This window comes from Chrysoperla carnea, chromosome 3, assembly GCF_905475395.1.
Source record: "Chrysoperla carnea chromosome 3, inChrCarn1.1, whole genome shotgun sequence".
Lineage (NCBI taxonomy): Eukaryota > Metazoa > Arthropoda > Insecta > Neuroptera > Chrysopidae > Chrysoperla > Chrysoperla carnea.
Window position 1 is genome coordinate 57,327,033 of NC_058339.1, and position 72,089 is coordinate 57,399,121.

The window sequence follows — 72,089 nt, forward strand, 5'->3', positions numbered from 1 at the left end:
ATCAACTTCTTTATAGTCGACAAACTCAATCCCATCAACTCGTAATTACAACAATACCCCGGGTCTATAAAATTTTTCTGTCTATTTTTTCCGGATTAATTTTTTCCGATTATCGATATGATTACACCATTTTCTCCTGATTATTATTTTGAAAGAATGTCTATTAGATAATTCTCATATCTTTTCCAATTTTTTAACAGCATTTCATTCAATTTTCTGCTTATAAAACCGGTAATCGACTGACATATTTTCACTACACTAAAAATGATGTTTTTGAAAAATTTGAACGGTAGGATAAAACTGATGTGAAAGAGTCTTTAAAAAAAGTTTGTTCGTCAATAACTTTGAAAATGAACAAAAAAGTCAAGTTGAAATTTACAGGACTTTAGCACATGTTTCAGAAAATTTCGGAATCTTAGGTCTTACAGTATTTTGTTGTAAAATTTTGCAAAAGAGTAATTTTTGATGGTCAATTGTTATTAAATAAACGCACTTAGTAACTTAGTAACTGGTCTAACACCATTTATTAGAAAATTTAGTCATGAACAAAAAATTTAGCATTTTCAGGAAGTACTCGAATATATTAATCATGACGTGTTTGATTAAATCTGTAAATTATTAAGGATATCTTTCAACAGACTGTAATTGTCTGTATTGATTGTTGTTAATTAATATTATTGTTGTTATTATTTTTATTATTGTTAAAATGTTAATAAAATATAAATTATATTTTTTTAAAAACCATGTTTAAATAATTTTTATTTAGAAATACTGTTAGATAGGCAAAGATTGTTACAGATACATTGTGGGTATAGATAATAATTATTGATTTTACCAACCCAAATGCTTATTTAAAACTTCTCTAATGTATTGAACATCAATACCACTTTCAACAGCATCATTAACAATTTTTTTAAAATTTGCATTACATCGTACAGCTCGCACGATAATCAAAAATTTCTCACTTTGTAAATATTCCACCAACTTTTGAAATGGTTCACTTGTTTGTAATTTTTCATCATATAAATTCTGGAATGCATTCATATCAATTAAGTTTTTAGCGGTTTCAATGAAACCTTTTAGTCCAGGTGTCTCACATGATGGTAGACAATTTTTTTTATGACTACAATCAATTAAATTTTCTTTAACATTTGGAGGTATTATTGTATTTATTACGTCTTGAATCGTATTCATGTCAAAATCGTCCATGTCTTTTAAACCGTTATCTTGAAGAAATTTCATGAACTGCAAATAATATGGGACAAGAAAATTATTATAAAGTTAACATAAGTAACATTTTTTTCAAGTCGATTTTTTTCGAAATTTTCAAGAAACTTCATGAGCTGCAAATAATACGTACACACTTAAATTCAAAACTAAGTCTTTAAGTTTATGACAAAAATAATGTTTTAGGTCAATTTATAATATTTTTCATGATACCTATACCCAAATAAGGGAGTCAGTGATGAGTAAAGGACCTTCAAGTATACAGCCCCAAAGGACAGGAAATTACACTGCTCTTGAGAGAAAATTACAATAGTCTTGCAAGCATTGTATTGCAAGCCAAAAAAAAAAAAAAAAAAAAAAAAAATTAAATAATTTGCTGATGGAGTTTAGTGTTTGAAGAGTGTAGTAACTGTAAAATTGTTCGACTAAGGTTCAGAAAGTTTTGAATTGTCCTATATTTTTCAGTTGTTTGCTATACAATGCTCTAAATTTAATTAAGTTCGTGTGGATACAGAATTGTTGGGGAGAGGGACAAATATGCACTTTTTGAGTATATGATAAAACTGTATTCTATAGAGATATCTGGAATAATTTTCATCTGATCATCAAATGAACTACATTTCTATACTGTCTAAAAACACGAAAAAATACACAGTAAAAGTTCAATTTATTTGTTGGATAAGTCAATAGCCCCGATTGCTACTCTCTAGATTCAAGCTTCTTAAGTAATAAAATGACAAAAAATCTTTTATTGCCAAAATATGCGTAGTTTTGAAGTTCTAGAGAGATTTTAATAAAATATCAAAAGCTTGCATCGGTAAGAGATAGTCTAGGTCCTTTTTATTCGTCACTAGGTGTTGACGAACGGAAGTGAAGCAAAAGCAAATTTAAAAATGTTATTGGAAATACTCTATAACAAATTTTCATTATTTGTTTAAATCTTCATCGCAAAAGAATTTTTAATAATTTACCTCTTCAAATTCTGGCATGATAAGAATCATATCCATTAATTCATACACTTCAGTACCATCGAAAATTTTTTCTATTTCAGTTCTAAATGTTTCATCAAGAGCATAACATTGGCTAAATAATGCAAATAGTGCTTCAATATTTGACCACAAAACTTTTCCAAATTCGTCCAAGTCATCATTCAAAGTTAGGCTAATTAATTCTCTAAGATAACCTGGGTTTGTTTTGGTAGTCATACCACCATATGGTCCATTAAATGAAGCTAATACAAATATTGGCTTAAACGATTGCATAAATTATTAATAATAAATTAAAAATTTATCAAAATCCCCAACATAATCAGGTTTGATCGATTCATTTGTGACATTATAGCTCCTAAACGGATGAACCGATTTTGATTTTTGGTTTGTTTGAAATGTAATTTGATCGACCTCTTTTCTAGCTGTTTCGGGCACGGAACTCTAAACTAGCTCTTGGAACATAGCTAAGATCACTATCGATTAAATTACTATTTTTTATATAGAACTACAACAAAGTCATATTACAAAAAATACAAAATACTAGTCTGAAAAACTTACCTTTGGAGCTAGCCCCCGAAACTGTGTTTTCTTTTGGCTTAGAACATGGCAAAATGATATGGTGTTTAGGAAGAACATCGTGATACATAAAAAGGATTTCTCTCGACTATCATTAATAAATTTGTAAATAGTTCTTAGGGATAAGTACAAATAAAATTGGTATTTGGAGAAATTAAACATTTTTTAATTCTTGTATTACGATTTTATCAGCAACTACAAATTATAAGATTCATATTATGTGGAAATAAACTTAAAATGGTCATTAAATTTAAAACCGCTGCACCATCATAAACTTGGGACTGCTAACGAGTCCCATCAAAAACTTTTTCTATTAAATATATGTCCTAGCAATGCTGTTAAAGATTGCCACATTATTATTATTTAAGGGAAGAGTACGATAACTTTGATGCTGCCCTAAAAGTGAATTGAATAGTAACTACATTTTCCCATATTTTTGAATAAAAAAGGGTTTTCTATTCACCCCCTTGCATCCAATCTTAGATTGTTTTTATTTTTTCCTTTGTGTGGTTTTTTTAAAAGGTAATTTGTATATCTGATTCAGAGTTAAGATTGGATTCAGTGTTAGCTTTATTGCCTAAAAAATTAGATATTGTTCAAAATTAAAAACTAACCTGTCTAAATTTTTTATTCATAGTTATTAAATACTTAAATGAGTGATTTTTTTACATATTGATTTTCGATCAATAATAAATAGGATTAAAAGATTAACGAAAATTAAAATTAAATATATACAAACAAATTTTAATGGCAACTTCTTGAATGGGTAACTATGGAAATTGTAGAAATATCTATAAATTATGTCAACTTACCTGGAGCTGGAAGCGCCAAACGTTCCCCAACTCACCTTTTAAAATGGTTAGAAGGGTTTTCCGCAATTACTATACATTTTTTATAAACCTATTTATTTTCTACACGATTTACTCTAAGGGGGAAAACAGCCGACGGCTTCAGAACTTAACTGTAGCTTATTATTTAAGAATGAAGTGACCAATACATTATTAATTAAAATTTGCTGACGAATTTTTACCAAAATTAGATCACCGTACCAGGAGGAGATTGGATACTGTCAGTCAACAAATGGTACTATATTACAATTTGTGAAGTCTGTCCTTTGCCTGCGAACTCACTGTATGGTTCAAGAATATATTAGTGCACATGGAGTAGAAACAGAATAAAAATATTAATATATTAGCGGATTTAGCGTCATCGACCAAATTTCAAAAAAACTTAGCAGTATCGATGGGGTTTAAGTGGTGTTTTAGCGGTGGAAACCTGGAGTTTTATGTGCAGTTGCGACACAAGATTCCTACGAGTCATTGGTTTCACGAAATATGAGTATTCTTCCTGTGTTCTCATGGAGTATGATCACAGTTATACTGGTGTATACAATTATATTAATTTTCTGCTTAGATCACGGCCCATAAACGATATTTAACAAAACTCCGACGCAACTGTGCAAAAATTCTGTGGACCATCACCGGAATTCTGTGAGAGCATCGACCGGAATTGCCGGAATTTTGTGAGAACCTCGGCAATAATTTACAGAAACCCTATGGAACACCAGCAAGCTCCAAAATCCCACGAGGACATCGGCAACACTCCGCAAATACTCCGGGTGAATAGCAGCAATACTCCATTGATGCTAAATGATAACATCGGAAACCCCGACATAACACCGTAGGAATCTCGTGTTACAATTGAATATAAAACTCAGCGTTCCCTTAAACCTTAAAACTTCACCTATACATCGTGAAAACTCTACAAGGAGTGTAGTCAGTGTTTTGACAGGGTCATCGAAACCGTTAGGATATATTTATAAATAATAGCGACAAAATTTTAACGTTTTAATACATTATAATTATATTAACAAGTTCATAACAATTCCATTCAGAATATTACCATCCAAATAGTTTATGTAAAATTTCTGTGATACGATTAACATCAATACCAACTGCAATCGCACTTTGAACAATCTTTTGATAGTTTTGATCATTTCGTACAGTACGTACAATAACAAGCATTTTCTCACTTTTTAAATATTCCACTAACTTTTGAAATGGCTCACTTGTCTCTAATTTTTGATTATATAAATTCAAGAGCGCTTCGACGTCAATTAACTTTAGAGCATTTTCAAGGAAACCATTTAATCCTGGTTTGTCAATCGATGGTGGGGCCTCACGTTTAATTTTGTTGCATTTTTTGTTGGTTTTTGGTAAATGCTCTTGGATAAATGGTGGTAGTGGAATATTTAATACCTCATGAAGTAAAGCAACGTGAGCATATATTTCATCAACACCGTTGACGTACAGATAATCCACAAACTGAAAGGAATATTTATATTATTTATCTGGATAATAAAACTTGTTAGATAGGTGGTTTACAGTATAACTAATATTAACGTATCTGCCAGTCAACCCTAGTAGCTCAGTTGGTTAAGGCGCAACCAATTCCGTTTGCGTTATGCCTAGGGTAGCTGTTACAACAAAAATTATTTTAATTAATAGTTGTGATGGGCTGATGTAGTGCATGGGATATCCATGAAGGAGGTGCACTCAGCCTCTCAAAGTAATTGAGGAGCTGATAAATAAAATTAGGTGGTAAAATGATAAATAAAAAAGGTGGTAAAACACATATATGGTATCACAATGGGCACTCTATAGTCTAAGTGTGTCCTTTGTGTACAGCCAAAATAACCTAACCTAACCTATGGTGTCTGCGAAAATATTAATTTTTGGGATAATTGGCCTATCCTATGTTAAGTGGACCATTGCCATGTTTCTAACATTAACTAAATTATTGAAATTAGTTTAGGTGTTCGGCACCCAATAATGGAACAGCAAAAATTCAAATATTGTATACATACAAGTCCATATTTTCAGAATATCCATGAAAAAGGCTTTTTCAACTATCAACTATCTTATATCTCGTGGACTTCTCTATTTGTGAGCAAAGAGAAGGCAAAAGCTAAGAAGCAAGATGACTTTATGCGACTTGAAATTAACACTGTATTAAAGTTAAACGAAACACAAATATGGGAATCATTCACAATTATCTTGTTAACGCTGCAAACAGGCGAACACTAAATAACAACAGGAATAGACAACTACCAAACAGTGTATAAAATCACGTGTCATCAAATCCATTCATTATGCTATGTTATATACCCATTTGATATTTCCCTATTATCCTGGTTATTTAGTGCTCAAATTCGTCAAAAGGAAAGCTTGAAGCTCAATCTAAAGTTTTTGGGGACACGTCAAAGAAAAATATGATGTATTATATGAAAAGCTTCGCAAGTAAAACATGTTTCAGGTTCGCCAAATCGAGGTCACAAACGACGTTTCAACTGAATTGATAATGTGAATTAATGAAACGATGATAAGCTGTGCATAATAACAGCAGACAAAAGTATTGTTTCTGATTGATCTACACAATTGTTCTTAATTTGTTTAATATATTGTGAATGCAGCCAATTTACAAATATTTTGCTATTTACTTACATTTAAACTAAATAAAAATTTAATAAATAATTTTTTGAAACTATAAAGAATTAAATTAATAAAATATAAAAAATATATATATACCTGCTCAAATTCTGGTATTCCATCGATAATTTTAATCAATTGTTTCATTTCTTCGCCATAGAAAATTTGTATATCTTTTCTAAATTGCTCGTCAACAGCAAAATATTTACCAAACAATTCGATTAATTCATCACTTTTTGCCAATAAAATATTTTTAAAATCTTGAATGTCATCATTTAATGTTCCTGCCTTTGCTTGTTTCACGTTCATTCCATTTATACCATAAATCGAATATAGATTTATTATACTTAGTAAGAATAATGTTGTAAATAATTTCATTGTTAATCAATATCTTTTTCTAAAGTGATTAAAAAAATTATAACCAATGACTTTTTTTGTTAGTAGGTATATTAATTAAAAGTCACTTTGAATGCCTTTTTATATATAAATTTTTGTACTTAACAACAGTATCACAGATACCTAAGAAGTCTTTTTTTTTCTATTTATCACAAAATCCTTTGTAAGTAGCTATTAATAAATCTATATGATCAAAGGAATTTTGATTTGATTAATAATAAACTTGTGAAAATGATTAATTATCCAATGGCGGTTGGTAAGCAAAAACGTGTTTTTGAATATAATATACTTTACGATACTAGTGGGATAACAGCATTATTAACATACGCCTGTGTTTGCACAACGAGTGCGTACACGAGTTTGGCAATCGCAGAAGTACTTTTATAATGCGTTATCACACTTATATCGTACAAAACTTCTATCTACGCCTCTAAAATGTATAAAATTGGCCATGGCTTATTGACAAAAATAGAAAATTAAAAAAATTACTATAGTAACTGAATTCATTACCGCTCTAATGCGAGAATGAATATCACATTAGGGCAAAAATGAACTATTTTTTGGACGCATGTTAAGTGAGAATAGTAGGTACTTCTTTTATCACGGGCGTAGATTCACTAAAATTTGAGTGTGTGTAACGTAAATGTACATCTAGCGAATAGTGTTTCAAACCATTTGCAATAAGTTGGAAATTTGTATAGACAAAGTTGAAGTATAGCTATAACACGATGGCAACCAAGGTCTTCAACTGCGGGGCGAAAAAAGTGACGCCACAAAATTTTAATTGATTTCTGTTGTTTTGATAGAATATCACAGAAAAATAAACACAAAAGTATTTTATCCGACTCTAGACAGAATTATTTTTGCATTTATTTTTATTCCATCTTTTTTTTTCGGATTTCATTTCAGGCATTTATTTGAAATTGGTGACACAATTAAAAATTTTCTTGGTTCTTCACTTAAAAAGGGCGACTTTCCCAATAACGTTGTGGTTTGTCCAGTCAGCGCATTGTTATCAATTGTTTTAAGAAGTTGAGTGCATCTTTTTCATGCATATGCCATGCACTACAGCCTACCACAAGTATTTAAACAACACAAGGATATAAATAGAAATTGAAATTACTAAATCATTTTAACATAAAAAAAAACGCTCATTAATCATAGGACAAGAGTTCCTAAAGTTGGAACATTTTTTAAAAACTTCATAGTATTAAATAAAAGGTGCTTAACGTTTAGTCCACGATAATTTAAATTTTTTCTCATAAATTCAATTCGATACTTGTCAATTAAATCTCCAAGCTTCTGTTTATCTGGTAGAGAAAATTTTTTTGTTTTTGGTAATTTAAAATTTTACTTTAATTAAAATAATTTATAAATTTCTCCACACGACCACACATAAACCTTTTTAAGTGTTCTTCTTCAATCCTTTTTTTACTCTTCAGCCTCCTTTTCCATTCATTCTGAAGTGGCTATCAAATATTATCCCTACTTCTAGAGCTTTGTTTTTCAAAATGGTTAAAATTGCTCTGCTTATTTTATATTTTGTACTTGCTGTAGTAAAATGGATTATACCATACCCGTCTCAGTTTTTGAATACGTATTTTACACAATAGTTAGGATTTTTCAAATAGTACAATAAAATTAAATATCTATAGGAAAAAAGGTGTTGCATTTTTGAAATTTGGCACAGTTATTATGTTGTAACAATTTTGTAACGAAAAATCGACTACTCAGAGGGGGAAGGCAAAATATAAAAAACTATGAAACAAATAAAAAATCCAATGGCTGAAGTAATTATGCACATTTTTTACTCATTCAAGCACGCGCAAAATCCTCTTAATTAAGTTTTCTGCAGGGAAATTTATATGAAAAATGGTATAGATCCGATACAAATAACTTCGTCATTTTTATCGGATCAAAAACCTCCCAAAAAAGGTTTAGTTCCCCCTCCTCAGAGTAGTCGACTTTCGATACGAAGTTGTTACATTCTAATAAGCATTAAATTTCAAAGTCGCAAAACTTTTAAACCTTATTTCCATGTTTTTTTTTTATTTAATTTTATTGTACTAAAAAGTTATGCTCAACTTTAAAATTTCAATAAATTTATTTTATATAATATTCACGTTTTGTCAAATCTTTGCAAAAATACGCTACTTTTATTATTATTTCTTTAAATAAAATCATCAATATCCAAGTATTTATCATTAAAAAATAATTAAATAATGATATACTTTGTAATAAAAAAGGAATTAATCATATTTATTAAATTGTTTTTCGATTACTAGTGGAATGTAAATATTACAGACTAGGTTAAAGCAATTTTATTATCTGTCTTTTAATATTCACATTTTAAAAAAGGTACTCTGAATCACATAGTCTTTCTTTAATAATAATGTAAATAAGAGATATGGTGTAAGTAACAGTGGCGTAGTTAGCAACGAAGGGGGAAGGGGCCCCATTTCAAGACTTTCTCTGGATTTTCTTTTTCGTTATACTGTTGAGACACTTCGGCGCCTTATTTGTCAAAAAGATTGGGGATTAAAATAAGTGGACAAATATTCCCATTAAATTTAAAAATGGAAAATCGGAGAATTAAAGCGAATCAAAAGAAAATACCACGATACCTTTGATTCATTAGTTTTGTTTTTCATGTATTAGGAATGGCTTTTAATTTGAAAAAAAATAAAAGTTCTTGAAGTTAATGAAAAGAAATTATGTCAACTTATTTGTTTTAAACTTATTTAAACCATTGCCTCTTTTTTGTAAAACTACTAAACTAAAACTTACTTGCTTTCCTTTTTCAGATATCGTAATGATGGACAGAAGAACAGATGAGCAGATGTAGACGTACAGCGAAGAAACAGATCTAATTTAACGATTTTGTTATCACTTATACCAAATTTTACTTGCATCATCAATATTTTTATGCGTTATAAACTTTGGATTTAAATTTAATATACTCCTGATTTATTACATAATTGAAGGGTATACAAAAATATCATATACACGCATATTGATCTATAAAAAAATTCGTAGCGTAAGAGCTGCGTTAGCTAAGCCAATTCCCTGAGAGATTGAAAAAAAAAACACATTTTTTTTTAAATCGAATATTGCAATTTTAGTTATCCAAGATATTTTATTTTGAAAACTAAGCGTCAAGAGAAAAGATTACAAGAGTAATTTCTTTGCTTAAAACTGATCAAAAAATACAAAAATATTTGTTATTTTGAAAAAAATCAAATTTTGTACTTTGCGCACCCCTCACCTTTTGTTTATGTGTCGATTTTTCTGATTAAAAAACCCTTCTTGATACCAAATTTACGTATAGATACATAGGTATATACATATTTATCAATTTTAAAGATTTTTTCAAAATTCCATCATCAGTACAAAAAAGCAATAGCTCCATTTCCTTTGGCAATTCGCTAAAAATTCATGTCAACAATGCATTAATTCCATATAATCTTTATCAAGTGTAAATTTCCACGTACGGAGTGGAGTTTGCTATACCTACAATAGATGTTCCACCGGGTCTATAAAACATTCTCATCAAGACACAGGTGACCATAATTACCATTAATTATCATAATCAAGTAAGTACACGTTAAATGCAATTTGTATAATAAATTCATCATAATTATTATCACGTAATAATGAATAACGTAAACTAATAATAATAGTGGAGATGTGTAATACCAGGGATCAAAGTTTACATTCCAATTATTCAACTTTTTTTTTGGTTTTTAACTTATCATGATTTTACAGTATTTTTTTCGAAAATGTAAATATTAAATGGACATCGATAAAAACATATGATCCATAGTAGTAAGATATGTGATCATAGTGTACTGTTGGTCACACCCTAATGTACCCAGAATCACCTCCACCTATTATACCTGTAGGTGCCTTTTCAGTTATCTTTACAATTTACTCTAGAGAACATGCTTCTTTTCAAACTTCATTCAAACTTCTTACTCGACATGGTCTACATTTTTGTAATGTATACGTCATGCTCTTTTATTTGATACCCCACTTGGATATATTTGAAAGGATTCGATTTTTCATCCCCACGTTCTCGCTCCACCTTTCCACTGCCCGAAGATTAAAAATAGATATAAACAATCCTTGAAGGTGCGGTTGTATATCTTGTCAATATTAGAGCTTAATCGATGCACAACTTTTTGAGTTTTTGAAGCACAACCCCTTACTTTACTATAAAATTCGTTGAGTAGTTTTACAGATCTAAGCATTCTACAAATAAATGCGTATGGATAATCATTTCCTACGTTACTTATCAATCTTCTAGTATACAAACTTTGTCTTGATTGCTTGCTGTCTCATAAATAGCAATCAATATCTGCCAATAAATTAGAGAATGAATTAAGGTACAATGTATCCTTGGTACTTCATCCTACCCTGCAATTTATTTATTGATGATAGTGAAAGCATTTCTTCGATATCGTATATTAAAGGTAGTAAGCAAGTGAAAGTTGATTAACGTTTATGTTAACGTAGGTATTATTATTATTGTTATTATTATTATTATAAATATTACTTGTGATTGTAGGCGTGTGAAAGTGGTGGTCTCATCATACTAGTCCAAAAATAGCCAATATGACTTCATCGATTAACATAACTACATCATGCATTTCTATATTTATTGTTAATTGATTTTTGTCTAATATGATAATTATATTACATGAAATATTTTTTCTCATTATGTAAGAGTACATGAAGAAGCATTACAGTTCCGGTTTTACGTTTTTAATACGATCAGGAACTTGATATTGCCGCCCTTGAGTAAATTGTTAGTAAAAAAATTGTTAAAAAGTCTAAATCGTTTTCCAACCATTTTCTAAATTCTGTTTTTAGCACTTCCAAATGTCCAAATAAATTCACCTTTTTATGATGATACAGTGATAAGTTATAATAAAATTTATGATTAATCTAATTCCAGTTTGAGATTGTTTTGGATAATGCCCTAAATCAATATTTTCTTAAAAAAGATTTAAAAAAAATTATTAATATTGGCACAAAGTTTTAGACATTAAAAATTTAAAATTTAATGCTGATGAAGAAATTTTTTGTTTTTATTTAAGTACTGTAAAATTTTGTTTAAACTAAATTCATTTACGAGTAAAGGAGGGGTATCGATAAGGTCTAAATTCTGCTCCAGAATAACGAAAAAAGCCAAGTTATACGATTTGATATTTTCTTTAAACTGTAATTTTTGCTCAAAATGTTACATTTTCAGTAACATTTGAACTTCAACAGATATCATTAATAGATAATCAACTTTTACTAATCCATAGCAGGTATGGTTAACTCTTCCTTTTAGAAGTGTTTTGATCGCACTTTTTACGTAACATAAACATGTTTTCATCTTGAAAACACGACTATGAATCCTGGTACACATATTTATTAGATCTTGGAACATGGTATGGTATGGTTTTCTTAAAAACTAGTCGCACTGAAGAAACGAATGCTTATTTAAAACATTATCATAAAATTTTTTTGTAAAGAACCCTGCGCATTAAGTAATGGATTTGGCTTTTGTTTAAAATTTCTTGAAACGGATTTGGTTGAGGTATAAAATCTATTATTATTATTATTTATTTATTTGACTCTAAAACTTATCAATTTACAGCTTTTAATTTAATTATACATTATATTTATAAAAAAAAAATAAACAAATTGTTACTCTAACTTCCCCTTCCTTACGCTTAATATTTTTTTAATAACTCTAGCCATATCTTTTTGCTTAAGTTCCTCTTTATAGTCCATCATTTCAATTATATTTTTACCACTTTCCAAATTAACCCTTAACTCACTCAATCCTTCACAAAATAACATCAAATGCTCCTCACTTTCACTTTCACTGCATATTGCACATATTTTATTTCCTTCTACATCCTTTGCACTGTCATAATTCCAAACTCCAAGTCTAAATCTTGCAAATTCCCTTCTTTCACTAAGCTCCAAATTATTAATATAGTGTGCTCCATCTTTATAGTGGTTTATTCTGGCGAAAAATTGCAATGATTTTTTTACTCTAATATCCGTAAACATTTTTCCGTAGGCATCATTCTCAATTTTTTCCTCTACTATTTTCATAGTTTTTTGTAGCATAGTTTCTTCATATTCTTCACTTATTTTTATGCCTAATTCCTCTAACTTTATGTCCATTTTGTCTCCCCAGCTTTTATGCTCACCGTACTGACTATTCGCTACACACGCCCTTTGGATAACTTTTTGTGGGTTAGACTTTAACTTTAAGTAGTATTTTATTTCATTTTTTAATATTTCGCACTCTAATGGTAATTTTCCCAATTCAATCAAAACAGCATTATTTACAGTAGCCGCGCTCACACCTAATATTTCTTTAAATATTTTGTTCCTAGCTTTTTCTAACTTCATTATCCCATTTTTATTGCCCCATATCTGGCATCCATAAGTTAGAATCGGCTTTATTAGAACCTCAACTATGCGTATTAAGGTGCTGGCTGACATCCATTGGTTACTATACATAAACCTCCTTATGATAAAAAGCCCTCTTTCTGCTTTCTTTACTGCTTCCTTAAAGTGCATGTCCCATTTTCCATTCCAGTTGAAATGTAGCCCTAGATATTTGAAATTATCGACTGTCTCAATTCTCCTACCATTGTATGTCCATTTTTCTGCTTGCTTCAGTTTATGCCCGTTCCTGAATACCATTATTTTTGTCTTATTTTCATTTACCACGATTTTATTTTTTTCACTATATCTGTGCAACTGATCTATAGCTCTTTGCATACCGATTGCCGTTTGTGATATTATTACCATATCATCTGCGTACATTAACACATTAATTTCGTTGTTCAACATCCAAGGTGCATGTGTATCCACCTCCTTTATGTTGTCCGGTAGGTCATTAATAAACAAGGAGAACAATGTAGCAGACATCTGGCATCCCTGCCTTAATCCCCTAGATGTCATTCCTCGTTCTGTTAAATTATTATCATTGATTTTTATACAAAAATCATAGCTCTGGTAGATAGCTTTTAATAGCTTTATCATTTCTGACGACACATTCAATTTCATTAATTTATCCCATAGAAGCTCTCTGTCAATAGAATCAAAAGCCTTTTCCATGTCAACAAAACAGCAGTACAATTTCTTCCTTTTCCTTCCCAACGTCCTTTCCACTAATTCATTTAAAATTAATAAATTGTCCAGAGTACCATAATTCTTTCTAAATCCTGCTTGTAATGGGGATATAATTTTCTCCTTTAACGCCCACTTTTGCAGTCTGTCTGCAATTATTTTTAAGAAAACTTTGCTTATAATAGGTAATAATGTTATGCCCCTATAGTTTGTAAAATTTGCCTTATCTCCTTTATTTTTGTATATATTACAGATAATGCCGGTTTTCCAATCCTGCGGTATTTGTTTGGTTTCTTTTATTATATTAAACATTTCTGTGAGAATTTCTACTATATTGCCGTCCTTTCCGGCAGCAAATTTTATAAATTCCGCTGGTATCCCATCAATACCAACTGCCTTTCCATTTTTTAAGTTATCTATGGCATCATTTACTTCTTCCCAAGTTATTTCTCTATCTAGTATTTCATAACAATTCTCGTTTATGTCTTGATTAATTTCATGCTCCTTTTCCATTTGGTTTTGTTCACGTCTTTTTCTATATAACTTTTCGTAGTATTCTAGCCATTGCTTTCCCTGGATATTCACTAGTTTTTTTATAAAATCTATTACTTTATTTTGAAAACCGTAACTTCAATCAAGGTTTATAAATTTGTTTGGTTAAAATTATCTTGAATGATTATTATCAAAATTTTTGAATTACACGAATTTTCGAAAGGTAGCTACTACCAGTTAAGAAATTTAGCAAGAAATTTAGCAAAATTTGGCCACTGAATTCGACCAGATTCATTTAAAAAGGTGATTTAAACCGAAGTAAAACAAAAAGAATTTATATGATTTTTTGGTTAACCCTAAAAAATTGATTATTATCAAAATTGGAGAAAAACATTATTTTTCTATCTACTCAAATTTTGAAAGGGCCCTTAAGAAAATTCGAAAAAATCGATAAAATTGTTATTCACAACTGATTTATGTAACAAAATTATTATATCGTATTTTAGAAAATTAAAAATGCCAACGATGGCAATTCTTATATTAAAACAAATACAATTTGTTTTTGTTAATAAATTTAGAAACGTACAATTAAATATTTTTTCGGTGGGAAAACCAGATGGCTAGTTTTGGCCAGATGTATTTGAAGTGCCGTTACCTCTTAAATTAAGGCAGAAAAAATTAATAAATAAATATGTATATTAAATACTCTAAATAATAATAATTTACATATTAATTAATTTTAAAAAGTTTTGATAAAAATATGATCTTGATATTTGAATAAATACTTCAATTAAATAAACATATTTATTTACCTACCTTCTTGATTAGAGAAAGTCTTATTTAAATTAATTGTAGGATGTTATTAAAAAGATTAAATATTCTAGTTTGGAAAATTAATTGAATAACAAGCATGTGAATGCGGCCCTTATGGTTCACATCATCAACTTTTCAGAGAATAAATAAACACGCGTCCTGGAATATAAGAAGTTCTAGGATCAACATTCGGATCTGAAAAAATAGACCGATAAAATTGTTGTAGTTGTAATAACGAGTTGATTGGGTTGAGTTTGTCAACTGTAGAGCAGATTGAGTTTGGAAGTTTTTAGCCCTTGCGTTCAATTTGGTCAATTTTTCCGTTATATTTTTTGCTAAATCCACATTCGACGCTTGCAAAGGTATTATTTAGTTATACAATTTCATAAAATTCAATATTCTTTCTGTAAATATCAGTTTTATAGAAAAAATGGTCAGGGGATAAATTATTGTTTAATTTATTTTCTACAATATAACTAATTATCAAAATTTCCAGTTTCCTAATATACATGCAGACCAACTTCCAGTTTTATTTTACTCACAAACACCCCAAATTTTAAGCAACACTTTTGACAATCATTTCAGTGCATTTTTATGTTATTTCGTAATGGTTGCCGCAAATTTGACATTGTTAACATCTTTCATTTGCACACTCAAGAAATCGTGAGCGAAGAAATTCGCCCGAATGAATGCAAACACATGCGTAGACACAGACATCAATTTAAAAGTAGTGATGATACATTGTTCTGATTATGATACGTTAAGATAAGCTGAAATTTTGGATTTGGATTTTCGGACTCATTGTAAGATGTTCGATATAGGTACTGGGAAGTTAATAATAAAACATTTGAATTCAAATTAAATAACGTAAAATTATATTTCGAAAATGAAATAAAAAAATCTTAATAATAATAAAAAATTATTGATATAACAAATATATAACAAGAAGATATAAAAATGTATATAACAATCAGAGTTTTCTTTTTTTTCGCCATTCAAAATATGGCAAAATAATTAACACATTATAAAATCGCGTTTATTACGGAAGTGTATAAAAAAAGAAAAGAACTTAAAATAAAACTACTTAAGTTCAGTCGGTAGGGAATTGATTAAATAATTAATATTATATAATATATACAAGGTACGTTTAAATATTTAAAATGTTTCGAGCAATCAATAAAAGTTCTAGAAAAAAAATTATTTTTCTAATTAAACGGTATTGAAATAAATTATGTTACCTACAATTTTTGAAACTAAATTTTTTTCTAATTTAAATATTGAATCCTCAAAACATTTTTACGTTTTTTTTTATGCTGGGAAACTCCAACTGGATGTTTGTTGATTTGTTTGTGGTGGTGGGATTAAGGATTGTTGTAGGTTTGAAACTTGTGGGGGTGTTAAAGCTTGTGATACGGCTACAGTGGCTTGTACACCTTCTTGACTATTACGTTTATATAATCTATTTGTATCTAATTGCTGACTCGCTACAACATCGACCTGAGTATTGGTAACTTGATCTTTTCGATCCCATCCATGGTCACTATGGTGGTGATCGTGATGATCAGGTGAAGGGAACCATTCAGATATCCATACTGGTTTCCATATTTTCTTCCATGCTGGTACCCAAATTTCTTTCCAATCAGGTACCCATATTTGTTTCCAGGCTTCTTTCCATTCTAATTTTTTATCTGCTACCCAAATTTGTTTTTTAGCTGGTTTCCAAATTTGTTTCCATTCTTCTTTCCATTCTAATTTCTTGTCAGATACCCAAATTTGTTTTTTCGCTGGTTTCCAAATTTGTTTCCATGCTTCTTTCCATTCTAATTTTTTGTCGGCTACCCAAATTTGTTTCTTTTCGGTTCTCCATATTTGTTTCCATGCTTCTTTCCATTCTAATTTTTTGTCTGATACCCAGATTTGTTTCTTGGCTGGTTTCCAATATTTCTTCCATACTGGTTTCCAAATTAATTTCTTTTTCCATAAATCGTGTGATGTGTATTCCCATCCATGAGCATCTTTACCATGATAATGTTCACCTGGAATTCCTACTTTCACCCATTCTGGCACCCATAATTGTTTCCAAGCTGGTACTTGAATTTCTTTCCATGCAGGTACTTGAATTTCCTTCCAAACTGGTTTGTATATCTTTTTCCAGTCTGGTACTTGAATTTCTTTCCATGCTGGTACTTGTATCTCTTTCCATACTGGTTTGTAAATCTTTTTCCAATCTGGTACTTGAATTTCCTTCCAGGCTGGCACTTTGATTTCCTTCCAGATTGGTTTGTATACTTTTTTCCAAGCAGGTACTTGGATATCTTTCCATGCTGGTACTTGAATTTCTTTCCATACTGGTTTATAGTATTTCTTCCAATCTGGTTTCCATATTTGTTTCTTTGCTGGCTTCCAGATCTTCTTCCATCCAGGTTTCCAGATAAGTTTCTTTTTCCAGTATCCTGGGTCATGGTGTTCGTGATGATGATGATCGTCTACAACATGTTCTTCATGATGTGCTGGTGTATAATCATATCCAACTCGGCTTTGCGCAGCAGGCCTAAACATAAATGAAAATATTTTAAGTTGGAGTCTCTGCATCTACAAAATGAAACTTTATTGACTTTTTTCAGAAAAATATTTGATTTCCGAAATTCTAAAAAATTGTATAAATCAACGATATTCATTGTTTTTTAAAGATATATCCCCGCTTTTCATTATGAAAAGTCTTTTTACCAAGGATAGAATTTCAGAAACTGTAGGAGGGCTACTCTTCCAGAAAGGTCAGAAAATTTCACAGTACAGCTTTCACTTTTCTTCTGTCTCTATTAACGCTAAAGTGAAACGAAGTTTAAACTCAGCTCGTTATGTTGATAAAACATTTACGTCGAGGCCGAAAATAAAACAGAGCGTATATTAAATAAAATTATGAAGAAGATAACGAAAACATATATCGTTAAATATCAATGATTTATGCAATATTTTGCTCAAACTATAATTGTTTAAAAAATAATATAATATGTTGTTACCTTTTTTGCTCAAAATTAATTATATGCGTCAAATATGTCTGACTCATAAAGATAGTCTTACCTTATGGCTTAAGCACAGTTTTGTCATATTTCAATATTGTCATACAGTTTCGAAGTCTATATATATTAAAAAATTTTGCTACAACAGTCAAATAATATTGTAGTAGAGGTCACTAAAAAATATGTGTATTAAAGTCAATATGTCTTATTATTAATTAATATTTGTTTTATAAACGTCGTGTAATGTAACACGTTTGCATGAAAATAATCTTTTCTATTTCTCTTTCTCGAATAACAATTGTCTTATGTCAATTTTCTAAAATGCCCATTATGATACTTCTATCGATTTTCCGTCTTAAAAGAATGTGTGATAAGTAATAGTTTTTTAGCCCCTCTTAATTTAGAGATGGTTGTTATAATTTTAAAATCCGTTATTTCCAATAATTATTTAACAATTATGTACCATTGTATGAGACAATAACGTTATTTTGTAAGAGAAACATGAAAATTTATTATCCAGCTAACGTGTGACTAAACACTTCCTTAAATTCGTTTGAATAATTACCAACGTTTGGTGTGGTTTTGGTTTATGTATGTAGTAGGATAAGCTATGCAAAAAAAAAGCTGAAAATAATCAATTTTATTTGATCAGTAACTTACTGTTGACTCTGTTGAATTGATAGTTGAGTATTTGGATCTAACGCTTTACCAATAACTAAACTTGCGTAGATGATTACGCCGAGGGCAATCTGAAACAAGAAAAAAAAATTTAGTTGAGTTTTCTTATAAACGCTGGACTTTATATAATTAACAAACACATATAATTAACCTTTTGTTTTGATATAAAAGATAAATTCAAAAAGAAACAAACTAATATGAAATGCAAGTCAAGTGATTCTACATAACTATCCGACTCAAAGCTTTGAAGTCTAATTCTAAAGAAAAAGCTTTTAAAATAAATAAAAATTGTATGTATGCAATTTTTATGTTATGTCATAACTCACATATTGGGTACAGTAGCAAATCAGATGTATGTACAATTAATTCATACAAAACTAAAAGCAGCTATTAAATTAATTAAAACATTTTTTAATTGACTTCTAAAATTAATACCTTAAATTTTCAGAAATAATTTTTTGTAAAGTTAGCGCTACATTTATAATGTACCAAGGCACGAAAGGAATATAGTTCCCCATCGGGTATGCCACAACACCTCTCGATTTTTTTTAAATTTTTAAAATTTTATAATTTTCTAACTGAAATTATTAACGTGGATATAAAAACTATTATGAACAATCAACAAGCAACAACACACAGTGTTTTCAAGCGGTTTTCTACCCAAGTTCTAACTGTGTTCAATGTTGCTTAACTTCGATGTTCATGTTTTCAACGGAGTGTGTATGCCACGTGGTTTTCATGGCGTTTTTTCACATGGCGCAGTTTTCACTTCTTAAATCATATTGATATCTTGTACCGTTTTGTTTTTATTTCAAGTGAAAAATGTATAAATCTAATCTGAAAATCTTTTAAATGAAATAAAACCACCTACGAACGATACTTAAATAAATTCAATAAACAATATACAGTTAATAGATCTCAAACAAACAATTCACAATTTTTTTTCATTTACACAAGTAATAAATTATTGTAACATGTCAATCTGTACATACTAATGAGTTATAATAACAACATACATACACTTTATATTAATTCATTTCATATCATATATGTTTCATTTTTTACTTTAGTAGTTTATATTTTATGAGTGAAAGTAATTGTATGATGATATACATTGGACAAACTGAACATCATCGCATCGAAAAGAAAAAAAAAGCTGGTTTGACGCACTCACATTGTCTCTGTGTACAGAAATACCTATATAAAATTTTTAAGTATTAATTTGTAGTTATGTGCTTTGATATGCATATTATTTTTAACACGCTTATATTATATATTCACTCATAGGACATGATCAGTTATATACATTTATTATTCTACCGATAACCATACTATGTATACATACTTAGAACAAGCAACAAGCGTGTTTTTTAGTTTTTTAAACTATATTCTTATTATTTTTAATTTAAAGTAGTTGTAAATTCTTTAATATGGTGTAAAATGAGCGATGATATTTCCTAAATTTTCATTGATAAACTTAACCGGCGGTCATTGATATATGCTTAATGAAATGCTTAAAACGAGATATACCTTAAAAAAGGACCAAAGTGGATTTGTTAAAAACGGATTTTGGAATTTGGATTTGATCATATAAGCACGATATATATATTGATTCAGTTATCTAAAAGGATGGGAAATACTTTGTTTATTTCTTGGATTTGGCAAAATGTATTCCTATCTAGATACCTTGGCGACGAGAAATGTGGTCAAGAATATAATGAATTCAATAACACGGATAGTGACTATGAATTTCAAATAAAACAATTGGCATAAGAATCAAGATTAGCCCAAGCTACCAGCAGTGGGAGAAAATGATGTATGCAAAACAATGGGACTGTTGAAATTTTGCTGTCTGGTATTTGTACTCCTCTGCATTCAAATTGAATGGAAATTTTAAACGGCTATCTTTGGATTTGTTTTTGAAAAATAAGAAGAGTGTTACTTTTTTGTAGATATCTTAAATTAGTTTGAGGAATTTTTAACGACATTCGACTAAAAGTAAGAAAAATTCCACTTAGGAATTTATCGCGTAAAACTGTAACAGAAAGGAAGTATTTGTCTTTCACGAGTAAAGAAATTATATTTTAAGCATTAGAAGACATTAAAATGAGAAGAAATCAATGCTACCATTTCACATACACGATTTTGGTCTGTACATGGAAGTAGGTGAGATCAAAGAAAATTATGGAAACAATAGATTTATTTTTGAACCAGTAGTAGATAAATAATATTATAATTTTTACATAGATTCATAGATCATTGTGAGATTATTCATGCTGTGATGTTAATGAAAGTTAAAAAACAATTGATAATAATAATTTAGAATTATTGTAATGTATCACTAACATGCATGCATGTTTGTATAATTTCAATCATAAACACCTACTAATAAAAACATTTTTTTAAATATTATTGAACTTCATATATACATAGCTTGAACTCTACTGTTCATCAGTTTTATAAAAGTTGCTTTCTTTTTCCAATAATTTCGTTTCAATACAGATTTATTATGAAAAAGAAAGAAATATAGCAAACAACAGAGTTAATTTGCGAGATTAATTAGTGTTTGAATTTTGTTTTTAAGGATGTACGAGCGACAGAGCATTTTTTGATAAAAGACTTGATTTTGACTTCAAAAGTAGTTATATTTAACATTGGTTTTATGGGAAAACGGTAGATGGATGGTGTGTTTTGTTAATTAAAGTTAAGTCCTTGATAAATTATTGAAAAAGAAAAACCCGTTGGATCCGACTAAATAAGGGTGTATGAGCACGGTAGTGGGGACACAAATTTAAAAAAATATATATTTTCAATTTTGATGGTGAATTATGTTATAACTTGACAATATACGGTGAAAAGTTTTTAAAATCTGGAGTAATTTTCAAATTATCGAAAATTGAACATTTGGTTTAATTATTTAGCTTTCAATATTTCGAAAATCAAGGCAGATATCGAAAAATTTTATTCTTTTTTCGTCTGCATTCATGAGGTTATAACAAAAGTTATCATCAAAGTTGAAAATAAGGTACAAATAATTTCAACCACAAGCATAAAATTGCTCTGGCACTAATACTACTTTAATTTGATATTGTTGATGAATAGAAAATTTATGAGCACCCATACAGTAGCACAGTAAAAGTGTATTATGTAAGACTAGCCTCACATTCTATATATTGAGCTCCTGAGAAGTAGGTATAATGAAATAGTGATATTGTTGGAAAAAGTATGGAAGAAAATTAAAAAGATTTAATTTTTATTGAAAATCCGTGAATATAATTGACGTAGGCATGGTTATCCTGTGTGTCGAGCAGTTTCAAAAACTTTTGTTGCTATATGAACCAATAACAGCTACCGAAATACCAGAGGGATAATTATTATTTCAAATTGATAAAATCTTAATTGAAACTTAGTTTTTTTTAAACTCTTTTTTATAAATTCCTTACGTAAAGATTTATTGTGAGAATAAATTGAAACGAAAGTAACATTCCACATTCAAAAAATTGTGCTTCCGATTTAAAAAAAAGATTTCAAAACTAATAGCAGGTAGGGCATTTGCTAAAAATTTACATATTTATTATTGAACTGGTTTTTATAGCTCTTGTTTTGTATAAATTTATCATTATGTGTGCCGGAAATAAATATAATAGATATTATACAAAAGACGGAAGTATTTTGATTCATCCTACTAAAAAAAATATTTTTCCAATATATATGTATGTACAGGTTTGTTCAACAAGATATGTACAAAAAGTCTCCCACTTACATGGTAACATCCTATTGAACAATCCTGCATTTAATAATTATTTAGATGACTTTCTTTAATATATATTTAATTTCAAAAAATAGAAATTTATAAAATAGTCAATTTATATACAATAGGTATTCAAAGAAAATAAAGCTATTATTATTGACAATATTTTTTTATTACCAGAATGATGTAACTTGAATTTAAATTACCTTCTTTGGTATGGAATTAGGTAAAAATTTTATTTTTGTCCTATAAATTATTTATTAATAAATAAAAATGAAATTTAATTATTATATTATTATAATTTGTTAATTTTGTGGTTTTAAGATATTTTTGTATATGCAAAAGTGTTAAATGAATAATTTTAATTTATTAATTTTTGCTAATTTTACTGTTTTATTGTTCAGTTAAATTTGGAAAATAGTGATGGCCATGTTGACCAGATCAATTATAATAAAACAGCAAAATTTACAAAATTAGATTTTAAATTATTTTTAATGTACTTTACTGTACAATATAAATTGGAATTTCCCTAAAGATTACGTGCATCATGGAAAATGTGTAGACGATATAGAAATACGGCTTTTTAGAACATTTCAGTATTAATATGATATTAGTAAGTTGATGGTTGATATCCCAAGTCGGTTAGAACCACCAATTTGTGTTCAGTATATTCCCTAAGAACGAATCTTTTCTTTAACCTACAATAGAAGCGTACGCAAGAGGAGTTTTGGAAGTTCAACCCTGCCCTCCTTGAAATGTGAAAAAATCGAGATGTTTAGTCTTTCCAGTAAAAGTATTTAAAAGGCAAAAAGATCTACACATAGAATGTATTTTTTGGAATTCAATACGAAAGAAAGTAGGGAAGTATAAGACCGAAAATTATCTTGCTGAAAATGACAACGTTTAAGTTTTATCGTTGCTTAGTAAAATTTCTGAGATTAACATTGATGGCCTAATTAATGATTTCTAGTAACACAAGAGTTAATAATATACAATGCATATAATTTGAGATCTAACGCAATTTTATAATTTTGTGAGCTTCTATTCAATTTCCATGTCATTAATGTAATATGAGTTGCATACGTTATATGAAAATGAAATGAAAATTAATATCCAACGTGTGAAAATTATGTACAAATTTAGAAGTTAAAATCATAGAAATCGGTTACCAGTTTAAATAACTGTTATAAATTTAAAAAACAAAATCGGATATAATGATGACACATATTAAAAAATTTAGAATTATTTTAATGAAAACCGTGAATATTTACATAATTAATTATTTTCTTACAGAAGCATAAAAAAAAATAATATCATAAAACTTTAACACGAACATGAATAATTGTAATATTGGAAAAGATTTCACGCTCATTTAAATTTTAAATTAATGATTATATGTTATCTGTTGTATAATAGTTTTAAATTAATTATTTAAGTTTATAATCACATAAAGACACTAATTGTTAAATCTAATAATCATTTGTTACTTAATTGAATTATTATGCGAATTAAGAGAAATTTTTTATTTTCTTTAACATAAATTTTATGTAAATTGTTATATGTTCTATAATATTATAATATTATAATATGATTAATGAACAAATATTGAATTCCTAATATTTCTAAGGTTTATTTGTTCTAGAGAAAAATTTGTAAAATGTAAAACAACAAATGTTATTTTGTAAGGCAGTTTATATCATATGTCAGATTAATCTCATTTTCATTAAACATACCTAAGAACCATTCCGATTTAATGAATCTTTAAATATAGTAAATATTTGGGAGCAGGCAGACCCACAAGAACAAGAGAAGCGGAAGTTTAAAATATCCCTGAATTTTTTTTTCAAATAAATTGAGAATTTACAGTTGCTTACTGGAAACATCCATATAAATGACACATAATGTGATAAACATTTGAAAATTTGAAAAAATCTCTGAAAATTAAATATCTCTTTTTTCAATAATCATTAAATATATTATATTTCCTAACAGCGCCATGAAACATCATCTTATTTTATACATTATTGGGACAAAAATTTTTGATTAGTATAAAGTTGGGAGAGCGTGGCAAAACATTTCATTAATATTAGATTCTGAAAGCCCCGATATTTTATTTTACAAAATATCTGCGATTTCTTTGTCGTAGGTACAAACTATTTTTAATGGCTATGACTTAATTCAAAATATATTTACATCTTAACCCAACAGTTGGATTTTTTTTATACCATAGTCAAACTTTAAAGCTTTTATACATTACAGGTTTAGAGAAAAGTTGAATGTAGTGCTTAAGAAACATTTAAGTTGCATGTAGGTCAGTGCTTAAGAAACATTTTAACTGTTACTGCTAAATATTTTTACTATAATAACAGCTCAATTTTTCAGTAATAGAACTCATAACAAGTGAAATTTATTTGGAGGGAGAGAGCTAATGATTTGAATATGAAAGATGATTTGATAATTTTTCTCACATAAATTTTGATAGAAACAACAAAAAATTAATAAACTGCTAAAAATTGTTGGCATTTATTAATTAGTTACATAAATTGTTTTGTTGACAGATAAAAATTAACGTTTTAAAAAAATTTATGGAGAAAGTTTGTAAATGCGGAATCAAGATCGATAACATTCAAAAGATAAAGAAAATGAATCTTATTTAAAAAGAGAAGAAGAAATATTTCTAAATTATTTGTTATATATTACTGTTTCGTGTTTTAAAATAAAAATAGAATGCAAAACAGACAATGATCTATTGTAGGTTTATTTTAATTTTTATCTAGAAAGTAAAAATTTATCAAGTTATAAACAGTTTTTCAAAAGGAGTACAATATAGTCTTGACGACTAAAAATTATGTACCTATTTCATTGGGTTTCCGAAAACCAGTTTCTAACCAAAATTGTATTGATAAACCGATCGGATGTGCAAGATGAGTGCAAGATATACACGGTGATAAGTGCAAGATATATAGATAAGTAATAAGTGCAAGATGTATACGGACATATTTCCCCCAAATCAAGTAAAAATGGTTTTAGTAACACTCAAAATAAATATTTTTGTTGAAATCTAAAAACCAAATTATTCCCTATATAAAAGAGAAACCGCCCGTTGTCCCGTGTATGGGAGAGTTGGCTATACCGTACCGTTATTTAAATCGGACCATTTTCCAAATTTCACACTATTTAAGTTAGCTACTATTTAAGTATCGATAAAATAGATAACATTAGTTAAACCTCTTAATTTAAGTCAAATTAAAGAAATTAAATCCTGCATGTAAGTTGGGTGTAGATTTATGGAAAAATTTGATTTTGATGTAGGTTGTTGAATTATTAAAAATATATTAATTGTGAATATATTTTGCAAGTAAAATATTGTAAATTCATTTTGTTAAGCAAAATCAAATGTACTTTTGTTAAATAGTAAAATATATCAAAGTTTCAAAGAAATCACTTGTGAGGGTTTTAATTGTATCGAATCTAGGGAAAATCGTTACAATACGATATAGCCTACTTGAACTAAGTAATAAGGGAAAACTGTTTGTGATGCGATGCTTATAACAAGATATAGACATAAGTTTATCTTTTAAACTTATAAATTGCTTAATTGCATTATTTAGTGTAAATATTTTTTATGCTAATTAAATTTGATTTACGATGTACAATGATAGTATAAAAATACCACGATATATATGTATATAGAATAATTCTTTTGTTGTTAAATGATATTTATTATAATTATAAATTATTGCAGTTAACAACAGAATTAATCATATGATACATTTGAAAATAACATGTTATTAACATGTATATAATACCTATTATAAATATAATTATGTTATTATATTATTTTATATCATATATTCATTCAATACAGTGAACTGATATAATAGATAATTGACTTCAAAGTTTGACACCTAACAAGATTTGTTATTTTAATTACATTTCTTTTAATTCTAATTTTATACAGATGATTTCAAAAATTTTAAATCTAACATCCACGTTTCTTTCGAAGAAAGCGTTTTTCGAAAAAGACATTTATGGGACAAAATTATCCGTAGAATTGAGAAAAGAGAGCGGATATATTCAGTAAAATCATAAAACTTTAGAAAAGTGAAAAATCATAAAATTTATGCAGCACTTTCATTTCTCAGTCCATTAAATCAAGTAAAAACATTAAATGTTAAATAATGACATTTTCATACAAAAGATTTTTCACATAATTTTGCAATAAATTTTTTTTATATTATTGTATGAGTGATTATAGGAAGTACTTTCATTATTTGTCGGTCTAGTTTTCAAAATGCCATAAAGTTTTATGTTAAAATGGAAAAAATCAAGCGTTATAAATAAGACCCCCACACCGTCGCTAAGCAAGCCGTATTTCACAAAAACTTCAATACACCTCATTAGATTTTAGACATTTATGTGGTACACAATCGATTATGATTTTATTAAAAAAATTCTTAAATACTTTTGAATTTTTGTTTCCAAGGAGTCAAATTTGTATTATTATTTTTTCTAAATATTAGTCAAAAAACTTTAAAAATCAAAAAAGCTACGTTGAAAACCTCAATAGCAATGAAATGAATTCTATTCTATTTAGGTTAAATTTTGGTTATTGTAGGAATGAATATCTTGATAAATATTGGTGGGAACGCAGATAAATGTATTGTACACATCTATATGTCAGAAAACTTTACGTTCCCAATGCCTCTACCAAAAATAAATGAAATATTATCGAATTTACTTTTGTGATACTAAAGTTCTCAAACAAACATTTAAATTGGTGAAAAATTGAATTTGTATTTTTCGCATATGGTTTAAATGTTCTTTCCACAAATATAATTTTTTAAGCAATCACGTACGCCTTTGTTTCATTTCGTTTTTACAATGTATAAAAAGTTTTTGGTAGCCAATATTTCTATTATTGAAACACTTTAAAGAAACTATATCAAAATCGGTGGATAAAGGATTTGCATAGAAATCCTCCAAATTAAAAGCGAAATAAAGGATAATATTACATAGATATTTTAAGCTTTACAGTAAAAATAGATCTTGAGGCTTCCCTGTCGGATGGACTCCATTCATCTCTTGCTTATGCCTAACATTGTATGGACATTATCTTATATACCACTGATAAAGGATATAAAAATGCCTTTTATACCGATCAAGAGAACAGGGGCAAAGAAACATTTGAAATCAACTAAATTTAATAAACTGTGTTATACCATATAAATAATATAATTGATATACGGTCAAACATCGTTAATAGGATAAATATAATAAAATTATTAGAAATTCACTCATATAATAATAAAATAATCTAAACTAACATCTAAGTTAAATGGGATTAAAACATCATAATTGCATTTATTGTAATTTATATAAATACTAATCTTAATATATTGTATGAAATTTCAATAATAATTATATAGAAATTATTTTTAATTTCTCTTCATAATAAAACAGATTATTTAATTTTTTTAATATATCACTGTAATGTTCTATTGAAATAAATATATCTCTATTATTGAAGTGTTATTATTATTTAAAATGAAAAACTAACCATATATAAACACTTTCTTTCATTTATTAAAAATTATTCTATTTTGTAACGAACTAATCACACAAAAATTTGAAGAAATCGTTTTATTGTGCGGTAAGTATGGAAATTTGATTCTTTTTAATTTGAAAAGAACTGTTTAACAAATGCTTTATGAGATTAATTTTATTAATGATTGATTAAATGCTGAAAAATGTGATTAATACTCTACAATATAATTAATTATTTTAGACTTTCGTATTAAAAAGTGCTGCCAAGTTAGATTCCTAAATCTTTTGCATTTGAGATATTTTTTGGTCGTATGGAGGACACGACCAATATCATACTATTTTTTACAACATATACATTATCGGGATTTTTTGCTATCAATAACAGAGCACCCTGTATTTCGAGGAAGGAATTAATAAAATTACGCTTTTATTATTTATGTAAAAAAATTGAAATAAGCGAGATTTGTAAAAAACTCAACATAAATTAATAGTTCATGTTAGAAGACAGAAAATTAAAATAGATTTATGTAAAGTTGATATTTACTGTGAAAATTTGAAGATAATCAATTGAACTATTTTATTATTCCACGCGCTTCCACGTTTATATTATTTATTTATACTCATAAAAATTGGAAAAAGATTGTAAGCTTTGACTGATAACTGATTAGATTTTCATTAAATCTAACTAATAATTACTCCAATTAAAATAGATTTCTAACAAAAAACCAAACGAAAATAGTCCATCAGTTTGTGAACGAGCGATAAGAAGTTGCTAGAATGAACTACTTGATATAAACTACACATTACTTACAGAGAAATAGAGAATTGTTAAAATCATTTATATTTGGGGAATTGATTATATAATTACAAATTTTGATCACGATAAGTAATTAATTTCTATTCTGACGAATTTTGAATTTTTGAATTAAATTCATAAAAACATTTTTTGTGCAAACATGTATTATGTGCTAAAAATAAAAATGCGTTACGACAATTGAACCAAGAAACGATTAATTTAATTTAAATACGAGAAAGATAGATAGAAAAGAACAGTATATTGTTTGTTTGCACCAGTCTGTGAATACTGACTTCATTGAATTGGATAGGATGTAGTCATCACAGTAAACAATTCAATTTTAATTAATATGTATATTGACAGTATTGTCTATTATAATTAATTGAAAGTGCAATTAATATGCGTGCAAGAGTAAGTAAGGTAGTAAAATTAATTATACTGTGAAATACTACTTAATAAGCAATTGAATTTTAAAAAAATGATACAGAACTTTAAAATAATGTAGTTTTTATTTATATAAGTGACATCAAACTCTCATTATTAATATTTTTATAACAAAGAAAGCAATATGAATCATATAAATTAATAAATATGCAATTTTTATTGATATCTAGAAGTAATTATTTTATCTAAAAGTGTGATTGTTTTTTATCAATCATTTATTAATAAGTCTAGTACATCTAGCGGTATTTAATTGCTCTAAATACATTGTTTTGTGTGCAGGAATGTAAAGACAACAGATGTATGTATGTATTCAAGATAAATTTGTAGTCGCAGGGGAAAGTTTTCCCATTTAATATTTTTTTTACATTTTCACATTCAAGATTTTTCTTGAATAAGTATCAAGAGTTTACCGGATGAAAAATTGTTCCAAAATATTCGAATCAATTTCTTTCCCAGCAGTATTGCGGCAAGTTAGTAATCGCCGGGGAAAGTTTTTCATTAGCTTTTTTTCTTGCAAATGGAAAATTTTCTCGTTAAAATTCACGTTTAAGAGATGTCTCTGAATAAGACCCGAATTATTAACAGTTCGAAATTTTAAAAAAAGCTGCTGAAAATAGCATTAAAAAAAGAGATTGCAAAATTCAAAGAGTAATAATCTTATGAATTTTCCAGAAAGAATAAGACCAAAACATAGATTTTTAGTATTACAATAAGTATTTTTTTAAAATTTTTATTGTAAAATGTGCTGACATATATGAACAGTACGTATAAAAAAGGAGTATATCATTCTTACATAATATTTTAAGTTAAAGTGAATTTATTTTGAAATGATATCGTTTTTCGGATTTTCTCACTCTTACTGAGATTCTTAAGCTAAGGAGATTTTTGAATCGAATCTTATCTTTATAGATATTAGGGATTTCTCAATACATTGGAAATTTTGTCTAGTTTTTAAATACTCAAAGAAATGCGGTTATAACTATCAGTATAGACGCTTGCACACATTATTAATAGATTTATAATGTATTCCACCATTCCGCTTATTCTAATTATTTCTAATATATAATGTAATAAACTTGGAATTTTTTCCGCTACAATTTTATACGAAAATCTGAGGTAATTGCTATTTATTCGAAAAGTTTTTGTGTAAGAGGCAATGATAAATATGAAATTAAATATATGACAAAATGAAATATCATATTTTTTTAATTTTTAGTTAGTTGTAACTGCAGCCAGGGACAGTATACCAGTTAAGACAGTTATTACTTACAAATTTACAGAGATAGATATAGAGGCTGATTTTTAAGATTGTAAAATATCAAGGTCGCAAGCGAGTACATCGGAATACTAAAAATTCTAGTAAAACTAACGGAAGTATCCATTTAAACCATAAATACGTTCATTATTATACATCCATCAAATTTTTATCAGAGCCTCCACCAATTTTTCAGTTTGGATTACGGTATATTGCTACAAATTCTTTTAGGCTTACAAAACTTAGACGAATGTTTATACAGTATGCCTTTCTTTCCAAGAAGAGAAGCTTTCAAAGAGTTCAATCGATTTTAACGCTCTAGTAAAGTACAGGAAAGAAGAAAACTTTGCTAGTATATAAGCACATACTAAGCTTCCCTAAATATTTCGGTGGAGACAAAGGAATGCAAATTATATACTAATCTAAAATAGAAGCTCTGAGTCGTTGAAAATTATTTAAACGAAGGTATAAATATTCTTAAGATAAAAATTAGCCTATATAATTATTCTTGAATAAAAAAATTTCGCTGATCTTTTGCAACGTTTTAAAACTGTAAAAAGAATTTATTTCTAGTCTAAGCTACATTTATTTTCATTCGATGTTTTAGATATAGTTGCAAATGAAGGTAAGATTCCAAAGTAATTTATATTGTTGACTTTTTGCAATAAGTCAAAAATTTGTGTGAACATAGTTCTAAAGTAGTGCGACACTCGGGAGCCTTCCCTTTTTAAGTTCTGAGTCCGACAAATTTTCCTAATTCTTGGCCTAACAGATTAGAATTGAATTGAATTTTTTTTAGACAGAATTAGAAAATCGACTCTCCGGTGTGCGATTGATCTTTGCTCGATACTAATAAAAGAAGCGATCAAAATTGACATTATCGGGGAATCGATTATCATCTTGTTCGAATCTGAATGCTTTGGTCCTACTCATCAATTGTAAGATTCCGAGATAGTTAAAAGACAGGGTCTCTCAAAATCAGAATATGTTCACACAAATTATTGACTTGCAGAGCCCAAGAAATGTACGCTATCTTTATACATAATAGGTAAATCCTTTATGTATTTCCCAAAACCAATACCGGGATTGCATAAAGTGCATTGCAATTTTATTTTTTGTGGTTTAATTTCTCACATTTAAAATTCAATTAAATATTTTGATTTGAACACTTAAGAAAAAAAATCACTTAATTAAAAAAAAAAACCAATTGTAGTAAAAAATAATCCAAAAAACTATTTTAATTAGAGCCCATTAAACCACTTTCAAAAATTGCAATACACAAAAGCACAATTTTTTTTCAAAATAACACTTAATTAAATTTCTAGAAAATAATTAAAATATAATTAAAAATAATTTACACTAACCACTGGAGTCCAGCTGCCACTCATGCTTCACACAATTGGCCTTTCTTCAATGAAGAAAAACTGAATCAATGATATAAAAATTAACGACCTTCCATGTTATATATCATAATCTTAGACCATTATTAATTTGGTGGGGTTTTACTTTCGCTATTGAAGAAAGAATTCCAACCCCACAAATTTTTTAAAGAAATCATATATGCAATTTAATAATATTATAAATATATCCAAAGTCAAGGCTGGGCCCTATACAACGTTGTATCTCCAACCAGGCATGTATATAATTCTTTGTCATGGTAAAGGTTTCCCTCCACTTTAGATTAATAATTTCATCACAATGTCTTGGCCCTCCTTCCACAGTATATACCTAGGTATACAACAAACATATTATTGAAGATTATAAAACATTCACTTGTTTATCTGTATCACATTGGCAGTGAAGTTTTATTATTATTACTTTTAATTATTAATAATAATTTAATAATTATTATTGAATGTGATTATTATAATTTATTTGTGATTGAAATATTACTAAGTACTATCTATATGTTTTTGTATATTAAATAGCGTGACTATTTCCTATGCATCAATAAATTTGGCATAAGATATCCGTGAAGGGAAAAATATGTTAAATACTTTAAATAACTGTTCCGAGATAAGTACGTCTATTGAAATGCTAATTTATGATATAACCTTGCGCTTCTTGCTCCATTCTGTTAATTACATACAGTTTATGTAGAATTTCTCGACCAATTCCAAAAAAAATTTTCTATTTCGAAAATCAAGTAAATTCTTTCACACTTGAATGTGAACTTCAGCCTTGATTCGTGATGGTGTAACGAGAATCTAACCAGCCAGCTTTCGAATTTAATTGAGAAGAGTTTTTGTAAATTTATATACAAGCCGTTCTAAATTGATTCTGAAAATGGATCATATTTTTGTCAATACTCTCACTATAGGGTTTAGTACAGGGACTGGATTCACGCTTTAAGGAGGCTTTGAAATCGAGATAGTGGATGTCTTGCAGTCAGAGACATTCAAACAAAATGAATAAGGAATATTGAATTATGTTTAGTAAACATTAAAGGTGACACCGGCTGGTACAAATCTGGTCAAGTTTGATTAGTTATCTTGGTTGTTCATAGCCCATATCACTTTTCTTCCATATATTCTGGCCGAGACCTCATTATAAAGTGTCCAGTATAACTCGGCTTGGTTTTCATAGTTCTAACCTAATTCAACCTAATTTATAGTTAGTTCTATAGTTAGTTAGAACTAAAGCCCTAACCAGTTTTAGTAAAGGCTTCAAACAGGCAAACCTGTTTTGATAAATCTGGAGTATATTGAGAATAATATCTGGTCTCCATATGATTATGGAGCTCAGTAGATTTATGGATAAAAATTTTCACAATTGAGAAAAATATCTAGTCTTGATATGATTGTGGAAGTCGGTAGATTCATTGATAAAAATTAAAACAATGATAAGAACGAAGTAGACTATCTTTATCATGGTTTTCTGCGGTGACTCTTTTCAAATTCCAAATAAATGTTAAGGAAAAATTTCAATCAAAAAATTTGCAGTTTTCATCAAAATTGCATTGCCACATTTTCTTAAAAATCAGGTCCTAATTTCAACCTTTTATCAGCTCAAAGCCTTCATTATACATATGGCTATTTAGGCTTCATATAAATGGAAAATAAATAATTTAGTAAGTTTGATATTCTCGAAATTCGGAAAATTTTTTCTTAATCTAATCAAAACTGTTCGTTTCGTATACTATAGTTTTCAATCGTTTTATATCTATGCGTCTAAAAAGTCACTTTGCCTTCTGAAACGATTCAAATTAAAGCTTTGTGGTCACTTTTTGACTAAAAAGATATAAAAAATAACCCTCGATATAATTTCTAAAACAAAACGATTTCCACCCATGAACTACTTGTATGAAAGCAAAGCTCTTATATGTAATTAGTTCAAGAACCGGACCGACGTTTGGACACATTTCGCATCATACATTGCAGGGTTGGAATATCTTACTTATAAATTATCTTAGTTTAAGATAAAACGCCTGCCAATTTATAAAAATAAAACAAATTTTCAGATATTCAAATTTTATCATAAAAATCTAGAAATCCGGAGAAGTATGACATTTATTTTGACAAGTGTATATAATTACAGAACATAAACAATTGTTTCCAAACCAAGTTAATTTAAAAATTACAATAACAATAAAAATTAAGGTATTGTAATTTCAATTACCTAGTTTTAATATTTTTAGATAAAAAAATTCACATAATTTAAAAAAAAAGTTAATGAAAAAAAATGTAGATTAAATTTAATGCAATTATCATTGACATTGCTTCATACAGAATGTCACTACTATTTTTTCTATTTTCTCTTTGTGATCAAGTGTATACACTTTTTGGCTATTTTATTGATTTCATTGTGTATGTGTATTTAGTTTCAATATTAATAAATAACATGGAATGTTAACATTCATAGATATATGAGTAATCCGGAAAAAAAAGTATAGAAAGAATGAACCCGAATTAAAAAAGTTGTGGGGGAGCCAAGTTGTTACTTATCATACTTCATCAGTAAGTATCACAATAAAAACTCAATAAAAACACTTTTGAAATTCTTTTCGGATCATATTGCTGTTAATATGATACCTCAACGAAGTCGATATCAGCAATATATATATTGTCCTAATCATGAAACGTAAAGATATGTTGAAAATTTCAGTTTCGAAAATCGAACCCATTACAATAACTTCCTGTACTGGTAATTTAAAACAATTTTTGACTCCTTCCAAGAAATTCCTTCCAATAATCAAATAATATTTTTGTATTTTAAAAAGAAGAAAAAATTTCTGGAAGCAATAAAATATTTCTTCTTGTCTGATAATTTTGACCTTTTTTAAAATGCAAAAAATATTCTTGGGTTCAGAGAGCCATTTTTTCTGCGTGATTATTTCTAGATCTTTCTGTTTTTATTTAAATGTTACTAAGGATTAAGAAATAAGGTTTTTGAAGAAACTTTTTTAAATTTTTTAATAACGTAAGTACTGCTGCCTTATCCAGGTATTAAGCAAGTCAAGAAAAACATAGAAGCACGTTGGTACATACGTGGTTTATAAAACATTGCTGGGGAAAATAACATCATGAATACTTGAAATGATGAAATGTACACGTCTGAATGGGAATCGAGCCCTTGAGTTCTTGCATACCAAAGATAACTCCACCAGCTGCTTTAGAAAATCATGATATCATCAGGTGGCTTTTCCACTCTTATAGTTTACAAAATTTTGGATTCATATTATAGTACTTTTAAACAAGACTTGAGTACCGAAAATAACGACGCAACCGCAATTATACCCTTAGTTATGCCGGAACCTTCTATGATAAATGTTATCCATCTTATCCTTGACTGAGGGTACCCATAAAAATAAATAGTGAAATTTTCATTATTGCTTTTCAGATTGAATGTTTTCAGCCATCCTGTCCAGAGAATTAAAGTAAATTTTAAGAATAATGTATAAATAAATAAAAATAAAAATTGTAATCTAAATAACAATCTTATATAATATTTATTTTACTCAATAGATACCTTTAATAAGAACTCATGTTTTTACTTTCTTTAACATGCAAGTAGTTTTTATTAAACTGAAAAAAAATAAAGAGACTTGTTTGATTCGCACTTGAAAGTGGTTTCGTACCTCTTTAAGAGAGTTCCTTATAAAAAATAAGTTTCAGAACATTTTTATATCTTATATTATTATTTATTGTATGCACTGAAGTTGTTGCAACTACGTATTCTAAAATTGTACTTCTACTTTCCACCATATTATTGTTTACCAATAGATTTTCATTTTCATATTTTCGATTGGTAGATGCTTTGAAAACGCGGAAAATTATCTTTAATCTGCCAATCAACAAAGCGACGTGTCTATACTTCGAAATTTTTACAAAGTGCCGGAGGACAGGCAAGCCGCTTTGTTAAGTGTTAGACTAACATCTACAGTGTGGGGGAATGGATTATATTCCTATTATTATAAAAAACAAAGTAAATATTCATAAATTGTAATCGGAGGCTGGAATGATAAAATTTTCGGAGCCAATACTAAAAAGAAATAGTATTCTCAATGCCGCCCTTGTTCGATGTTGTTAGACTTTGGAATCACTTTCAATAAGACAAAATTATTGAAAATCATTCCAAAAAATGTACAGTAGCTTTATGCCTACATGTTTCCTAGATACCTATTTCAGATTTTTTGTCCCTGAAACTCTTAAACTTATCGTGTTTCGAATGCTTTATCATAGGCCATAACATTGACGCTGTTTAGAAAATAAATCGTATCATTGGAAAACAAATTATTCAATAAGTTACTCGCGGAAAAACGAGGAAAAATAATCTTTCGAGGAAAAACGGACAAAAAAGACAATTTAACCTGTCACCTTGATACGGTCTCAAAATGACGTCTGTAACGTCTTCTAAATTGAATATTTTTTGATACGGATTCCTGTAAATGCATGAAATAAAAATGAATAATACACGTATTTGTGATACTAATTATATTCTTAATATCAACAACATGTGGTGAAATTATATGTTTGAAGCAAAAAAAAAAAAAAAATGTTGTTTGGAATTTTATTCACCATCGTCAGTACAAAATTTCATAATTTTTCTTTTTAATGTACAGGTACGCTATGTGAATTACCTACAGGCCGGATATTATTCTGGTATTTTTTATTTTAAATAGTTCCGAATACTATTAAAATATTTTAAAAAAATATTATGTAAGCAAAAGTGTTGAAATTTATTGTCCATCGAGAGATAAGGAAGTAATTAATCGTATTTTCGAAAGAATTTTTGCAAAGTCTGGGAAACGAAATCGATCTTTATTAACCGTCTGTAAATAAACAAGGAGGAGAGTCTCAATTCGACGAATTATATTTGTTACCTCTTTCGGCTGGGTGAACCGATTTTGATGATTCTTTTTCTCTTTGAAAGCTGGTGCTTCCTGCGTGGTCCCATTTGAATTTAATATCTCCAAAAATACTCATCTCCGACAAATGAGCTGGAATTTATGTTTTTGGGATTCAATAATTCAAAGAAATGAAAATTTGGTTAATTTTACCAATGAACAGCAAGTTTTTGGGTGTCGACCACAGCTATAAAATGTCATGCTTTACAATTTTAGTATCCGCATATTTGAAGAAGTATTAGTTCAATCGTCAAATACCCAGTTTTTTGTTTTGTGGTTCAAAATTACTATAGTATCTAAATAGTTTTTTTATCGGGGAGAGAAACAAACCCCTTTAAAAATACTTGAAGAAGTTAAAAAAATTTAGAGCCACGATATAACCAAATACATTATCTGACTTATTAGTTGACTTACTTGTTTGGAGAAGCAATTGCACCGATTGCCCTCTCTCTGTAAATCCACGCTTAAAACAAATGAATCGTACATCTTGAACAAACTATTCTAGAAATATCTACAACTTAAATATATACCAAATTCAATTAAAATACTACATGGCATAAAATGTACCCAAATTACGTAAGATCTAATAAATCCAAGTTCAATGACTAATCTTTTAGATGAAGAAGATTAACTATTATATTATGGATGCATTAAAAAAACATTCTATCAATAAAATTTTAGTGTTTTTATTATTATTATTTTTTTTATACATACAAATTATAAAACTGTTATTTAAAACGTCCTTGAAATGTTATAAATAATGAAAGTAAAATTATTAACCTTAAATAACCCATAACAATGTTCTTAGTTTGTAAAATTGTACAAGCGTATCTAATTTTATGCTGGTTAGTAAATAAACAAATAAATAAACATTTTGTAGCAGTTACTTGTGATGCAGAGTGGCGTTAACTCAGTTTAATTACTATTCTCAATTAATTAAATTTTTGGTTGGTTGTTTGTATTTGTAAAAATGAATCTCTAATTTTTGAGCTTAGTTCTACGTAAAACTTCTACCATAAAGAACTGAACAAGTTTTCTATAAAAAAATGAGGAACAAGATTTTTTTGTCTAATTCGTATACCTACCTTATAACCCATTTTGCAGTTTGAAAATTATTCCTATTTATCTGCATCACTTTTAGAAGGAAGGGGCGCCACTATCATCGGATCAGACACTAGAAAGTCAAATATTCCCAAGCGTTTTTTTAAATAAAAATTTAGCTGTTTTAAAAATATTGCTACTCATATTAGCTACTTTCATTGTTTTGGAATTTTTGATCAACCTGCATTACGGGAACTTGTCAAAAAGCTAAGTAGTTAATTCGAAGTATTAACAATAAACAACTTTATTTCTCATGTGTAAAGCTATTTCTGCTTAGGTTTGCATTGAATAGAAAATTTAGAATATTATCGAAGTTTTAAATACTGGCTATCCAGTAGGAGTGTGACACACTTCGATCATATGGTCCGTCCTCGGTCACTTTTCCATAACTGGCTATGAACAGCAAAAATGTTTTGACGTCAATGGAGTTCATGTTGGAGAGGTCGTCAAAGAAAAGCTGACTCAAATGAGCCCATCTCCTGAAGGCAAGACCTGGACAGTGACAGAGAAGATAAGATAACGCTTCTTCTACCTACCCACTGTGAAAGCCTGCGAGTTCTGTAATAGCCGTAACGACTTGGTTTATAGAGGCCCTTTGAAGTGATATATGATAATCAGAACGTCTACGATCTCACTCAGACCATATCTATCTATCTTTTGAGTTTAAGTTACTTTTAAAAGAAAAATCTCCGAAAATGATGTTCAATTTGATAATCCTTAAAAATATGATCGTCTACATGTTCGTCTTTGGCATAGTTCAACGGCTCTTCTTAGGGACTATTAATTATTGCGTTTATTGTTTATCATGAGTACGTTTTATCGTAGAGTTTCCATAATCGAGGTTGGGAATTTCTAAATGTTGCAAATATCACTCTATGAAAATATTTTATAATAAAATATATCTAAACATAGGGCCTCTGCAATGGTTTAAAAGTTGAAATTGGAATTATACAAAAATTAAATAAGAGTGAATATCAAATACGGGTTTGTTCGATCACTTTAACTTGTTAAAATAGCAATTTAATTTAAGAAATTAACAACTCAATCAGGTAATTAGATTGATTTCTAATAAATATTGTATCTAAATAATAATATTTTTTTTAGGAAAGTATATATTAAAATATACTTAAAAAAATAGGGAAATTTAAAATTTCCGAAGGCGAAAAATATTTTTAGTATTAAAAATAAAAAATTATATATGGTATGTGTAAGTACAATTAACTTGCGGAGAGAATTCTCCAATACATAATCTGAATTATTATTATTAACAAATATGTTTGTTGTTGGATATGTAACTGAAATAATAAAATTTCTTTTTTTATTAATACCAAAACGTCGACTCCGTGTATTACATACTAGCTGAGCAGTCTTTTAAAATTGTTTGATTCGTGATAAACAATCTCACGATCAAATTTTACTTATGTACGTTTCTCCTATTCGTTGTGTGCGTAGTCATGGTAGGGACAATAAAATCGATGCCAACGCTTTCAGTGAAAAATTTTGGTGTTAAAGGAGGCTGTTATGACTAAATTGCAATTATTTACATGTTAATGTTATAGAAAATGTCAACTCGAAATTATTGACAAACACTAATTAATTAAACTTAATGCATTAAAAATTGTGAAAATAAGAAATTAAATTTCACAAATATTATTTTTCATGTAAATTATCATAATTATTTTTTTAAATTTGTGAGACAATAATATTAAATTTTCAATGAAAGTCATAAATGCAATCCATACAATTATATATGCATCTATACAATTCTATACTTAAAGTAGTGTATCGTTACCATGGAAACGCCTCCAAAAAAACTCACGCACGGTGCGAATACCTATGCGCAGTGTTTTTCTATACGTATTACATACATATAAACAAAAATTTTAGATAAACGCATTGAAATGAATTGGAGATAAACGCAACTTTGATATAACAAGTAAATAATTCTTGAGTTAACTTTAATTTAATTTTTTCATTGAAATCTTCAAAGTCTTCTGCGCCGTGTAAGGAAGCATTAAATATGAATCTTTAAATTTGAAGCGTTAAATATGAATCTTTAATCTTTAAATATGACTCTATTACTTTCAGCCTTTTTTAGACCAAATACAATTCTAATAACCATTTTTTGTAATAGAAAAACTTTTTTGGGGCAGTTATTAGATACAATTATTCCAAACGACATGATCGAATAAAAGTTTGAATAGTAAATAATAAGCAACAGAGATTTTATATCAATCCTGTTTATAATCCCCAAACCCGAAAAAGGGGTATTATAAGTTTGATCGCTATGTGTGTCTGTCTGTGGCATCATAGCAACTAAACGGATGAACCGATTTGTTTTTTTTTTTGTTTTGTTTCTGTTTCGTAGTAAGGTAATTTAATGGAGAGAGTTCTTAGCTATATTTAAAATACAAGTTTAGGGTTCCGTACCCGAAACAACTCAAAAATAGGCGATGATCCTCAAAATCGGTTCAGTTTAGAGAAGGCTCTGAGGAAAAAGGTAATTTAATAGAGTGTGTTCTTAGATACGTTTCAAGTGCGAATTTAGGGATCCGAAAAATTTCCCTGGCTTTTTTAAAATATTGTAAACTTCACTTGTTCATCATTCTTATCTGAATACAAACTTTATTTAGCCTTGCACATAATGAATCTATGTGGGATTTCCATTTAATGCTACTGTCAAATGTGATACCCAACAATTTTATTTTGTTTGATAAAACGGAAATAATATGTATCCCCTTATTATTATTATCGTAAATGCAATGTTTCATACAAACATTTGATGTTTGAAACAAGCAAAAGTATTCACACCATTCAAATTTACAGAGTTACAAAAATAGGAAACTGAAATTGGATCAATCTTTACATAGTAATTTGCCCAGCTTTGACTTCATCTAGGTAGTACATTCAATAGTATTCATACGTGTATGTAGTAATAACATAAACAAGTATGTAGTAATACAAAGTAATATAACAAAAATGAAAGTGTAAGTGAAGTGAAAGAGGATTATATTTTGTTATATTTTATCTCTCTTTTATTATTACTATTATATTATTTATACTTATACTATAAGTATAATATAATATTTTTAATCGGGCAAAGTAGTATTGATGATATTATGATCATATAAAAATATAAATGTGTGAGTATGTATCATGAATGTGTTGGTGACCACAAGAAACTTGTAGGTCCACTTTCATCATTAAATGACCCGTTCGTTTGAATTTCGTACAAGAAGATTTATTTCCTATTATGATTATAATTTCATGCAAAACAAAATAGTAAACATAACATTGATCTTTGTAAATATGGTAAAGATGTAATTAACTCTTTGTAATTTAATTATTTGGATAGCTTGACTAGCCAAGAGAAAATCTCCCATCACAAACGTGGATTTAGAAAATTTTTTAAACAGGACAATTTGACTTTAGTTGATCTCTGACACACCTTAAAAGGCCCGAGAAAAAAATTCGTGAAAATCACAATCAAATTTTTATCTCAAAATTTGGTAAAACTTTGTATATGAGGAAATTTTGACCAAAAATTGGGTTCTTGGTCAAAAAGAACGTGAGAAAATACCAAAAATCCTGTTTGAAAAGCTTTTATTTCATTGCGATTTTAGAAGTATCTCGAAAAATACTAATCTTATCCATGACCTTGAATAATTAACAAACACGAATATATGGTTGACTTTATAATTGAAAGACAGGCTAAAATTGCTACGGAGTAGCACGTCTTAAATGCGATTTAATATGATATCTCAAAAACTGCTCAGCCAATCATCTGTGGGACCCAATTTTGGGTTTCCCTCGGTCAAAATATGAAACAGGTTTTCCAGATTTTTCGAAATTTTCGTTAGGGATTCGTTCTCCTTAACAAAATATCGAGAAAATTACAGAAAATTTCGGCTCAAAAAGTAAAAAAATCAGGGTTCACCTATAATCCTGTTCGAAAATTAAAATTTCGTGGTATATGTGGGTATTTCTAGGTTCTGGATATGTTTCTTGAAAAATAGCCCTCCAATCGCCAAGTGAGATCGATTTTCATGATTTTATGTTCTTCATTTATTAAATAATCCATAAATAAGAAAATCTGGTTAATTTTGCGATTGGACGAGAAGTTTCATTGCCGTCGGAAATTTATAGTTGCACCATTAGTAGCATGGTGGCTCTAACAGTTCGTTTAGCCGTTATTCTCTGTTTCATACTGCAAACAAAACTGAAAAAAAAAAAATATTCGACCAGTGCCGACTTTACATGAAAAACATTGATAAAAGACGGCGGTTGTTAAGGTAGATCAAAACAGATCCAATAAAAATCTATAAAACTATCTCTAAGCTGAATAAATCACACTGTATGATAAAGACAAATAATAAAATCTTTGAATAAATATTTTTTCCGTATACTGATATGCACTTTTATGTATCTATCTCCATTTAATCGACCAGTTAACCGGTAATACGTATACCTATACAAAGCCATTGTCAAGGTGTATATCTTTTTAATGTTAGGCTGTATAATAAAACTACGGACAATTAATAAGTAAATAAATAATATACATAACTGTGTACACTGAACTTATCTACAACAGCAGTAAACAACAACAGTTCAGTTTTATTAATAATTTATGAATAATGATAAAAATTGCGTAAAATTAGTTTAAATATTTTTACTTTCTTATAAAATATAACATAATTTATATATTCTAGATATTTATCAATAATCATTTAACATTTTAAAAATAGCTATTGAAATGCTTGTCTACGTATTTGATTTAATAAAGAAGTGCAATAAATCATAAATGCATTGCACTTCCTGAATACTTAATTTATAGATGACTTAAAAAACAATTAAGATTGATTCATTCTTATTATTCTTAACAGTAGAAAATGTTAAGCTTGACGGTGCAATCGAAATTATTTTGCTAACCTTTGCATGATTTATTAACCATAGATACGGCTAATAAATCGATCATTAGACTTCAAAAGCAAGATTTTAGTATGGGTATCCATAAAATCACCTAAATTCCATTTCCGGCTGTGCGTCTCTCTTTCTGCCTGTCATCACGGTAACTCAAAAACGAAAAGAGATATCAAACTGAAATTGTTATAGAGTACTTAGGACGTAAAAAGTGACGTCGAGTTCGTAAATGAGCAACATAGGCTACAAAAAATGACTATAATTTGAGTATAAAAAATGTTCCTTATAAAACAATAAACAATTTTTGCTTGATACATTTATTCGTCATCACAGTTTATGTATTAAGCAGAAAGTTTAATTAATCTAAGTTAGATTTGAATATAAGAATAAATTTTTGTGAAATCATTTGCAGCGTTTTAAGTAAAAAAAAAAATATTTTGAAAGTTTTCGATATATATGCAGAAAAGTGATTGGTTTGACCTCCTCGGGTCAAACTCATAAGAATTACAACTATACAGTATTGTTTTTGCACTTCCGTTTCACATTCACCTTTAAGCATCAAATGGACAACGAACTATGGGAAATGAGATTTGTATATTTTCTAAAATATGTGCCTCCAGGTAAAAAACGAAAAATTATCCTTATAGGCAAACATACTTTACTTTTGGTCACTGGAGAAATTACTGTGAATCTTTTAATCAATTTTAAATTTACCTAGGAGTAAAATGCTAATAAATATACATACTTAATCTTTTAGATTCTTCCAAGCCATATTTTATTGTTTTGTTCTAACCAATTTTTATAACTAGTATATCATCGTTAAGCATTTCTTCACGATTATTTAAATCGTGTATTTAGAATGAATATTATATTTTATTAAACAAATTTTATTGGGTATTCTATAATACTTTCTCAACAAAATCTGGGAGGGTACGGTACCTTGGATCAAATTTAATGTTACAATCAAAAATATTAAGGATCAGGATATTTATTATGAAATAAAAATTTTCTTGTACTTAATTTAAATTATCTCTGTTATCTTTAACTTCTGATAACTTTCTAAACTCAATTTTCTTAAATAAAAACATATAATTTTGACACCTAGATGAAAATAGTCGGTTTTGGTGTCGTTTTCTTTTGTTGATCTTTCTTTGGTTTTACTTCCCAACCAGGAAAAAAATCAGAGCGATAACGTGCGATAAAGAATATAGTTCCAAAATTTGAAGGTCCCAGGTACAACATAGGAACACTATGACTAAGGTACAACGCTTCACTCTTCTACTTCCAAATTCTTTAACGTTTAAGAAAAAAATCTATGATATTTGATTTCATAAACCATAAGTTGTTTATATTCGATAAACGTGCAATACAAATAATATGATTTTTATATAATATCTATATTTTATATAACAAAGTAATCGATTAAAAATAAATATATATTGATGTATAATTTATTGGTTGTGAAATATATATTGATATTCAAATATTGTACGATTTTGTTCCGATATACCATTTATATTTTTAATATGTATTATTTTTAGTGTTGTTCATTCATTAAAAATGTATTAACGATGTAATGTTTCGTAATGCATTCCTAAAAATAATTTAATTAGAGAGGAATTAATTTACATGTATGTAAATTTTACAAAAAGGATATGTGTTTACTATAACATATCGTAAAATTTGAACCAAGTATGGATCCATAATAATAAGGGCCTATTATGAACATGACCTTACTTTCTTTTTTTATCATTCCCTACTGACACAGGAATTTTTTCATTTACTTGAAAAATACATGATTATGGGTTATCTAACATATACGATATTTTAAAAAGTATTCGTCCAATCGTTAAAAGTTTCCGGTTTTTTAAATTCAAGAATTAATTTTTTCAAATTATAGATCACGCGCTATAGATAGAGTCGAGTGTGCAAAATTCGAGGACCGCATTTTGTCCATTTTGGCTCATATTGGAGACAAACAATATTTTCCAATTTTTCGCAATTTTCTTAAAGTGTACATCTGTGGAAAAATCACGATAACCAAACACAAAAATTTGGTAATTTTGAACCGAGAAATTCAAAAATTGGGTGGAATTGGGAAAATTGAGTGAGGTTTTATTGAGATTTTGCATAAAAAGTGTTTATACAAAACATTTTTATGGCGGATCGATTATATTTGGAAAAATATAATTCATTTAATCGTTACATAAACTAAGTTCTTATAATTTTTGGTGCATATAAGCAAAATTTGTTCTGCTTAGAGAAAAAAAAAAACAATTTTTCAATGTTTAGGGTGTAATATCTCGAAAACGAGTCATTTTTTTGGAAACTTTGGAAAATGTTCCTATACATGAATACTGCTTACTCAGAAGTGAATTAATAATTTTGCATTTAATTTTAGGCTCGTGCCTACTTTACTTTATGGATAATCAGTCTCTACGAACGTAGTAAGTCAAATAAAATCCTGCATAAATAAATTATATTTTGATATGAATATATTTTTGGAACCGCCTCTGCCATTAAAGTCGTACAATAATATTATGAAGTCATATAAATTATGTTTTTTTTTTGTATTCTATTTTTGCATTTCCTAATCGAGATTGAAAAATTCATCCAAACTGTCTCGACTAACCGCTTTCACAATTTACACACATCAATGCTGTTGTATGTAAGTGTATGTAAGTTGCATGTATTTAAGTACTTATGTATGTATGATTATAAATAAATAAGTATCTGTAAATATAAATTGCGGTAAATTGTTAAGGGGATACCTATCACTACTATGAAACAATTTATTTCAGGTTAGTTGATACTTGTGATTTCTAAGCCGTAGGATGGTGTTCCATATATTCTTACTTCTATCTCGAAAGGTTTTGGAAAGTTTTTCAGTGTTGCCTAAAATAAAATGCAAATTTGGAATCGAAGATAGGCCCCTAATCTTACTTAACCATTCAGAATGTATGCCAATATTTTTTGTGAGCTGCTATCCTCTTACAACTTACCAAAACTTCTAAAATATGGAAAATTGCCAAGCTTATAAAGTCAGGTCTTTTTTTAAGTCCTTTTGCCACTAAATATCTTTTAAAAATCATTTTATAATAGTCTAATTTTTCTGAAGTCAACGCGGCCGGTTTCTTCTATTATTCTTGGTATGTTAGCCACGAGGAATCCTTGCGAATATCTTATCATTCTTGCCAAAACTTACATACTTTTTAGAGTTGCTATACCTATTTTGAAAACTGTATGTATACCATTATTCGGCATTCTACTTTGTGCGCTTAGTTCTCCGCCCAACGGGAGACAATAAAGCAGCTTTAAAAAAAGCCAGCCATAATGAAAGTAAAGAATGAATAAATAAATATACAAACTTTTATTAAAACAAAATTTCTTTCCGTCAGCCTTCTGCTTCTCAGCGATATAATATGAAAAAGTCGAAAGAAGAATATAGTAGAAAAAAGTAGTTTTATTTTTTTTAATGTGTACCATGGGCCAGGTATTTATGCACTTTTGTTGCCACAGCTACAATAGACAGGGTATGGCACAGATTCTTCTGCACGATTTCTTCTGTACGAAGAAACTGACGTGAACCAATCGAAAACAAACAGGCCAGTTTAACGCTGTGTAACTAATTGTTAATTATCGTCTTTGTAAAAATATATGACAGAAATGTCCCTTGCTCTATTGTGAAGCGATTCATGTCTTAAAAATTTTTCTAGGATCGAGGAGCAGTACGTGAGTGGTACCGCTCTTCTCTCTCATCCGATATCACAGCTATCACATTTTATTCGCTTAAGCACCTACATTTTTTTGATAAACTTCAGCAGCAGAACCACCTTAATTTAATATGGTTGTTTACAAATGATTTGGTGAGTATATTCATTAAAATCATTTTATTTATGTTTTAATAATAACAAAATAAGAACAATATCGAACCAAAGAAGTACACACATGTAACTAAAATTCATAATAAGTTTACAATCAATATTCAATTCAAAAATTGAATATGCATAATTATTTATTTAATTCAGCACAATACACAAACTTCGTGTGTTAATTTCTTTTTATTACAAATGAGAATGTTGTCAAAGTCCATCATTATTTTGATTTCAAGAATATGGTAATGCTTAGTACCTGGTTGCTAAGTACTGTAAAAAAGCAATAAAAATAAATTTGAATGCCAAGATTTAGGCCTTTCCCGTCTAAATTGGCATGTTACTAAAAATAAAATTTACACTGATAATTGAAAATGATGTGTAAATTGATTGAATGAAATAAAAAGCTTAATTTTGGTTGATTTCTGGATCATTATAATTGAGAATTAAAATTCGAGAGAATGGAATAGCTCACAAATAATTCTTAATAAATCGACGAGACTTTCTCTAAATATAAAAAGTACTAAGCCTACAAATAGTTCATGGAAGATTTTTAGTGACGCCCGCGATCTTTTTATGATTCTCGCGATAAAGACTAAAATAAAGAAAAAAGAAAAAATATATACCTTTTTCAATATATTTTCTCTTCTCTTCTTTATCATGTTGTCATATCGAAAACAGAATGGCCAGCTTTGACGAAAATCGACATGGTATCATTGAACCATAATCTTATATGTAATAGAATAGAGTTACGCGGTTGAAATATTTTCAAACATGAAAAAAATCTAAAAGTGCTGAAAAAAAAAAAAAGTGGTGAACCGACCAAGGCAACTCTCCTCTTACAGTATGTGTGGTATTATAGTGTAATATATTACATTTTTATAATTATAATGTTCATTTTTTTGTATTGTTTTTATTTTAAAAACGGAAGTACTTATGTAATTTTATTTACATTATTATTTCTTGTTCCTTTTTAAAAAGTTTCACTTCAATTATTATTATATGAAATTTTTTTTTATAAATGTATTAAATAATTTGATTTATTGGTTTTTATTAATAATTGAACATTAGCGATCTTGTTAATATTTTTATGTATATTTAATTTTTTTTTAAATGTTCAATGAACTTGTTTTCCGACTTCCGAATAAATATTATGTACGTTTTTTTAAAATAATTTATTTATTTATATATTTTTACATAATTCCGGTTTTTGTATTAAAATAAATGTTGTGTAATTGTATTTTCCTTAAGGATGTTCGATAATCACATAATGTAATAAGGTACAGTAATAAATGAATGTTCTTATATGAACGTGGTTGCGGGAGTTGTACTCCTGGATCGTTAAATCGATGTTTTATAATTATCAGCAGGTTTTGTAGATAGCTGAAGACACAAAAAAGAAGGTACGAGATCTATTATATTATTCACCGAAAGTATGAAAATATTTTACCGGACTAATTCCGGGAAATTGAGACAGAAACCATCTCAATAAGTATTTTACCAAAATTGACCCGTTTTTAGATATTTAATTCCAAAGACCACAAAAAAATTATTTTATGATTGTTAGAATTATTACGAAAATTGAAAGACTAAATCGACAATCCATCTTATCAGAAAACATGTCATCCAGTTGACACTGGAGCCACGATTAAAACCAAATCTGTCCTTATTACTAAACTTACCGTTATCAATTCTCCAAAGGGCAGAACGAATAGAATCAAAGAGACAGAAAGAAGAAATTTCGTTACATTACTGGCTTACGCTCTAATGTATTTAGAAATGAAAAAACGACTTTTATCTGGAAGTCGTTAATCTATATTGAAATTAACACGAAATAAAAAATCATTTAGTATCTAACTTTATTTTTTTTAAATTAATTAATCAACAGCTTGTTATTTTGTGTGGAAAGATCATTACTGGGAAGTTGAAGGTCGTTTATTACTCTTAAAAAGATGATAGAGAGTTGATAGAGAAATACATCTTTTTTTTTCTTGTAAATTTCTTCATTTCCTTGTAAGTATATTAAATTCTTATTTCAATACTGGATAATTCATTATATTTACTTTATTTTGAAAATCTCCTAAAATCTTTGCTGAGTACCGTGATTGCTAGTACTCTCTTATTTTATTGAATTTCTAATATTGTTAGGAAATTTGATAAACTTCTTAACAAGTTTACTACTGTACTTTTGGATATAAAATATGAGAAAACCGTAAAAGGGATGGCAAAAAGTGTAATATAAAAATTTAAATCGACCAAGAAATACGGATCATATAAGACTTTTGAACTACTAATTAGGCAGATACAAGACAGAGAGATAGGACATAGTATACTCACTGTCAGAAAAAATGCCACTGTTAAAACATTCTAAGCGTACCCATCATATGTTATGTTATAATAGTAACACTTAGAATGTTTTAAAACGAGCATTTTTTCTGACATTGAGTATACTTGACGTCATATACTATGTATGCCATTTTCCATTCTTTTATCTTGGTTGTCTTAATAGTTATACGAAAAAAATCGATATTTTTTATTATGGTGGGTGGCGGCGCAAATAAATTCGTTTGTTGCAAACTTAATGGCATTTTCACCATTTTTTGGAAGTCTTCAATTTACCGTACAATTTTTTGATAAGCAACGCTAAGCAAATTAATTAAGAAAGCAGAGCTTTTCTTTTTAAATTATGGACAATTTTGCGATTATTCGATCAAACTGGGAGCAAACATTACGTTTCGATAACGTTCGCATGAAAATTCATTATCTATGATATAAGCCAGCGAAAACCATGTAGTAAATAGGTCAAACTGAACCACTAATTTTTGTATTTTATGTTGCATGATCATTTTCCTAATATGAATAGCGTTGCCCAACAAAGCCAGTGGGTTATATTTGGCTGGTATCATATATCCCACTTATTTTCATAAAATACCTTTCAAAAAAAATCAAAAATTTTCATAATATCTCATACAAGCTGTTAAATTTAAGTTTAAATTTATATCTTTTTAAATAGAAAACCCTTGATAAATATGTCAACCTATGAATTTATGAACCACGTTGTACTTTTTAAAGAACCTTTTTATTTTACTTAAAATAATATGTTATTATTAATCAAGCTATTCTTCATCTTGAATCATTTTTCCTTCAATTTTAACGATAAACGTGATACCGTATTAGGAGTGCAACAACTTTCATTTTTATTATTAACTTAATGTTTTCTTTAAAAACTTAACTGCCAATCATGGCCATAACCATTCTTTTTACACTTGTTTATTTTTGGTTTAATGATAGTAAAGTATTTAAGAAAAAAAAATTAACTGTAAATGTTTTTTGCGTTTTTGACTTGTATTAGAATCAGATATAGCATTTCATGATGATATTTTTTCTACCTATAATGTGAATGTGCCATGATATGTTAAAGTTGCTTCTTTGTCTCACATAATATTACACAACTATAAACTCATAAAATACCCTGGCATACAGACAGATAAGGAGAAACAGATATCATGCCGAAGAACTGCTTTGATTTATTCCTGATAGGTATATAGAACTGAATATACTCCTATTAGGACTCGGCTAACTTAATTTAATGAAAATTCATTCAGTAGTTTAAACGCCATCAGATGCATTCCAATTTGTTAATCCGTGCAATATTCTTGCATTATAAAGGGTTTGGTGGCTTTAATTGCGATTTTTTGTTAATTTTGTAAATTTCAATTGTAATAAATTTATATTTTATACGATTATATTTGGTAATTGACAGGAATTATTATGAACGTCAGCTAGATCGTAATCCCTACAATTTTTTCGAGGCATCTTTAAAAAATCGTATTCAAGACACGACAGCATATCTAATTTAGCCCATAAAAGAAATTCCATTAATTATACATATAGTGTTTGGTTTTTTTTTCAGGTGTGCACAAGATATTTACAATTTATATTAATAATTTCACCAAAATAATATTTATAATTAAATAATTAATAATTTGTTTATTATCAAAATTTAATACACATTTATTAATTATTTGAAAAAAATAACAAGCATATTTTAATTTCATAATCAAAAGTATTTGAAAAAAATAATAAATTAAGAATTAAACAAGTTCTACAACCATATACATGCATGCATATGTATGTATGCGTCCATGTATACATAAATAAAGTATCATTGAACCTTTCTCGTTATAAGTGAGAGTGATTATAATTTTTTTTTTTTTGTGATTAACAAAATGGTGCAATATTTAATGTAAATTAATTTATTTTGGTCTTAAACTTGTAAACTGGTATCAGAACACCGATGCTAGGGCTACCAAATCAAAATTTTAGAAAATTCGGAGATTATCCGTTTCTTTTTCTTTACAAATCGGGCCAGGAACACAAAAATTAGTAAATATTTCCAAATCTAGCCCGTAAATGATAATTATACTTACACTTAAATAATAAATTTAATAAAAATTTGCTTCAAGTTATACATAATACTTTCTACAATATTTATTCCACTAATTTTTGATTATGTTAACTGGTCAAACTGGCCGGAACACCCTTATAAAAGCAGCGAATAATTTCAGTAATTTAAGCGATATTTCCACGGGAATATTTCCACCATTTTAAGACTTTGTGTATTTCTATAGCTCCTCCAATTTTATGAAGAGTGTTGAAAATTTGTATGAAGGTTCAGTTATTAGTCAATTATTAGTCAATTCCGTGCGAAATATGATTAGAGTAGCAGCTTTAATTCCCATCGTCACGCCAAAAATTATATTAATTTATTGGTGGGGTGGACAGTTTCCAGTTTTCAAAAACATGAAAAAAACAATCATTCCATTCCAATTAAAAGCATCTAATAAAAAAAGATAGAACTCTGTTTCCCAAGAATTTTTTTTGTCTGAAGGCGACTTGTATGCGTAAACACTTAATTTTTGCCTACAGGTTAAAAAATAAACTGAAAAAAATTAAATAGACAATTAATTTATCAATTATTTTTAACTTATATTTTTGATAGACAATTTTACATATTCATTTAATAATTATCTATTATAGTATTTTTTTTCATCACTTTAAAAGAGAAAAAAATTACTTTTTATGTATATCGGAACTAACATTGATTTTTTTTTTTAATAACAGAAAAATTATTGCTAAATCATTGTGAATTATAAGTTTATAATTGTGTTACAAACAAGTTTTATAACAAAAACTTCAACACAACAATGATACAATAGTGATTTTTTCTTTGTGGATATAATTAATGAGACAAGACAAAAATGCAATATTAAAATAGAAGAAGATTTTTATAAATGACTAATAAGAAAGTTTTTAATTAAAATCGACCTTTCAGGTGAATAATATTGGTAAAAAATGAAATTAAAAATATTAATTGCAATTTTTGCACATACAGATAGATAATATGCAAAAGAAAAAAATTTAAGATTTCCCATTTTTGTCAAAACTTCTTCGTTCAGGTGTTGTATAATATGCGGACAAAAAGTCGCTAATGCCATTCTTGGATTAATTAAGGTGATAAAAATTGTTAGTCATTAAATTTTCTATATAGAAGGTTCTTTAAAGTTTTATAACAGATGGGTTGATTATTATTAACAATTCATTGATAATTTATTATACAAAATAGGAATTCTGTGGTTATACAATGTCTAACAAAATTATGTTGGCTTTATAAAGTTTTGAATTCCACACGTAAAAAACATAAAATAAAAAATAGTTTAAAAAAACTAAAAAACTTTGTAACTAGCTGCACTAAAAGGTAGAAAATAATTTCTTTAAATTCAAAAAAATCATTTTATCGTAAAAAGTGTGTGGGGTGCAATTTCAAATATTGTAAATATTTTAAAGACAGATATTGGTAAAAGTATTGTCATTATAAAATATCATAAAAGGTACCCATCGCTTTTTTACGATGCAATGATTTATTTGAATTTAAAGAAATTATTTTCTACCTTTTAGTTCAGGTAGTTCAAAAGCGTATTTTTTAATTTTTTTTAAACGATTATTTATTTTGTGTTTTTTAGTTTTTTAAACTATTATTTACTTATCAAAATATCAGTATAAATATGGTGGGAGCGCAAATAAATATATATATTTTCAGACATGGCAATGGTTATTCCTGAAAATCTAGACCGGGATAATCAAATATACTTATTAAATTATTGTACTTTCATCGGTTCTTGATAAGTATGCCGAATTTGGAGTTAATCCGACGTTTTGAAGGGGGTCAAAACATGTTCAAAGTTTCCGTTACATACTAACATACGTATGAAGCTAATAAACAGCGTGTTGATAAATGTTTAGTCTCTAGCTAGTTCCATTAATATTTAGATTATTTTTGATTGGAATAAAATTGCGATAACTTCGAAACTGACGTTATTAATAACTGAACTGACACATATTTGATTTATAATCTCACACGATATTTATAACGGAAAAATATTTAAATAAATTAAAATTAATGCTCACGAATTCGAGATGTGAATGTAATGAAGATCAGTTAACACATGCCGTGCCGTGATAATATAGAATATAATATATATCTATGTATATTAGATACACCAAAAAGAAGTTCATTCTATATTTAGTAGTAGATGATAAAAAGTTAAATATTATATTATGTAAATAACATAAAAATTAAATTTATAATTAATAATTGCTAAATTAATAATTTTACACAGGTAATTTTCTTAGATTTCAGCATATTTTTTCAAATACGGATTAGAATATTTAAAAACGGTAAAAGTTTGAAAACTTTTTTCCTAGGCCTCAATTTTCAGTACCCCATTTTACAGTTTTTTTGAAACTGTAGAAATAGTACAAGAAAAAATTTACTTGCTTTTCGATCAAAAAATAGAATCTGTATAAAAATTATTATTTTGAGAGTTTGTTGATTTACCTTGTGAAAACCAAAGAATATCTGAAAACAGGTATCAAAAATTCTGGACAAGAAAAAAATTTCTGACAAAACAGGATCTACAACAAAAAGTATTTAGTTCCATTAAAAAAACCAAGGAGACCTCTGTTTGAGCATTAAGCCCAATGTAAACAAACTAAATAGTCTCTAAAAATGATCCCTTCCATTTTTTTGCGGTTTTGGCTTTTTTTTTCCCTTATTGTAATATAAGGGGGAAACTATCACCTCCATAATCACTTTTTAATGAAGTATTTGAGATAAAATCCTATATTTTAGTTACCTGATATTTACTTGTATGAATATTGTTTTATTCATTTTCCGAAAACAAGATAAATTGCATACATTAAATAACACACAACCAAGTCACTTAACACATATTTTTTTCATAACATGTTAAATATCCCAAGATTATTTAAATTTCGATTTACAAAAGGTAACGAGATTCTTGATAAAAGTAGCAGTTCTTTTACCATTGTCCTACACATTGCAAACAAAAACACAATTTGTTAAAAACAAAATAATACCAATTTGTTAAAAACATTAAAAGAATTTCTTGTTTTGGTATTTTTAAAATAACATTCATTTTATTTTAATAATTGCCTCAATTTTTAAAGCAGTTGGTATTCAAATTTTTTGAATATAAATGTTTAAAAGATATGTTTTTGGAAGCCGCAGGTTTCTTCAAAGCTTATCAAAGACGTTGCAAGATAATCCTAATCAGTTAGTAAAAGGTAGTAAACAATTTATCTCGAAGATAAAGTTCAAATATTGATAAAAATCTGTTTTATTTTTTAAAAAATTAAGCTCGTTCTTCAGCTACTTAGATATCCTTTTTTTTAGCGACCGCAGACATCCTTTTTTCTAAGCAACAGACTCAAATATAATATGATTTATCTTTGTCCGTGAGAAAAGAAGTACTTTTTTCACTCAGTGATAATGAATTCAATCCCGCACTAAGGCGGTAATAAATTCAGTTACTATAGTAACTTTTTCAATTTTCTATATTTCTCAAAAAAAATCAGCCATGACAAATTTTAAATTGTAATTATCGTTTATTTTCACATTTTAGAGACGTAAATAAAGTTTTATACGATATACGCGCGATAACGCATTACTAACGTTCTTCTGCGAACGTCCAACTCGTGCCACGCACTTGTTGAGCAATTACGCAGGCGAAAGTAAATAATGCTGTTATCCCACTATCGTATCGTAAATAGCTATTATAGAAGACCTGTGGTACATAAATGAATAAATTTATGTATATTATGCATTTCTTTTGTATAATTTTCGCATTTTAAAATTTATAAATTTATGAATTAAATACGGTAATTAACCATAGATAGGTGAAATTAAAAAAAAATTGTTTAATATTAAATTTAAATAAAATGATTTATTTGTTTTTCCCAAGGCTGTTAATTTCATTAAATAAAAGTGATTCAATTTTTTTTATATTAAACTTATGGGACAGTTAAACACATTCCATTATGATAAATATAGTGGGTTCGTTTATGAACGCATACATGCATACCTTTCACTTTCAGTACCATTTAATATTTTTTTCTCATATATTATTTTTAAACGTTTGCAGGTATTTCACTTCATTTAAATTCGCTAATTTTTTAGTGTTAAAAAAATCGCTCATTGGTTTACATAACCAATCAAATATATAATTGTAGCTCTGAAATTCGACTCTCAAGGTATCCTGATGTTTCAATTAATCTAAATCTTTCTAAAACTATAGGCATCTTTTACAAAAGTCGTTCTTGATTCCTGGTTCTGGTAAATTACTGCTTTTGATCCTTAATTTCTCATAAACCGTTAAGAGAATGAAGGTAAGATTTTTAATAGAAGACGTTTTTATGCCATATTCAATAATATATTTTGTAAATTGTTCGAAACTAAATAATTATAAAACATATTTAATTCAGTCGTTTATAGCCAGTAGCTCAAGTTGATGAAAAAGATGTGAATAAATATAGTAAACAAGTGAAAATAAACAATTGACTGAGCTAATAGTTGAAATATCCTGTATAGAAAGTGTTGATGGTCAATGCTATAGCATTATTTTTTATAAATTAGAAGAGTTTCAAAAACCAACACAATTATGGTGTCTTTTCGACTTTTTTAAATGTATGAATTAGCTTTATTGCTCTTATTGCGAATGTTACTCGTTGTGAGACCGTCAAATTAGGGCAAAAATCGAAATTAATTTCGAAATATTTTCGAGATGTCATTTAATATCTTTGAAAATATTTAAATCAATCAAATTGCTCCACGATTCATCATCATAATGCAGGAACAAGAGCCTGAATTTTTAGTTTCGATACTGAAATAGTTAAGTCACTTTAATAGCGCCCTTTAAAATCTTAATTGTCTCTCATTGAGTAGCATATTATTTGTACCTGATTCATTATAAACAACAAAATTTTAAGAAAATGCCTAAAATGCAGCTATCGGATCGAATGTACTATAAGAAATAGGACTTCTAGGTTAACTATAGTTTGCAATTATGAAAATATCTCGATTATTTAAATCTAATTTAAATTTACATTTACTTAAGTAAAGTTGTTGGAAAATAAAATTAACTAAAATTAAATCACGCAGCATCTTTTCTCTAATTTTTGTTTTTACGGAGATATTTAAATAAATAGTTCTCAACAAAAAGATCGATTTTTTGTCGAAAAATCAATCCTTAAATTTATTAACATTTTTTGATATAGCTATAGATATAGCTGTATCACAAAATTTTTAGGAGAATTCTTCAATTAGTATTAGAAACGTGAAAGTGAAATAGTTGTGGGCGCTTTAAACATAAAATTTATGAAAATAGATTTTTATTAAAAAAAATAAGCATTATAATATTCATTTAAAGAATTCCCATATACATAAAGATCTTATTAAATTTTATTGTTCATTTAAAAAAATTCTTTTGTTCATTTAATAAACTGAATTTTTTTACAAAATTATAATTGAAAACTTGATAATAAATGAATAGCAATTACAATATTATAAAAAAAAGTACTTTGTAACAAGATGTGTACAATATGAAAACACATATACTTACATATTTTAATTAAAATTTAATTAACATAATTTTCTAATTATTATAAGTATACAGGCTGTACATAAATCACCGTAATATCCAGAATTCGCTGTGAAATAAAAGTCTAAGCATAAAAAAAATATTTTCTTGTTTTTCAATATGACATAAATTATCGTTTTTAATTTTTTAACTATTATCACAAAAATTCTGCTAAAAGTAAAGTTGTAAGCATTAAAACTTAATATAATTTATCATCAGATTACTTTTTCTTTTAGTTTGATATTTACTGAGAAATTTATTTTCTTAAATAAAAAAATTGAATTTGTGAATTGGCATATTTTTATAAGTAATCTGAATTTCTTCATTTTGTAAAAAAAAAAATTCAAAATTTCATAAAAGATTCAACTCTGTATTCTGAATCTTTACATATTATAATTAAACTTACTTCTTTTAAATTTAAGTTTTCATAATATTAGTTGAAAAATTATGAACATTCAAAATGATATTTTATGAAGTCTTAATCGCTTTGAGACTTGAGTCTCTCGCTTGAGTACTTAAAATTTTTCAAGTAATTCTTATGGTAAGGGATTGTGGCACAGCCTGTATATTAATAATAGTTTCATATCCACGTATTCGATGAGCATAAGAGCATATATTTAAGTTATTCCTGTATTTGGAAAAGTCAAAGTTACACAATGCTTGGTGTGGAGATGTAGTGTTCTCAATGGAACAAAATTTGAAATTTTTCTTTTTGGTTCTAAACAAACGTAATAGTAAAATTATAATCATTCAAAATTATAATTAATTAATGTAGCTTTCTATATCTTACCAGAATCGAAAACGACTTGACCATTAACTAGCCTTGAAGGGCCAGGGTGCCTTTGATACGTTCCTTTTTGATGCGAACTTTTTCCTGTACCTGATTTATTTACAAGAAAGGCCTGTATTTGTCGTATTAAAATTACGTAACAAACTGGGGGGGGTGGAATCCAGTGGCGGATTTACCAGCAGGCTGAGTAGGCTGGAGCCTAGAGCGGCAAATTTTAAGGGGCGGCAAATTTAGTTCATAAATTTTTTATTTCGATTGACAAAATTTAGAAAAAATTATAATACACACACAAAATACGAATTTCAAAAATTATAGAGGAATTAAAATATTCAACAAAAACCGAAATATAGTCCTATATACAGTGCTAAATAATAAACATCTCAAATCTCTGCATAAACAATTGCTAAACGCTTTTGATTATAATGTAATGATCATGAATTTTTAGAATATCGCAATAGCGATTCCATATTATAGTCGAAATTTAGTTATTTTTACATATTTTCTTCACTGATAATTACTATAATTTTTTCTCCGTGTAATAAAACCAATTTCTGGATCATTAAAAAGTCTGCCTTTATTCCTGCGAGATCAGAATCTAGGAAGCATTTATCCAAACTTGGATATAGTACTTCGTATGGCTCTTTGTACACCAGCGACAAATTGTTCAGGTGAAAGAAGCTTCTCTTGCTTGAAGAGAGTAAAGAACTACCTCCGATCGACTTTAAGTCAAGAAAAGCTAAACGCTTTAGGTCTCTTGTGCATAGAGTCAGAGCTAATAAACAAGATTTCGTACGACGATATAATAAATGATTTTGCGAATTCAAAGTGTCGCAAAATAGTATTGTAATGCTTTTATAATTTGACTTGAATTATAATACAAACAAATAATTAAGAAAGGATATATTTATTGTGTTGTTTTGTAACTGTAAGTGTAATAATAAATATTTATCAACGTTCGCCAAATCTAGATTTTTTGTGTAAGCTTTATTCCTATTACATAAGTATTGTATAGTTTTAACACATACCTTAACTTACTTTAAAATTGGTACATGTTTGAGATATTTTTTGCATAAAATATTGTTTTTTGATAATTCTTTGCTGTAAAAATAATCAAGGATCTAACACGGTACCATAGTTCTCGATGATACTAACCATACGGGAAAAGTTGATGTAATGAGGATAATGGAGCACAAATCATAAAGTTGCAATTTTATTGATATGATTGTGAACTAAGATATCAAAATTTAGAGGCGGCAAAAATTGAATAGCCTACGGGCGGCAAATCTCTAAATCCGCCACTGGTGGAATCATATTGTTACTATTTGTTATGGTTCATGTGGGGGGAGTATTAATATAGGCAACCTTTTAATATTCTGAAAATAATATATCATGGCAATATTTAAATTCATCCAATTATCAAGTTAATAATTATGAAAGGATTTAACTATACAATAATCTAAAATTCCTAAGGAAAAACATCTTGTACAAATAGGAGTTGGGGAGGGGGAGGGTTCAAAAGTTACATAATGGGGGGCTTAGAGGTTGAAAAGTCGGCTAAATGCGTTAAGTAATTTAAGTACAGCCCCTGATTAAAAGAGTGACAAAGTAATTCTGGGGAAAAGAGAGTGAACCATTGGCTTTGGTATTTAAAAGAATGAAAATTTAAAAAAATTGGTTCGTGAGACCGGCAGAATCGAATTATTTTTGTAAATTTTTAAATTTCATTTTTTATTTTTGTTTTTTGTCTACCTGAAATACGTTTGAAACGTTTGATATGTGGTAAAAAAAAAACCATTGGATTGAAGTAAACGAGTTTACTTGGCTTTTGACTTTCTTGTATCACGTAAATATTTCTTGAGTTTTTATTTCTTTGAGAATGATTTCAATACTTAATTTGAATATTTTCTTGGTTTAAGAAAATATGAACTTGCTACCATGTTAAGAACATAATATTTTCTTCCAACAACTTTCTGTGATGCGTATATGTTTTAGATTAATTTTATGTTCTATCCGTATGTGTAGACTGGATTACATAAATCATAATTTTATTGACTGATTTAATTCACGTACCTATGTATATTTATTTTAATGTAAGTACATTTGATTAACTAAACCAATATGAAAAATAAAAATGTTATCATGCAGCTTTCTCTGTATGTTTTGCAAGTTGTAAGTAATACTCTCACTTGGATTATATTTTTATATGGAAGACAATAATTAAACTCTCCTCTTCATATCTAGTTTTTTCGTTGTATTCCATTTTATTAGTACTCAGTGGCGTAACTAAAACTATATACCGATCGAAGCCGATTGCAGACAAATCGAGTGGTACCTTCTTCCACTCAATATAAAGAGACTAAACTAACCAGTGGCGGATCCAAGATTTCGTCCAGAGAGGGATTATTTCATCATTTTCCTCTTTTTCTTTTTACTGGACTGAAGTCTCAATTTTTTATTTTAGTACAAAATGTTTAGTATTACAATTAATTTTTTCGGACTTTTTTTTAGAAAAAAATTTTAATTGTAAGCTCAAAGTTCAAATTTTCGACTAAGAATGATCGATGGATAGAATAGCTAAGTTGTGTAGCCTTTCCTGTCCCATAGAATTTCTTATATTAGTTATTATTAATTTCAATTTTGAAAATGATCCCTTGGCAATAGTCGTAATTGAAAACAACAGAAATGCCGTACGCATTTCAGGAAGGTTTAAAGAAATAAAATGATTCTTTATGGTTAATGTATCAACAAGTTCTTCAATGGAAGATGACGTTTTTATTTCGAGTCTAAAAGTAGGTCGAAAACTGAGAATTCTTTTTGCAAACAAGATAAATGTCTTTTTTTTATATAAATCGACAAACAGTAAAGTCTTTTCCAATGAATTGGTATCATTTAAATTTTGCAAAGTGGTAGGTAGAATTCGAAACAATTTCATTCGTTTCATTCATTCCAAGGAAGCGCGATCTCAATTGGTTAATAATGATATCCAACCTTTCAGGATTTTAAAGACTTTCATAAAAAAATAAAAAGAATTAAATTTACTAAATGTTGTAATAATAAATGTCTCTCGGGTCGGGTATCACTTCCGGCTAAGAACCCGTGAAATTTTGCTCATTCTGCAACCCTTGTGCAACGCCACTGCTAATACTTACCGTGTATAGTTATTACCCAATAAAATGATTAAGTAGTTCATTCAATGCTAATGTCATTCAAGATCATTTAACTGCGGTTGAGTGAATGCACATTGAATTAAGATTCATAGAGGATTTGAATAAAAATAAACTTTTATACTTAAACTTAACTTTCTGGCTAACATAGACAAATCCGTTCGGGAACTGGAGTTCAACATGTAAAATCCATTAGCTTACGAATGTCGGTGTTAAAGTAAGAAAAGATTACAAGTCATTGGCCTGGATTTGCAATAAGCATTTGCTTGTCTACTGTAAGAAACATCTGCGAATGTTGACTTTTGAATACAGATTAATTGAAACCAAGGCTTACAAACGATTCACACGCAGATGAACTTACGAAAGTATCTGTCGACAATGAAATCTAAAATTTGAAGTGACCCAGAGGAGTTATTTTGCTAAAATAAAATGGATAATATAGCCCCCACATATATTCTAATTGGATAAAAGTGGTATGGCCAAATATTTGACTAATAGTGGTAGATATTTGGATGAGGGTGTCAAAACAATAGAAAACTGAGTTTGTAAAGACCTGATACAACTTTGAACTTATTTTTTTATATTTTTGTGCCAATATTTTATAACTGCTTATTTGTAAGGTAATTTGTAAACCAAAATAAAACTGTATATATCTATTTTTCTCTATAGATTCAATTTATCGGACGAATACTTTAGTAATAAATTTCCTTATTAAGATTTCAATTATTTTCAATCAGGACATATATTACAAAATATATTACCTACAAGAATCATTTTATTATCATTATAAAAGTTAATGACCTCTCGTAATGGACGGTTAAGGTAAGATGATAACATTTGTTATCCTGATGGTAAGAAATTCTGCTTGTTACTTAAGGAAAAAAAAATTGACATTAAATGATTTTTTTATTTTACCATGTACATTTTATTTAATACACGGCTTTTACTTGAGACCAAACGCGCTATTTTGCCTTGAATTAATTTCTGACCTGCACTAACATAGACATATCTTTTCGGAAATTTGGCAATTTGATTAGACACAGTTTGATTTAGCTTTCTTCGTAGCTATTTCCAATAGTGAGATGTTCCAATTTAGTCAAAAATCAATTTAAAGTCCTTAAAAGTATAACATGATTTACTCTAATAAATATCTACAGTTGTGTGCCATTACGTTTCGGGATCACCGTTTAAATGTAATCGGATTTTTTACAAATTCGTTACGAGATGATCTTTTGAGATAGATCGAAGGTTTGTCTGTGAAACATATTTATTTACAGTAATAATAAAATTAAATATACTGGCCACCTTCACGAGCAATGTTTCCCGGCCTAATTTTGCAAGTTTGTTAAATTCGAGCTTGTCTTCGGACATTTTTGTAATCGTGAAATCAATGGCAACAGGTATATTTTAATTAATTTTCTCTAAGTTGAATGAAATCAAATAAAGGGTATTAAAAACTGTCTCCTTCAGAGTGTCCAGCACCCGTTATCTTTTTCATCACCCCAAAAGAGGTCTAATCTCTTTCATCACACCGTTCAAAGTATCTAGAGCCCACAAGGATCCATTATTCCTCTCTGAGTTAGGTTGTTCTAATGGATTAACTTCTTTTGGAGACTACGTATAGGTATACATAAAACAACTTTTATATTTAATATAAGTATTGGTAGTGCCAACCTAGTGGGGAAATTACTATAGATGTAATCGTGAATAGATAGCTGATTTAGAAATAAGAAATTGTAACATTACAACATATTTTATTTACTTCAAATGCAAGGTTATTTAAGGTCATGTTACAAGTTTGAAATTTATTGTAAGATTTTTTAATACATTTGTGAAATAGATTATCTCCTGAATGTATTCTTTTGGTGTACAAAAATTCAATGTTGCAAATTTGTACCCGTGTACCCGTGTGTAAAGTTAGTATGTGTGCACTATTCGGATAATAAGTACTCGATGTAAATTCGGATAACAATCGTTAGGCTGTATTACGTTACATACCCAAAAAAAATTTATGAATCGAATTTGCAGACAACCAAAAATTATTTCTTTTGATTTGGAGCATATTCAGAAATGCCAGCTTTTAAATGCTTTTAAAAGTTCCATAAGTAACGACCGTTTAAAGTTCCAAAAACATTTTTTATAACAATTTTACACTGTATTCTTTTTAAGATGATTTAAAAAAAAATGTTTCCGAAAAATAAATAGTTCTTATACACTTTATTTAAATATAAGTGAGTGAGTTTCATTATTTTGAACTTTCTTATTTTCTTGAAATGTCAAGTGGGAAATTTCCATTCAAGTAAAGGCCTTTAGCGTCTCTTTTGGTTGGATTTTAATTAAAATTGATTTTTATCCGCATTTCATCACATCAAAGTTAATTTATATTAAAATTTAGGTACTAAAATGAATCGGTTTAGCTGCTATTATTTTACACATAATCCAAAATATGTTGATAAAATGACTTTCAATTTTTCTTGGTTATGGTCCATATGGTAACAAATATCAAACAAAATCGGATCTATATCTTTGCGGAATGTTGGCATTAATCAACCCATTTGTTCAACAGATATTTATAGACAAAACTATATTATATATGAATAACAAGTTGTAATACCTGAATATTGCACATTGCTTTTATTTCTTAGCTGGGCAATTTATTTTATTGTTATGATGTATAAGTTGCATATAAAACAAATATATGATACCAAAGTTTTTACATTTTAAAAATTGAAATACACTAGTAAGTCACTAACTAGTGACTTGAAATTACTTAAGATGAAGCTGAAAGCGAAGTAAAGCACTATGTAAATTCTTAAAACTGTGCCTGCTGTTACATTTATAAACATTATAAACCTACAGCCCTACAAACTATCTTGTAAAGAAATAAAGATTGTTCTCACAGGAAAAAGAAATCAATTTTGTTTGTTAGACAACTTTTAGTTCTTCCACGTAAATTTACTGCCGATATACAGCAAATAAATGACAGACATAAATGTGAAAAAAATATTAATTTTATTTTAATACTTGTAGGCTCTTAATTGCACGCTGGATATATAAATCCCGAGTTTTGTTTTTTGTTAGTCCAATTGTACAAATCTTAACCAATTAGCAACGAACTGACAAAAGGGCAACCACTACAAAGATGACAGTTCCTTGTCTTCGATATGAAATTACAGTTTTATCTATGCAAGTTTTATCTACGAACTTGCATTTTTATTTAGAAATACAAGTAACGACTTTGAAAGTGTACTATCTAAAGAATAGATTCTTCTTGGGCGCAGGTACCTGATCAAATTGGAAAGTATTTTGAATTAAGTCACAAAGGATTATTTATGTCTAACAATGTTATGCAATATTAAGAAATGTAAATAAAAATACAATGCAATCCAAATCATTTAGTCATTATTGCAGTGAACAATTTACTTTTCTTTAAAACTGACTGACAAATCAATTAATGATCGTCTATTATAATGATTATCTGTTATTATTTTCATTGACTATGATTTTAGGTTTGTATGAATAAAATGAATGGTATAACTAATGGAACATTTATACGTTTATAACTCTTTATATGATACATGAAGTGCTTTCCAATCGAAATGTTAATGATGAGTATCCAGTGGATCTTGAATTGGGTGTCACTTTGTTAAGAATCCCAAAGAATAGGCAAACCTAATACTTGTATGATCGAAATTCATGAATGTATGTTGTACTATCTGGTTACCAGAAAATCATAGAAAAATTTTAAGCCTAAGTAAAATTAGGCAAAAATTAAAAAAAATTATGGATTGTGTCTTTCAATAAATGTCCCATTAGTTGAATGGGAGCCATTAAAATTTTAATCTTATATATCAAAGAATTAAATAACAAAAGGAACATTTGGTGACAAAATGGCCTCGTTTGTCCAATCATTATGGAAGCAGGTGTAGATAGCTAACGGTGGTCCATCTTTTTCAAGCTGAGGCGGGTAGCGTTGGCGTGGAAAAATAAAAAGAAGTTCGATGAACATTCCTAAAGCACTCTTGGTACATATTACCGTAATATTTTTTCCTATTTCCACGAAACTTCAAATTATTATAGGTACGAGGAATAAAAAATCCTGCGATGAGGTATACAGCTCTCATTACCCGCTCAACCTTCTTCAATCGAACATATATAATTTCAAAATTACATATCGTAAAATTTCTATAGTCATACCTTAAATTAGATAGATTTAGAGATATAATTAACGTTAACACAATATTAAACGTATGTATGTTAATGCTGAACTAAGTCATTGTGCGCTTTAGGCTAGCTCTATCAAACATAAACAAAGACACTAAAACTTCATAATTACGGGCATTAGGGAAGTCCATTTTGAACTCGCTGCCAATATCCGCGGGCTCTCATTACCCCATGTTCCCCTAACGTAGAAAATGATTTAAAATGTCTGTTTAAAATGCTGTTTAGTCCTGACCGAGATTTTTCAATTAATATGGGTCTATTATTATACCATGTATATATGAAATATACATAGTATATTAAGTTTAGTCCCAAGTTTGTAACGCTTAAAAATAATGATGCTAGGAAAAAAATTTTGTCATATGTGTTCATAAAATCACCTAATTAGTCCATTTCCGGTTGTCCATCCGTTCGTCCGTCCGTCCGTCCGTCTGTGGACACGATAACTCAAAAACGAAAAAAGATATCGAGCTGAAATTTTTACAGCGTACTCAGGACGTAAAAAGTGAGGTCAAGTTCGTAAATGAGCATCATAGATCAATTGGGTCTTGGGGTCGTAGGACCCATCTTGTAAACCGTTAGACATAGAACAAAATTTTAAATGTAAAAAATGTTCCTTATCAAAAATTAAACAACTTTTGGTTGAAACATTTTTTCGTAAACATCACTGTTTACCCGTGAGGGCGCTAATTAGGCAGAAATTTTATAATATGTACTATACTTGATTATCAGTTATGTATGTGTCACATGTTTGTATGTGTTATGTGATAAAGAAATCAACACTGACTATGCATGGTATTTCAACAATTAACTCAGTCAAATGTTTGTTTCCACTTGTTTAATATATTTTGAGTTAAATTTACAAAGAAGATTAATTCTTGAGTGTTTGGTTTTGTATACCATTGAGCCTATGTCTATGTATTTCATTGACTGTCACATTGTTTTGAAATACTTCACATGTTAAAATACTTTACACTTGTGTTACTTTGGTGGTTGCATAAAGTGCAATAAAATTATCTTGAATTGACAGTAGAAAGCAAAAAAATAAACAATATTATTTAATTTGTGATTTACGTGGGTATATATTACAATGGAATTTTTACTATTTATTTATCAAAATATTACGAACAAAAATAAAATTTGGTCAAGGAACCATTTATTATAGCCTGTATATATGAAATATATATCAAGGTATATTTACTTTAGTCCCAAGTTTGTAACGCTTAGAAATATATAATTTTGTAACGCTTAGTAATCAAACGAACAAAATTTTGTTATAGGTGTTCATCAAATAACCAAATTAGTTCATTTCCGGTTGTCTATCTGTCTGTCCGTCATCAAAATAACTCAAAAACGAAAAAAATGAAATTTTTATAGCGTGTTCAAAACGTAAAAAGTGAGTTTGAGTTCGTTAATGAGCAACATAGATCAATTGGTTCTTGGATCCGTAGGACCCATCTTGTAAATCGTTAGAGATACAGCAAAAGTTTCCATGTAAAAAAAAACTCAAAACTTTAGTGTCCAGTTGTTCCAAAACTATAAACGAGTTGAAAATATGCAGAAAGCTTCAACTGGTGGTCTTATGGAAGAGTCTCAAAAAATTATCAAAGAAAACAAAAAAAAGCTATTCTGTGTTTTTTTCTCTAAACTCTTCTAGTTAAGTAAAAATAATTGACATTCAAAACTTTTTATACAGAGTATTTCAACAATTAACTAAGTCAATTTTTTCACTTGTTTTATCCTTTTGTTGCATAACTTTTATGTAATATTTGTATAGTTGGTAATTCAACTTATACATTTGCTGTTTGATTTTGGTCCATGCAACCATGCAAACACTTTTTATCATGAATTTGTTCGAATTGTGTTTATGTAATATTTTTGAACAGTTTATACGTTAAGCTTTAAGCTTAAAAAAAAGAAAAAGCTTCCATTGGTTATATTATTTTATTTGAGTACGTGAATTATATTCAAGAATTATTTCGATATTTTCTATGCCACGCACCGTTCTCCTTGAGACTCTCTAAAACATTCATATTCCAAAAAAAAAAAAGAAAAAAAAAACAGTTCATTCTTTCGAGATATTCAGCACACCGTGAAGATTTTGCAGATTCGGTTCGTGGTGTATGTACTGACTTGGTCTTGGTCTAATTTTTAAAGTAGATAGTTTTATTAAAAAAGTTTTAAATGGTTTGTATACTTGCGAGGAGACTGTAATAATTACGTGGTATAAATATTTACTTCTATGTAGAGTATATTTAAATTATTACGGACTTTCCGATAGTGCAATGGCTTGCAAAAATTATCATTAGGATTTCGAATTAAAAAGGTTAGTTTTCGGTATTTTCAACAGCTTCGAGTATTCGCGAAAACAAGATATCGAAAAATGTATAATTGAGACATAGGGGTGTCTAGATGGATCAATTTTGTTTTTCAAACACTTCGCATTTATCGCGCTTATATGACATACATCACACTTACATGATTTGTTCTTCTATCAATTTCAAACGGCTTCTATATTCATATAGATATACAAACAACTCATACTGATGAATGGATGGAATTTTTCGAACTTATCTAGAATTTCTTTATGTTATTCTGATTTTTTAATTTCCTTATACATAACTTAGTTTTATAGAGGGGGTTATCGTACCATCTGGTAAATCGTACCACTGTCTTTTCACAAAATATTATATATATATATATATATATATATATATATATATATATATATATATATATAGTTAGAGCTTTTGTGTTAGTATCAGTAATTTTAAAAACTCCACTTAAAAAAATGTTTTGATAAATAATTATGATCGAATTTCAATCATTGGGTGAAGTTGGAACGAATATATGTATTTTCTTATGGAAGTGAAATTTTTAATGTAAAATTAATGTTTATTTCGCAATACTCTATTTTTTTTAATTTAATCGAAAAATAACATTAGTTTCATACTTCCATTATGTATATAGACGATTGTGTGGAGCCTATTTTTTTGTAAATAAATTTTATATTCAAATCATGTACTAATTGCTAATTATTTACTGTGTTATTTTAATATTTCATGAAGTCACCTTTTTCAAATATTACTTAATTGTTTATCGATTTGATTACCTATTTTTTGGGGTTTTTTACTTTTGTTAAACAATTTAATAAGGGTGTTGCAAAAGTAGGTCAAAATATTTATAAGTCCTTAGTAAGTGTTTGAAATGACATGGAAATTTTTAAAGTAAAGAGTTAAAAACAATAATTTTTTTGGTAAACTTCAACTGTGTTTAAATATTTTGAAGAAATAGAAGAATAGCACATTATCGAAGAGCAAAATAGCCTAGAAACTAAGCCTCAGATCTACGTTTTTTTTTTAAACCGGGGCAAGAAATTGCTGGTGCTTTCTAGCCTTCGAGACAAATTGTTAAAAAAAAAAAACAACTCACAAATATAATAATGGGTGGCACTTTTTACGGGAAAATAGAAACCCATTCAGAAATAAGCACTCTTTAGTATCTATTTGCTAATAATTTTCATTAGTGTAACATAAAACTAAACATAGGAAACCTAGCCAGGAAACACAACTAATAATTAAGACATTTCCTTAATCTTTATGCTCCAAAACTAAAAATGCTGTTATTCGGAGTGACTCTTGGGATGTTCTTGAAAAATATGCATTTTAACGTCAAATATGCCAAATTATATATTTTTTGCGACCTTATTACAAAGAATATTGTCATTTCACAAGAAATTTGATCCATTTTGCGAGTGTAATAAAGCCAGTTTCCTAGTGCACCATTAAAACTATTATCAATAGGCCATCAGGATCAGGTTTTCTACGAAGAAAAAAGAGAGCTATATGTACTTATACAGAAAAGAAAAGAGGAATAATTAATTCCGACTACAATTTGTAAAATATTTATAAAACAAGTAAATTTGAAAACAATTAACAATCAATACTATAAAATAGCATTTTTTTAATCTTTGACATTTGTTTAGTTTAGGTGTACAATATTGAATCTTATGACTTTGTAGTAAAGATGACAAAGGTCATCGATCGAATGTTAAAGAATATAATGAATGTGATAACTTATAAGTAGAAATTGACCACAGCAGCAGATTCTTCTTCCTACAAGTTTTATATACATTAATTGTTGGTGCGTCTGTTTATAAAATCGCGTAACTTCTGAACGACTTGATCGATTGAAGTCAAATTCACACTACAATGGATGTGGCAAAATTACTGCAAGGAACAGACACCATTGTATTCGTTACGAAATTCTTAGACGAAAATATCGTTGGAATTTTCATAACTTAAATTTTCCCGATTAGCAAAGTTATAAAAAATAAAGTTTCTATTACGTTCAAAGCCTAGAGTAGAAAGTTTAAATTTTTTATATTAGAACTTCAAATGAAAGTTTCTCTGTGAATATTTAACCTTGCAAAAAATGGTCTAATGATGAATTATAATAAACTTTATTTCCTACAATTATGATTATTATAAAAATTTTAATTTTTCTTATAGTAGCCAAAAAAGACTTTTCTTCTTCGTGTTTGTAAGGAATTCATAGTATCTGTTTACTTCAGTGATTTAGAGACTTGCTTGATATGATTTTTTTTTATCAAGAAGCGACAATTTTTGTTTAGAAGCGAAGCGCGCCTCGAAGGTTGCATGCTTCGCCTTCTCTCTTGAGCTTTCCTTATGTATGAAATAAAAGGAGTATTCGCACCGTGCGTGAGTTTTTTTGGAGGCTTTTCCATGGTAACGATAACTTTAATTATATAATTGTATGGATGCATATATAATTGTATGGATTGCATTTATCACTTACATTGAAAATTTAATATGATTGTCTCACAAATTTAAATAAATAATTATGATAATTTACATTTCAAAAATAATATTTGTGCAATTTGATTTCTTATTTTCACAATTTTTAATGCATTAACTTTAATTAATTAGCGTTTTTCAATCATTTTAATTTGACATTTTCCATAACATTAACATGTAAAAAATTGCAAATTAGTCATAACAGCCTCCTTTAATGCCAAAATTTTTCACTGGAAGCGCTAGCATCGATTTTATTGTCCCTACCATGACTACGCACACAACGAATAGATGGCATATATTGCATGCGTATCGAGCTCTGAAGTCGTGAACGGAATTCACGCCGAAGTGTAAACGTAAGTATGTACTATAATTGTAAAAAAAGGTGATCTTATGGATCAGGAAGAAAATCTATTTGGTATTCAATTGAAGCCGAATAAGTAGGGTATATACTGTTAACAGGGCATATAGGGAGAAAATGTGATGTTATATTTGTTTATAAATGTTTAATTGTCCAGTGAAGCCGACGGGTAACAGATAGTTTTTTATAGTATTTTAATTTTTTTTCTTATTAGATATAAATACTCTCTTCAAGAGTGTATTAACTATTACGTTACATTAAATCATGTGGTTTTTTTACTTTAAAGGTGAAAGTTTTTTTACCTATGCGTGTGTTTTTGATACATACATACATTATTACAATTTGTGTATCTATGTATGTGTCATGTGACTGACCTTCGTCAGGGGTGCTAAAGTTTATTTATATAAACTGAGAAATTGTTATTTTTTTTCTCCAACATATAAAAATTCAAGTTTAACAGCAAATACTCCAAAATTTGCATAAAAATTATAATTTTTTTGAATAAATATTTAAGAATATTACATGTATTATTTATTTAGTTTTAGTCATTGTAAATAACAATTTTTTATTAAAATTTCTTAATTTATTTTAGGTTCTTTGATTATTACTATAAAATTTCTTAGAGAATTGTTCTATATTTCATCGTTATAATTATTCTTTTGGGTTCGTAATGCCAGGATCGTGAAACATGGGTAAATAGGTATTGATAGACCTATGTACTACTTTGCAATAAATTTCTACCTTCATTATTATTACGATTTTCGGGAAAATTTTAGATGCGTATATCTCTCTTCCGATTGAAAGTAGGCAGGTGAAATTGGTTGATCCATAGTGACGCAAAGGTCGCTATTGGGAGTTTGTATCTCTTCTCTGGTTATACGAGATTTTGACTAGCAAACAAAGTAAACAAACCTGGACGCAACTATCTCACACGATTTCTTAAATTTCAAGCACTCTCAAAAAGAAAACCATTTTTATGTAAACAAATGCTATTTGCGATTTGATAATTTCAAAGTATGCCTTTTATAATTTATTCAGGCATTTAGGCTACTTGTGCTATGGTCAATTTCTTGGTCTAGTTTTTCATGGGAACGTTGTATTATTCAGAAAGCAGTTAAATATGTGACAAACTATTAACATACATTTAAAGCAAAACTCTCCATTAATAAAATTAAAGATAGAAATAAATAATGTCATATCTTGTAATAAGTTACATAAACTAGTAGAAATAATATATATAAAAGTACATCTCTTTGAAGTTTATGTATAGTTGGTAGATATTTATGGTGATAAATGAAAAATCTTGTACTCATATGCGTTGCTTTTACTGAAAGAAAAAAAAACATAATTACCATCTTAAAATAACAACAATTATTTACTAAGTAACTATACTAAAGTTTCAGTCTTCACACTTAAATCATCAAAAAATTGAGTTACAATATTAAAAAAAAATACAAACTATACACCCTAATTTTTGGTGATTTTTGAGGTTAATTTGCGTAGCAAGTTTTACGATGTGCTTAGGCTAGCATTTTTTTTTCTTTTTAAAAATTAACATTTTCCGAATGCTATTTTGCCTAAGCTATCTCAATAATATATTTTTAAATTATTTCTCGTACACAGAAAAACACTTTATTATTTGTTTAGGATTGGCACAATATCTTACTTGGCACAGTCATGCACAAAGCCAGTTAATAAATATATCACAGATAAAGGGGACTACCAGGGGTCTCTCAAAATAAAAATGTAGAGACTGTCAAAAAAACAGTTATGGGCTAAGTGTAGGAGAAGTTTTTACGTACCAATATAAAATTTGAAAGTTTCTGTTTATTGCCTTACGAATAATAAGAAATGAAATGTCGACCGCAGAAAATTAATTTATGTCTA

General features: G+C 28.3%; 3 protein-coding genes across 3 annotated transcripts; all 3 read right to left on the reverse strand.

Moving 5' to 3' along the window:
• Positions 1 to 831: 831 nt before the first annotated feature.
• On the reverse strand, positions 832 to 2,953 carry LOC123296138. Its single transcript, XM_044877599.1, has 3 exons — positions 2,775 to 2,953; positions 2,199 to 2,458; positions 832 to 1,245 (listed from the first exon to the last, which is right to left on the reverse strand). Exons 1-3 carry the CDS (start codon positions 2,860 to 2,862, stop codon positions 832 to 834), a joined length of 762 nt encoding a protein of 253 aa, XP_044733534.1. The 5' UTR covers positions 2,863 to 2,953.
• Positions 2,954 to 4,655: 1,702 nt separating this feature from the next.
• On the reverse strand, positions 4,656 to 6,688 carry LOC123296406 (protein G12-like). The gene is made up of 2 exons (XM_044877870.1): positions 6,380 to 6,688; positions 4,656 to 5,116 (listed from the first exon to the last, which is right to left on the reverse strand). The coding sequence occupies exons 1-2, from the start codon at positions 6,656 to 6,658 to the stop codon at positions 4,691 to 4,693; spliced, it is 705 nt and encodes a 234-aa protein (XP_044733805.1). The 5' UTR covers positions 6,659 to 6,688; the 3' UTR covers positions 4,656 to 4,690.
• A 9,744-nt stretch (positions 6,689 to 16,432) lies between these two features.
• LOC123296139 lies at positions 16,433 to 32,006 on the reverse strand. The gene is made up of 3 exons (XM_044877600.1): positions 31,980 to 32,006; positions 18,805 to 18,893; positions 16,433 to 17,675 (listed from the first exon to the last, which is right to left on the reverse strand). The coding sequence occupies exons 1-3, from the start codon at positions 32,001 to 32,003 to the stop codon at positions 16,433 to 16,435; spliced, it is 1,356 nt and encodes a 451-aa protein (XP_044733535.1). The 5' UTR covers positions 32,004 to 32,006.
• Between the last annotated feature and the right edge of the window lie 40,083 nt (positions 32,007 to 72,089).

Coding starts and splice junctions, on each gene's coding strand:
- LOC123296406 (XM_044877870.1), bottom strand. CDS start 6,658: ATGAAATTATTTACAACATTATTCTTACTAAGTATAATAAATCTATAT. Junction 5,117..6,379: donor GAATACCAGAATTTGAGCAG/GTATATATATAT, acceptor TATTCCTTTCAG/TTTGTGGATTATCTGTACGT.
- LOC123296138 (XM_044877599.1), bottom strand. CDS start 2,862: ATGTATCACGATGTTCTTCCTAAACACCATATCATTTTGCCATGTTCT. Junction 2,459..2,774: donor TTCGGGGGCTAGCTCCAAAG/GTAAGTTTTTCA, acceptor TATTTGTATTAG/CTTCATTTAATGGACCATAT. Junction 1,246..2,198: donor TCATGCCAGAATTTGAAGAG/GTAAATTATTAA, acceptor TATTATTTGCAG/TTCATGAAATTTCTTCAAGA.
- LOC123296139 (XM_044877600.1), bottom strand. CDS start 32,003: ATGAGTGGCAGCTGGACTCCAGTG. Junction 18,894..31,979: donor GTGGCAGCTGGACTCCAGTG/GTTAGTGTAAAT, acceptor TTCTTGTTTCAG/ATTGCCCTCGGCGTAATCAT. Junction 17,676..18,804: donor TCAATTCAACAGAGTCAACA/GTAAGTTACTGA, acceptor ATTTATGTTTAG/GCCTGCTGCGCAAAGCCGAG.